Raw genomic sequence first — 72,089 nt, forward strand, 5'->3', positions numbered from 1 at the left:
ATGGATTATAGTTGTAATTATAAGTTTAAAAGAACGAGTCCTAAGATTAAATAAGTTAAATGGATTTTGTAACGACTCGACTTCAAATCCATTAATTTACTAAATACTCCATATTTAAGTAAATTAATGTTTACATAAATCTTTTTTTTTTTAAAAAACAAAACTTTTATTGAAAAAAACATGAATTAACACTTTTTTACAACACATGCAACTCGAGAAATATTTCAAATAAATCTGTTTTACATGCACGTCGTAAGTAAAAAAAATTATTGTTTAATAAACAACATAAAACCAAAGGTTAAAGGATTTTACAACAACAATGCATAAGTAGCACCCTTTTAAACCCCCAGGTCAACCAATCACAACAAGCACACATCAGACCAAGCCTGCTCCAACTCATCGCCTAATCTACTACGCTTGTGCCCTTACCTGCAACACAGAGTACCCGTGAGCTAACGCCCAGCAAGAAGAGCTATGTAGGTCACAACCCCAAAGCCCAAATAGAAAAAACATAAACATAAAATATAGCCTAGTTCACACTATGACAACCTAAATCATATACTATTCATAATCTATACCTTAACATAAATAGAGTTCAATAATAATTCATATCGTATCACATCATCTCATCATACAATCGTAAAACATATTAGCGATGTCATACCGGTCGTAAACCAGTGCTAACCTGGTCAAATGTGCAACTAAACATGAGAAACGTAAGCATACATTTTATCATAAAGTACACATGCATTTTAATCACGTAAGCTTGTCACACAAGTATTCAACAAACAAACAATGTAAGCAAGTATTGACAATTTATAGTAGCGAGTGGCGTCCCACCCTAAATCTCCACGGCCTCAGACACTTACCTGTTCCGATAACTACCCTGTCCAACATCGTAACAAACACCAAACAATGTCATAATATAAACATAGGTTACAGCAACTCTGCTCAAGTGTATTCATACCATTGTCAATGTAAGCATGCAACAACGTAAGTAAACATGCAATATTCATAAACTCATAACATACATAACAAAATTATAACCATAACAAACATAAACTTAATTAGATCACATATACATAAATTTGTGCCTTCAAATGCACTCCCTATGTAACAGTGACCACTCTTCTTATTTGAATTCCAGCAATTAAGTTGATAAAACAACCCAAGTGTGATTCTATTCAAGCGTCTCTAGCCAAACCTAAACAAAACCGATCAAAATCGATTAATACCAAGCTTAGTTCATGATTCTAACTCCAAAGTAATAACATCTAAACTTTTCTTAGGCTCTAGAACTGTAGATCTTTTCACAAGATTTCCAACCATAAAAAGAACGTCCAAATCTGACATCGGGGTCAAAAGTTATGGTCAAAATAAGAAACCCGAAAATTATAACAGAAAAATGTATTTGAGTCGCGACGCCTTCACATAGAGCTGCGGCGCTACTGAAGTCACGAAGCAATTTTCAGCCTAGAAGAGACGCATTTGAGCGACAACGCTCATCACTTGAGCTGCAGCGCCACTGCAAAAAAAAAACCCCAGAAATTTCTGCGATTTCTCAACCATTTCAACTCAAAACATCCGAAAACACTAGGGAACTCAAATCTTGCCCCGCAACAACTATCCTAACATGTTTCTAACCCTTGGAACCCAGATATTAACATCTCTAAACCTATATTAGACATTCATCAACCCATAAACAATAACAACAATCTCATAATTTTCAAAACTTAAATTGACAAAAACTTTAAACTGAAGTTTAACACTTACAGATCAAGATCCAACGACCAAAACTCAGACCCTTGTCGCCTATGAGATTCCTAGCCCTTCAAAAGCCCAAATTGGCAATCTCCTTCAAACCTCAAGCTTTCAAAAAAGCTCAGATCAAGAGCGAAAGATTGTTTTTGGTTTGTTTCCCCTTCAATCTATCGCCCAAAACCAGAGTCTGAAAATCGTACAAAATCTAAACCTAATTTTCTTATTAATAGATTATTTAATCTAACTTAATTCATATAAAACTAAATGACCCTTCTGTCCCCAACCTCAAATTTATCCTTAATAATCACTTAAGACCCTTATTGTAATTTCCAACCAAAACTAATAGTTTTAACTTTTCATAATTACACTCTCTATCATAAAACCCTTAATTCCACTTTGACCCCCAATACATAACTTTTATTACACTTTGGCCCCTAATACTTGAAGAAACACGTGTGAGTGGATTGCTTGATAAAACACATAAATGAACATACATCATAAATCATGCATATCATAATTCATATAATTGAACACATAATGTCATACAATTTACCATAATATCCTTACTAGTAAAAGCGGATATTACAATCGGCACTTAAACCCTCAATACTTGAAGGAACCGTGTCTTGCCACTACCATACATACACATATCATAATCATGTAATAAATCACACATTATCATGAAATAATAAAAAAAATACACATATGCATCAACATATATTACCAAATTGCCCTCACAGACCAAAATTACCATAATACCCATGAAATGCAAAGACCGATATTACAGATTTTCACTGATTTGGTAATCTACAATATGATCTACTTACACATTCGGGGTGTGATGTCTTGTCCAAGGGATTGACCAAGTAGGTAAGTTCAGATTTATTTAGTTACATTGGACTAGGAACGATGTTGATTATTGACAGATAAATAAGAATTGTTGTTATCAAATCTAACCAATGTCACAACGTTGACCATAGGTCAAGTCAATCTTAATTCTGAGTGATACTATTATGCTAATTATATTATTTAAAATCTTTTGACTTGTTTGTTACTAGCTTACCCTACGGTCTAGCTCATACTTACATCTTGGAGATTTAGTAGTGTAATTGAGTGGGAGTATTATTCATAGATGTGAAATCTATAACTTCTATATGAGAAGTGAAAAGATGATTTCCGTAATTGCTTTGTTCTAAAAGGTTAAATGATTGAGCACTCATTTCTGTGATTAAGTTCACGGAAATATCATTTATAATGAACTTAGTGGGAGTTAAGGATAAAAAACTGATGAGGGGTAAAATGGTAATTTGCACCTGGCTCGTTTATAAGTCATCAATATAGGATAGAGTGATTGTAATGACAATGGATAACATATTTGTGGTTTGAAAAATACATTATGTGTACTCAAGAATTCAATTCTGAGTCTATAGTGGAGTCGCAAGGAATTAATAAGTTGTGAGATGATTTATTACCATTAATAAACTCACGAGAGCTTATTGTAGCTTTCATGATCCTCATGTCGTCTCTAGTAAAATTAGATCTAATAGTTTCAAATAATTTATTTAAATATCAATTAGTAATATCAAGTTGACTGGGTCAACATAAATATATAATGGTGAATTATTTATTGATATTAGGTTAGAATTAGAAATAAGAGAATTTTTGAGGATATTAATAACATAGTATTAATAGTAGTAAAATAAATAAAATTAAGATTCAAAATATGAATAGTTATTTTTAACAAGTATTTAATTAATTATTATTTAAAATAAATAATGATTTGATTTTGGGTAATTTTGGAAATAAAATTGAAAAATCAAATTGGGATATTTTCCCCTATGTGGCCGACCATATATGTGGATTGGTGAGCAAGTAATTTCTCCAAGTATATACTTATTTATTTAATTAAATAATTAAATCAAAATGGAATAAACCATATTTTGGTTGCCCTAATATTTTCCTATAAATAGAACCTTAAGTGAGTGATTTTCTAAGAGTTATTGAGGTAAGAAAACTCTGTCAAAATTCTCACTCGAGGCCACCCTTCTCTATCTCTCTTTCTCTGTGTATTTTATGTCTTCTCATGGGTTAAGACTTAGCCCACCCTTTGTTAGATCTAAATTAGAGAAAGGTTTGGAAGATTTTGTTGTTGTGTTCTAGCAGTTTGAATTTTTTACAATACCTAGCATTTTAATAAGGACAAAAGGTTAGGGAATTCAAAGGAATGAGACAATTAGTCTACTGCGTATTTGTAAGTTTCTATACCTTTGTGTTTGTGTTAGTTTACGAATCTTATGTTTAAATGCATGTCATGCAATTCTATGTTTTCTATTATGTTTTTGGAAAAATGATAGGGAGCATTTATCTAGATTTAAATTCTTAAATTTCCCTTCATTATTCCTTTGGTACCCTTAAATTGTCGTTCATTATTCCTTGGGCCTTGGTGGTTTTCGTTCTTCAGTTGGGGCTTCTTGTGAGCTTTCCCTTTAGATTGAGAGGGTTTCTCTATGGCATTATCCTTGGATGTCCCTCCATTGGAGTCTTCCATACACTTGTCTCTGGAGCGAGACTCTTCTTCAATCCTTAGATGCTTTAAGATTTCCTCCAAAGATATTTCCTCATCCTTATGGAGTTTCTTCTTCCTACAGCCCCTCCATAATGGATGCAACTTGGCTATTATAACACCCACTAAAAATGACTTTGGCAAGGTTATCTTTAGTGGAGACAATTTCTGTTCACAATTATTTACAACTCATGCACTTGAGGAAGTATGAGTTTGTCATCAAAAAAGTTAAATTCCATGTATTGAGTTATAAGGAATTTCTTACTACCATCTTCTTCAAATTTTTATTTCTTCTCAAGTGCCACCCAAATTTCCTTTATTGATGTAGTTTTGGTGTGGAGATCATAGAGGCGATCCGAGAGAGCATTGCAGATGTGGCCACGACATATGAGTTCATCTTCTTCGCGCTTCTTCCTCTCCTTGATGACTTCTGGATAATCATTGTCCTTGGGTGGACCTATTGCCTTCAAATCCTTGTCCAAGATGTAGTGAACCTTCAAAGTTGTGTGGAGAAACTTGATCTTGTCTTGCCAACGAACAAAATTAGATCCATTAAAGCGATCTAGCCTCATAAGATCTTGAGACGTGAACTTAAGGGTTGAGATTGAGGAACTTTCTTCCATGGTGTTTGGGGTTAGAGTGTTGAAAATCTAGAACCTTTGGTATATAAAATTTATGAATAGAGAGCTCTAGGGTTTGAGAATAATGATTTTTGATTATTGGGATTATGTCTTATAACACAAGATGAATATTGTAATTTATGAGAATTAATCACAATATAACAATAGACTTAACGGAAGAATAACACAAATTAGACAAAGGGGAAGAAAATACATTTGTAGAGAAAAACCCTAGTTACATAAAATCATAAGGTTATGATTTTATGAGAGAAACAACGGAGATGGAAAAAAGCTTGACACAATTAGAATTTTTGTCAAAACATTTCTAATCCTAGCCTCTCATAAGAGATTGGGTGAAGCTACTGCAATGGAAGAAAACTCAATTCATTGAAATTATATTTCAACACTTTAGTTTCTAACTAAACAAAGGAAAAGAATGAAAATAAATTCATTTCCATTCTTTTCCTTTCCTTCCAACCAAATGGAGCCTAAGGTCTTATAAGCTGAAAATTGAGAAGGAATTATCAAGTCCTTTGCTTCATGTATTTATAGTGGTCCCTCTTTCTCTCTTTTTACTTCCCCTCGTGAAGTATTAGTTGCTAATGAATGCTTGTCTTGGGTGTGTGTGGGATCAATATATTCATACAAATATACAGTTGGGTGCAATTTATTATTTGTTGAAAATCATATTATTGAGCATATAAACATGCCTTCTTTGTTTGTATGCAATATATAAATATAAGGACTATGTATAATATGCAAAAGAAAGTGCTAAGAAATATATATTAATTTATAAAATTTGTGTATAAATTAGGAGTGTATGTAGTATTACTCTTTTATAGTATTCTTGCTGAAAGGAAGGAAGGGCCTTATGATGAGTATTGAGAACTTTAAACCGCAAGTTGGTTGCTGATTTCCTAGTTATGAATACTGGTGGATAAAGCAATCAATTAGGAAGGCCATTTTTCAACATTCCAGGACTATTCGTCTACGGGTAATGAAGATTTTCTTCATTTAGCTATGTCCTTTTGATCGGATCATGATTTCCTTTCAAAATTGGACTTTTTCATTTCAGCTTATTGATCTTATTCCTCTACAAATTTTCTTTTTCCTAATGGAACAAAGGAAAAAATATAAAGTTTTTAAAACCAATAAATTATCAATATTGAGAATGAATTTTTTTCATGGTTAATTGAGTTTCAATATTCATTAATGTTTGTAAAATTTATTACTGTGGTGGAGAAATAATGATTGTGAGTTCTCTTATTTGGTGAAGAACAAATAAGATAGTAACTAGTTACTCATAATATAGGTAACCAGTTATGCTAAAGAGGTAACATGTTACTATAATTGATAACAAGTTATCCTGAGGTAACTTGTTACCTATAATATGGTAACTGGTTACATGTAAGATATTAACGATTACTAGATGGGAATATCCAGATCTGAAAAAACTCAGATACGAAAACGTAAAGGTAACCTATCAGGTCACAAGTTAATTAGCTTAGACATATATATATAAAAAAAGCCATGATCTTTAAATAAAAAATAAAAGAAAAGGAAAAACTGATTTTTTAGAAATAGTAAAAACAATTGTGAAAAAAATTAAGCACAGTAGTAAAAAAACAATAAATGATCTTAAATAACAAAATTATTATGAAATATTAAAATATATGCAAAAATATATACATTTATCTTTAATTATTTTAAATTAAAACATTGTATTCTTTTTTAAATAACTAATTGATGTTACAAATTACTCTCAAAATTAAAGAAACCATAATTATCAATAGAAATATAATATAATTAATCTTTTTTTTTTTTTTTTGTAAATTTATGGGGAAAAAATCCATAAACATTAACTTTCAAATAAAAAATAGCCATATATTTTGGAAAAAAGTTAAACATCCATATTTTTGCAAAAAAAAAAAAAAACTAAAAAAAAAATCCATATATTATGTAATTTTTTCTAATTTATAATTATTGTATTATGGGTGTAGTTTATCCAAAAAAAAATTGTTTTGGGCTACGTAATTATAAAAATATGTATACATCCATAACAAAAAAAAAAAAAAAAAACTTGATTGGAAAAATAATGCAAAACATGCATTTCAGGACCTATATCTAAAAATACATGGGCACCAAAGCATAAAATAATATTTTTCGATATAATTCACATTATATAGTGTTTGAAAAGTTTTATCACAAAATAATATTTTTTAAAAATTACACGAGAAACAAAATTGGGTATCAGCCGGTACCACTTATTGGGAGTATTAATATAGATTTTTACATAAAATACTTAATTTTACTAAAAAAAAATACCTTTTATTGGTCAATTTTTCTTTCTTTTCAATTTTAGGGTTTTAAGAATTTTTTTTTACATTTTTACAGTTTTTTTATTCTTTTTTGTGTTGTTTTTAAGTTTTTTTTTATGTTGTTTTTGGGGTTTCTGTTTTTGTGACATTTAGTTATTTTGATATATATATATTATATTTTTTTAAGTTTAATTTAGGTTGATGTGATGAGTTGTTTTCAAATTGCTTTTAAAGTTGTTTTTTCTAAGATCGTATTTTGGTAATTATAAAACTTTAAAAATCGTATTTTTTTTTTTTAATTTGAGAACATATTTTTGAAAAAAAAAAGATAAGAACAGTAAAATAGTAAAAAAATTAAAAAATATGTATTTAAGAAAAGATCCCCTATTAATAACTCATACTAACAACTTTGGTAAGTGTTAACAATAAAAAATGATTAAAGAGGTACTTCCTAAAATTTAATTTTAATTTAAAACTTAATATTTAATGACCGAATGAGATTTTGTTTTATGTAATTTTTTTTTGTCGTTTTTGTAACATGTGATATCAACTAGTTTCTAGTTTCTTTAATTACATGCGGTGCTGATGTTGCAATTTTTTTTTATTTCTTTTCTTTAGATGCAAATATTTAATTAACATCCATAATTCTTGCGTTTCTTTTTAATCGGGTATCACCAAATTATTTGTTCATATTTGTAATACAATTATCACGGATGAGTTATCATGCAACCAATTAGAACTGATCATTTAGTTAAAAAAAGATTATTAATTTGACAATTATAACCATTACAAACTACATGCATAACCAAAGCTACTAGAAACCATCGCAAGGATAACATGTAACAAAAATATAATAAACCACTTGTAACCAAAACTAGTAATAACATTCATGTAACTAAAATCACTAAAACGAGATACAGATTATTGAAACCATAACAGAAATTATTACAGAAGCAATTAGAGAAGTTCCTTCAGGAGTTAGGACAGCGCATTCTATTACAATCACTTAGTGTCTATACACTCTATTAATTATATATATTTTGTTATGACAGCTGTATAACAGTTTTGATAGCTGTAGACAGTATAACCAATAGCTTCTCTTGTAATATTCTTCACTATATATATTACATGAGCTTCATCGTATTTTGGATAAGCTCTCAGTTTTGTCTTTTCCTCATTGAAAGTTGTTCTTCCATTTTCAGTTCACTCTACTCACTTCAAGTTGGTATCATATGCCATGTTGTCGGATGGATCCTCCTCCACAGACAACAATGCTTCTCATGCTACTACTCTGGCGACTAATGCTACAGCCGCTGTGCCTTCGCCGAACGCTGCTCCTCCAAACAATATTCTTCCGTTCAATCCGAGTCATTTGCTTCCTCTGCAAATCCGTCTCGATCGCACTAATTACTCTTACTGGCGATCCTCGGTGCTTCTGCTGTTCGAGCTCATGACCTTGATGGTATTCTTCTTGGCACCATTCCTCCTCCACCTCCAATGGTGAATGGTAATGCAAATCCTGATCATGCTTCTTGGCTTAGATGTGACCAATTTCTTATCAATTGGATGATGAATTTTCTTACCGAACCGATGATTGGCTACATTATTGCTGTGATTCTCCTAATGAGATTTGGTTTGTGTTTACAAATTTTTTTGCTACTAAGTCAAAAACAAGACAATTACAACTTTGCGGACTTCTTCAACTCACCAAGAAAGGCTCCACTCCTATGGATGATTTCATTCTCAAAATGAAAAGTTATGCTGATGCTCTTGCTGCTGCTGGTCACAAGATTTCTAATGATAAGTTGATTATGTACATTCTTGCTGGTCTTGGATCTGAGTATGAATCTATCATTGTCAATATTACATCTCGTTCTGATAGTTTGACTCTTCAAGATGTTCAATACCTGCTTCACAATCACGAACATCGCCTGGAACAACTTGCTGCTCATACGCTTGATAATGTGAAAGCCAACATTGCTGTCTCGTCACTTGGAGGATGCAGCAATGGTCGTGGTAATGGTCGAGGATACCGAGGCACAACTCATGGTGGCAGAGGCAGTTTTGGTCGCAGTGGTGGTCGAACCAACAAGATTATTTGTCAAGTTTGTGGTAAACCAGGTCACTCGACTCTCAAATTCTTTCATCGTTTTGATATTAATGTTCAAGGCAATGATTTTACCTCCTCTGGTGCGCAAGCTTCTCGACCTCATGCTTTCGCTACTCCCACAACACATCATCTTGATGGTGCTAGTCATTGGTACTTGACACTGGTGCTATACATCACATTACTATTGAGGCTACCAATCTTGACTCTAAGACTGACTACAAAGGCAAATATAAAGTAGTTGTTGGTAATGACTCTTCTGCTCCTATTCTTCATATTGGTTCCTTTACTATCTTTTATTCCACTTGTTCTTCACCTCTTTTGCTAAAAGATATTCTTGATGCTCCTAATATCTCCAAAAATCTTCTTAGTATTTCTAAGTTTACTAATGATCACAATGTTCTCCTTGAGTTTGATTCATCGTCTTGTTTTGTTAAGGACAAGGAGACCAGGCAAGTACATCTGCATGGTACTCTTGAAGATGGCCTCTATCATCTTGATTTTTCCAAGTCTCCCTGTTCTAGGTCTTCATTTGTGTCTACTACAGATCATTCTACTTGTGTCTCATCTGATTGTACACAATCTGTTTTGTCTTGTACTGTTAATAACAGTAGTGATGTAAATAAAGTCAAAGAAGTTTCACTTTGGCACCAAAGACTTTGCCATCCATCCAAGTCCATTATATCTCAAGTTTTACAAATTGTACATCCTACTTTGAAGTGTAATAAAGATCATTTTTGTGATGCTTGTCAAGTTGGCAAACTACATAGTTTCACTTTTAAAAGTTCTACTCCTAAAATAACTTCTGCATTTGAGCTAATTCATACGGATGTCCGGGGTCCCTCTTTTTACACCTCTTCTGAAGGTTATAAGTATTATGTAAGTTTCATTGATGATTTTACCAAGTATCTATGGAATTTTCCTATGTGTGCTAAGTCTGAAGTTCCTCTTATCTTCAAACAGTTGAACAACTTTGTTGAGCGTATGTTTCAGACTAAAATTCGCCAAGTGCAAGATGACTAGGGTGGGGAATATAGAACTTTAGCCCCTGTTTTTAAAGACTTAGGCATTGTGCTTAGACATCCTCATCCCCATACTCACCAACAACAAGGTCGGGCTGAACGAAAACATCGACATGTAGTTGATATGGGACTCACTTTACTTGCTCAAGCTCAATTGCCTCTCTCTTTTTGGTGGGACTCTTTTGTTTCTGCTAGCTATCTCATCAATAGATTGCGAACTCCTATTCTAAATGGCGTGTCACCATATCAGGTTCTTTACAATGAACTTCTTGATTATACTTTTCTCAAAGTTTTTGGTTGCTCGTGTTTTCCATTACTTCGTCCTTACCAAAAACACAAAGTTTCTTTTAGGTCATCTAAGTGTGTTTTTCTTGGCTATAGTCCCTTACACAAAGGTTATCGTTGCCTTCATTCTAGTGGTCGCATTTACATAGCTTGGTCTGTCACTTTTAATGAATATGAATTTCCTTATAATTCTTTGTTTAAATCTGCTAATGCTAATGTGTCACTGCCTTCATCTCAGTCTATTGTTGATATTTCTTGTTTTCAAGTTCCATTATACACTCCTTCTAATGTCACTGGAACAGGTTCTTTGGTGTCTCATTCTTCGTCAAAAGAGTCTGCTCTCAATTCTCAACTTCTTTCTACTATTGCTATTGCTGCTAACTCTTCTTCTGCAAATGTCTCTTTTATGCCTATTGCTGACATTCCTGTAGAGTTGTTGATACCACCTGCTCCTATCAACACTCACAATATGACCACATGGTCTAAGGCTGGTATTTTCAAGCCTCGCATCTTCAATACTGTTACAAACTCTCCTCACCTATCTCTTGAACAGAAGAATGTTGCTAAAGCCTTAAGTATTCCTCATTGGAATCAAGCTATGTGTGAAGAATATCAAGCTCTTGGCAGCTGGTTCCTTTCTCCAAAGATATGAATGTTGTCAGTAATAAATGGGTTTTTCATGAGAAGTAAACTCTAATGACTCCATTGATTGCTATAAAGCACGCTTGGTTGCTAAAGGCTTTCAACAAACCCCTGCTTTGGATTTTCTTGAGACTTATAGTCCTGTAGTTAAGCCCTGCACTATCAGAGTTATGTTCACTTTGGTAGCTACTTTTGGATGGGATATTCAACAAGTTGATATCAATAATGCATTCTTAAATGGGGAGCTTCAAGAAACTGTGTATATGCAACAACCTAATGATTTTCAAACCTCCACTTTTCCTTCTCGTGTATGCAAGCTTACCAAAGCTCTTTATGGACTTAAAGAGGCACCGAGAGCTTGGTTTGATAAGCTGAAATCTTTTCTGCTACAATGGGATTTTTAGAATTCCAAATTTGATTCCTCCTTTTTCTACACTCGCAAGCATGGTAAGCATGTTTTATTACTTGTCTACATTGATAATATTAATTACTTACTGGTGAGGATAAGGCTCAAATTCACAAAGTCATTTCTGAACTCAACTTGCAATTTGCTCTCAAAGATCTTGGCCTGGTTCATTATTTTCTTGGCTTTGAAGCTTTGAAGAATAATGATGGAATTTTTCTCAATCAATCAAAGTACACAAGGGATTTGTTGGAGAAAACTCATATGCTTGGTGCTAAACAAGCCCTAACACCTTTATGTCCAAATATGCAACTCTCTCTTGATCATGGAGTTCCTCTTGCTAATGTTACTACTTATCATAGTATTCTTGGTGCTTCACAATACCTTACATTAACAAACTTAGCCAGTTTGTCAAAGCTCCTACTACTGAACATTGGGTTGCTTGCAAACGTATTTTGAGGTACTTGGCTGGTACTTCTAATCTTGTTCTTTGTTTTAAACCAGTAGTTCAGCTTACCATTCCTGGTTTTACTGATGTGGATTGGGCGAGTTCAATAGATGATCGACGTTCTACTTCAGGGTATTGTATTTTTCTTGGTGGTATTCTTCTTAGCTAGTGTTCTAAGAAACAAAATGTGGTTGCTCGTCCTCCACTGAGTACGAATATCGTGCCTTAGCTCTTGCCACAACTGAAATTATTTGGTTGTGTTCTTTGCTCTCTGAAATTGGAATTATGCTTGTTGAATGTCCTATTTTGTGGTGTGATATTCTTAGTGCTAGTTCTCTTGCTTCCAATCCCATTTTTCATGCCCGTACTAAGCATATTGAAGTGGATCTTCACTTTGTGTGTGATCAAGTAGTGGCTAAGCAGCTTGACTATGTTTGCTCAGCTCATCAAACTGCTGATGTTCTCACCAAGCCTTTGGCTATCTCTCAGTTTCACTTTCTCAGAGACAAGTTGACCCTTAAGGTTTCCACATGTCACTTGAGGGGGGATATTACCGAAGCAATTAGAGAATCTCCTTCAACGGTTAGGACAATGCATTCTGTTACAATCGCTTAGTGTCTAAACACTCTATTAGTTATGTATTTTTGTTATGACAGTTGTATAACAGTTTTGACAGTTGTAACCAATAGCTTCTCTTGTAATATTCTTCACTATATATATTACATGAGGTTCAACGTATTTTGGTTGAGCTCTCAGTTTTGTCTTTTCATCATTGAAAGTTGTTCTTCCATTTTCACTTCACTCTGCTCACTTCAAGTACGTGTAACAAAACTGTCAGAAAACAACCCAAAATAAAAAATAATTAACAAAGCTATTGATTATTAATTACCTAACATGTAGTTAATTGGATAGTGTTATTATTATTATTTTAAGTTTCCTTGATTCAATAGTATTATTAATCTTCTTTCTTTTAGGCCTTGTTTGGACCTTGGATTTTAGTAAAGAAAATTTTCATGAGGGAAAATAAGAAGGATAAAAATGGAGGAAAATGTTTTCCACAAATTTGATAAGAGGCTATTTTTAATATTTTATTTTTTTTGTAGATATTTACATTTGTTTTAAATTTAAAAAAAAATATACTACATATAATTTTTAATTTTTGTAGAAAAATAATTATTGATTTATTGATTCAATCCAAACTTGAGAAAATGAAATTCTTTGATTTCATTTTTTTTCCCTGAAATCAAATGTCCAAACAAGGTCTTACTATCTTAATTTTTTTTCTCATACATTTGATGTAATCACATCCTTCATTTCTTCATGGAGACTATATATATATATACTGAAATTTTTTGTATGGAGAGATAAGAAGGAGTTTTGCCCATGCCTAGTTTTCTTTTATCACACAGTAATGCCAAATCGTTTAATATTTGGTTATAAGAATTTTTTTTTTGAGTAAACAAAGGTTTTTCCCTCTACTTTTGTTTCATAGGTTGGTCTTCGCCTATGCTTGTTCAGGTACTTCATGATATGCATATGTCCACTATAAAAAAAAATCATTTCTTGGCGGTACAAATAGATTTTCATTAGTTTAATTGGACTTAAAAGAAAGGATTAAATTGAAAAAAAATTAAAATGAGGAGGGTTTTTGAGTAAATAGAAAGTTATAGAATCCTATTTTTTATCTCTCTTCTCACATGACAAACCGTCCTACATCTTTTTATTCTTCTTCTACCTTCGTAACAACGACCATCATTGCCAGATATTACACCAATAAAATCTCACACACAGTCATTGTGCTCATCATCAAAGAACAAGCTGGGCTAATAAGTGTCAATTTGTTTATTTAATAAGCAGTATTCCACTATGTTTATGCGATTGATTCATTGTATATTAATATTAATTAGTTTGTTTTGTGTTTCTTAAGTGAGATGTTATGAGAGAAAATGAGCTACAAGAGGTCAAAGAGAACCACAAAAGAAGAATGCTTGTCTCGGTGCTACAATTAGGCAATTTTGGGACGTATTCTAGTCTCTAGGCACTATATAAGGCTATACTCAAAGTGTGCTATGATGCTATATTATTGGAAGATGATATGCTTTTTAGGTGTCTCACACTATTGGTGTAGCCCCGTTCTAAGTAATATTAGCTCTAGATGTAACAACTTTGTGTAGGATTAAAAGTCTACTTTGGGCTCATATGTATTTGTAACGCCCTGCGTTTAGGGCACCGGGTAAAACCCTAGTTCGAGTATTTTAAATTCATGTATTATGTCAGGTTAACATTTTATGTTACAAGAAGTTGTGATGTGTGAAAGCTTGCCATGTTGTGGTAAGTGCGGTAATTTTTAAGAAACCGAGACCATTGGTCTTGGACTGCGTCAAAAACCCTAATCGAGTACAAATCTCGGATTAATTAAATAAGAAATACTATGGCATAAAAATATTAATTTTTTCTAACATTGGGACTTTATAATCGAGCCAATAAATTTAAGAAAAATTGATTGAGGATGGGTTAAAGATTGGAAATTCCTGCTCGAGCTCCTAAGGGCATTTTGGTCAACTTGAGTAAATTACCAAAATTATGTGTTATGTGACAAATTTATTTTTGGTCACATTTATTTAATTAATTTTACCTTGGGATATTTAAAAACTATAGGGTAAAATTTTGGTTAAAAATGAGAAGTGAAATTACCAAAGGGTCCTTGAATGCCTTAAAGAGTGGTAAAATTTGGCAAGGGCATAAAAGTCTTTTCACAAGGGAGGAGAGAGAAAGGTGGGCGACTAGGCTACGCCTATGCACTCAAGTTTTTTATGACACATACCCTAGGGGAGAGCAAGGGTTACACTTACCCTACAAGTTAATGGCTATTCTCATTTCTCACATTTTCCTCAAATTTTATTCTCTCAAAAATAAAAACACTAAAACCCTCTCTCCCACTCTCACTCCCCAAACACGAAACCCCTTACTCACACTCTCCCATTTCTGAATTTTTTCCCTCTCTTCAAGCTTGCCCACTCACCTCCATTGAAGGAAGGAGATCTTCAATAGTTCTAGCATTGTAAGTTTCAGATCATAGCTCTTCCTTCTGTTCTCTTTTTTTTTTCTTTCAAATCCGAAACCCTAAGGGGATTTTTTGTGCATGCATGTGGTTGTAATGTCCATGCATGGCATGGATCTTGTGTTCTAGGGAAAATGGAAAGTGGTTCTAAGGAGATTTCAAGGTTTGGAAGCTCTTTGGCGCTTTAGTGAGAATCAAGGTAAGATTTTAGGGTTTGCTTAAATTTATTTTACCACTCATCTCCATTTTCTAGCCTAACACACTCTAAAAATCTGAATGTGAATCCTATGGGCTCGGTTTGAGGGTATAGAATCCAAGATGGAAGTTTGGACAAGCTAAGGACTATCATCTCCAAGCTAGAATCATGAAAGGTAGATCTTTGGTTGGTCTTGAGTAGTTTTTTTGGTTATTGATGATAGATCTGGTTGTATAGGTTGTTTTGTTGGTTTTTAAAGTTTATTTTATGCTTGAGGGTTAGATTGGTTGATTTGTTGATTTGCATGCATGCATGTGTCTAGGGTTTTGCTAGTTGTATTTAGTTTTTCTAGAATGTGTAAAACTGCATGCTGCCAAGTTTTCGTGGTCTGAATTCCAACGGGTCAGATCGTACCCTACTACCTCTGTTCGTGGAAATATTTTATATGGTTGAATATTTCAATATGATTACTTGAGTTTAGGCTTTTAAAAATCGAAAAAGGTATTTTCAAACCGAAGTTAAGAACTTTTTGGCATCTTGATGCAATCTGGAAAATTTCTGGGCAGCATGCACTGCCCAGATTGTTTTGAATATTGAATAGGTTTTACTGAGCCAAAAGTGATGAAATTTGGTAAACTGTTAGTTTAAATATGTATAAGGATCATAGATAAATTTTAGAGGAAAATACAATTTTTTTAAAGAGTAATGTTTTTTAAAAAATTTCCATAATAATCTGAAAAAGAAATTTCTGGGTAGCAAATACTGCCTAGACTGTCTTATATTTTTGAATGGGTTCACCTATTCTAAAATTTATGAAATTTTTAGAGAAACTAAATTAGTTATGATTAAAGATTCTAGAAAAAAATTACAAAATACTGGGCTACAATGTAAGAGAAATAATTTTTCTAAGAACCTTAAAGATCTGAGAAAAACTCCTGGGCAGCAGACACCACCCAGATTTCTTTAAATGGTATAATGGGTTTTGCCTTCCCAAAATTTTTGAAACTTGGTGAGAAATTTTTGAAAATTGGTATTAAGGCTCTGCTAAAATGTTAGATTAAAATATGTTATGGTTTAAGAGTAGTAATTCTTCTAAGTTACCTAAAAATGAGGAAAAAATAGTAATTTCAAACCTTAACAAAATACGAATTTTGGGAGGTTAGTTCTCCTAACCTAAATTGAATATTTGATGTGAGCTTTGCCTAGTTCCCGTCATTAGGACGCATAATACGTGAATGAGATTTTTAAAGGGTTGTGGTTAGAGAACCTAACATGATTATGAGCTTAAAAGCGAAATTTTTATCACGTTCAAATGAATATGAAAAAGTTAGGTATGGAATCGGAAATGAAGTTGTTTTAAAAAATAGCTAAAGTTTTGGATATCTAACAAATCCCAAATTAGTTTAAGGTTATTGAGAATTCATTTTTACCATTTGCTAAACTCGGGGTCCAATTGCCCTTTCTTTTCGAAAATGACGTAATAGAGATCATAGGTTATGGATTTAAAGATGGTAAAAAAAATGGGAGTTAGATTTTATAAAACCGTAAATTTATTTAAAGCGGAATCTGGTCTTATACACTGTAAAGTGTATAAGAAAAATGTCTGTATAGAGTCTCTAAGAGAACTTTATTGAATGTAGCTATGTGGAATATTTACTATAAGAATATGCCATAGTTTAATCCGAGTCATTATCTAGTTTCACTACAGTGTTATTGAAATGTGAAGGCTCGCTTTTGGATAGAAGGTTTCCACAAGCAAGCGTTAAGGAATCCGGGTAAGACAACTTATGATATGTTTGGCTACAACACAATAATAATTAATTTAGATAACTAAGTTATAAGCTAATAATTTGAACTAAACCTAGAAGGTTTACTCAAGACCGTGGTCCTAGAGGGTTTGCATACTCATCACTAAGGTAAGAAGTTCGACTAGCTACCGTGACAACTATGAACTCCGGCTAGCCATCGAGGAGCTCTGTGTGAAACCTGTTCGCCACCAATGTCTATGTGATGAAGGTCGGCTGGCCACCACAATATGTAAGAAGTCTGCTAGCTACCGTGACAACTATGAACTCCATTTAGCCACTGGGGAGCTATGTGAGAAACTGATTCACCACCAATGTCTGTGTCACTAAGGTCGGTTGGCCATCGCAATATGTAAGAAGTTTGGCTTAACACCCATGACATAAGAGTCCGGTTAAACTCTGGGACACATAAGTAAGTTAATTTCGAGTTCGGCTAGCTACCGTGACAACTATGAACTTCAGCTAGCCACTAGGGAAATATGTGAGAAACCGTTTCACCACTGATGTTTGTGTGACTAAGGTCGGTTGGCCACCACAATATGTAAGAAGTCTGACTTAGCACCCTTGACATAAGAGTTCGGTTAAACTCCTTGACAAGTAAGTAAGTTAATTCCGGAATAAAATTTCTATGGCTAAGAAAGTATGCCGAATTCCTCTACAAGTTTAGGTAACGGTGTAACTAGTTTACACCCGTCAAAGATACAGTAAGACACTACAAGAAAAAATGCTTTTAATAACACTAAAAATGTGTTATCAAAACATACCATAACACTTTTTGATGTGTTAAGACCGACAATGTTATTGTAGGTCAGGGTACTTTACATAACACTTTATCATTGTTATACTGATGTGTTATTATACTGTCAACGATAACACACTTTCTGTGTTATTTTAATAAATAGATAAGTGTTTAATTATATTATTTATAGTCGATTATATAACACATTTCAATACTTATAAATTTGTGTTATACTACACTTTAGTATAACACATTTTTTGTGTTATATAATAAAGTTTGCATAACAAAATTCTTTACTTATAAAGTGTTATTGTAATAGATATTATAACACATTTTTCGTATTATTTTAATATTTAGATAAGTTTAAATTCTCATTATATATTCATTTATATAACACTAATTTATTCTATTCTATTTTTATTTTTTATTTATATAATTAAAATTAGCTTTCTAATATATACTAGCATCATCAAATAAACTTGATTTTCAAATAACAAAAAATAAAAACATTCAACATTGTATTAACAATTCACAAATTAGTTTAAAACATTCAACACTGTCATCAACAACAAAATGTTCTTTAAGTATTCAAGAAGTCTTAAATATTCAACATATTGAAAAGTTACCACTTTCAGCACAAAATGTTCTACAGCTGCCCAACAGAAAGCCTTTAAAATTAAGTATCATTTTTTTATTTCGCTTGTCACATCTGCAAAATAAACAAAGAAATATTTTATTGTTATTATCTAGCATCACAAATTATTTCAAGAAAAATGATAAAAATCTGACAAAAAACTTACCAAATCTTCTGCATAGACACCCACAACAGCATACAGTACTCTTGTTGGGTTTAACATATGGCCCAATATATTAAATACAGTTTTTACTTTCAGCTTTTTCCTGACTGGGCGGACAAGCTTCATTGCTGGATGATATGTTGGAGCCATCATAAATCCAATGCCTGCTTCTTTCACACAGCTTGAAACTCCCTGTTATCAGGAGATAAATTGACCATATGATAATTAGTTCAGTTACACTCTTACAAGATGAGAAGCTGCTGCTGATAAAGACATTGAAAAATTTGAAATTGGCTTAGCATCTTATTAATCTACCAGCTTATTCATCTAAAACAGAAATTTTACAGCACCAAAATGGCTAATTGTACAATTACAAATAAGAATGAAGAATGAAAACAAAAGAATACTGATTTTAACTCAGACTTTTCCTCAAACAGATGGTATGCAACAAAACTTTGAGTATACTTTAATGACTTAATTGATGCTATAAACTTAAACACTAGCTGTGCCAAGTCAATAATTCAACAAGCAAGCAAAGATCTAAAGAACATAGACAAATACATTTTACTAAGCTATACATAGATTGAATTTAGTTCAACAATTCAACTCGTTCACTTGTTCAGAACAATTCACATGAAATAAGATTTTACAATTCTCCTTATTCAAGTAATGAATTTTTCATGTCAATCGATGATAAAACATAAAGGGTGTTAATGTAGTACACTGAGGAAAATATTAACATACAACAGTACATGTAACATATAATAGTTATTAAAAGCCCTCAGATCTCATAGCTAATTCAGATCATTAACAAAATAACCACCGAATTTTCATCAACGCCAATCTACATCTTCAATAACCTCGTAAGAGAGAGAGAGAGGATAAAAAAGAAGAAGAGGAAGATGATGATGATGAAGATGAAGATGAAGATGATGAGGCAAAAAAGACGTAGCGGCTCATGATGAAAAGCCAAGGCATTATTTTCAACACAAGAAAATAGTAATGTATACCAATTAAGCACGTAGAATAGAACTACATAGATTAGCTTCTCCTAGCAGGCCAAAAGAAAGAGAGTGGGGTAATAGAGAAATACATTATCATATGCACCCTATATTGGTTTACAATGCATGATGATCTACATAAAAAAGTAACCATATATTGGTTTAATCTTTCAGTTATATGACCATCTCAATACTAAAATGCATATGAAACACTTCTGAATCATAATATGCCAGTAATGTCTTCTGAGACCACAACTTCAACAGAGAATAGATTATGGATTGCATGTTACTAATCTGCTGGAACAGAAACATATTAAATAGGAATAACACAACACATTTCACCCAAGAAAGATGAATTCTAAGCACCACAAAAAGCAACTCAAAAAAATAATCTTGGGGTGGAGACTTACCATTCCAACAAAATTCTGCATTGTGCGTCTGTGCTGCTTTGCAAAAAAGGCCATGGGCATATTTGCAGAGTTCCAGATCAAGGTGATTAAGTAACCTTATATTTTGAAGGACCACAGCAGAGATGTGTTGGCGTGCCTGTTGAATATTTTGAAGTTTGGAATATAAATCAAAGGGGATAAACATTAGTTATGCAAATTCAATGAACCAAAACTAATAAAGTAAATGTTGTAGTTAGGAGTATAGTATACAAGGCAAAAGTATTCAATGGAAACACCAACTGTTTACTCTAATTATTACTAAGGTGCTCCAATCTTGACCATTGGATCTTTCTTCATCTAATGGTGCAATTTTGGTTATATATTTCACAACAAACCACCTACAATGTTTTTTCACAAAACTAAACATAAATTAACATCATATTGAACATCGGACCATAATGTCTAACATGTAAAAGCAATAAGTACTCAATCATAAGGAATAATATGGGCTAAACTGAACATGCAACCACGTAAACCACATGGAAATTGAAAATCTATTACACAAAATTCAGCATTGCTGCCAGAAATAAGTTCACTTCTCGAACAATGCCATTCTTATACTAAATCAACTTTAAGATTTAATTGTATCAAACCAAGGAAGAATAATCCCAATAATTGAATGGGACTAGTACCCCATTCATATAAAAATACAAAGATAAATGTGCAAACATATATATTAGATTGTGGAAAATGTCATCAAACATTTTGGCTGGCATTTAAAACACCTCCTTGGTGAAGTTTGCTGGTGCGATTCTCTTCAAAGAAGAAGTGTGTCGTTGTGTCTGGGACTTGCGTAAACTAGATATGCATACTTCATAAGAATCCATGAGTTCTCCCACAGTCATCTAATATGAAGTTAGATAGGGTCAAAACTCTATTTTTCAAAGGTAAAGGAGCAGATCACATTAGATTATGTCTATGTGAAAAGCTTAGAATCATATGAAGTGGCTTACATTCTCATTTACGGCTTCATCAATTTCAGGTGAAGCAATTTCACTTCTATTTTGATTTGAAGTGCTGTTCTTTCGTGCAGGCAAAAAGCAGTGAGGAAGTTGTAGAGATATTACAAAATTTTCATTTACAATGAGAAAGTTCATTGATTACCTGATTAATATTATTATTATTGGACTTGGACTCCGAAGTCAAAGAGCTCCATTCTGTAGAAGTATAAACTCCATAAACTTAAGTAGTGTTTTATTCAATAGACTTAACATCATTTTAAGCATCTACCCTACTTAATACTGGAAATAAAGCATTGACATGTCACTTCAAATATTTAAATTAAAATTTATCAACCAGAAAATGAGAAAAGACATATACTGACAAATTTTTCATTACTTTACAATTAAGTCAGCTGTCTAACACTTTGCCTACTTTTTAATAACAGGTATTTGATGGTAGACAATCCACTACAAAAGTCCTGTGCAGAATACATTAATTTATCACCTTTGCTACTTGAAACACATGATGACCAAGAACCTTGTACTTTTGCACACAATGGCGCACAAAATGTGATTCTGGAGTATAGGAGTTGTTTGTCAAACCTGCAACCTTTAAGGTAAGTGGTCAGGTATTGAGCCTCAATGAACACCAGACAGATAAAAGATTATATAGAAATGTAAAAAAAAACAGTGATTCTAGTCCACTTGAGAGCTTTTATGATGTACTTCCATGTTACATGCCCAAACATAATATCTTTTAAAAAAAGGTGAAAAGGTAAAACAGCAAGGCTAAATACCAAACTCGCCCATGTTTTTATTTATTTTATCCTAATAGAATTAATTCTTAAAATGAGATATTGATACAATATTAAGCCAATGCAAATAGTTACCCTTCATTACAAACAAAGTATTACGCAACTTCTTGTTCAATATATTACATGCATGGACATATAATATAAAGGCATTGTGTTAACCCCTTGTCCCCCATAAAAAAATCATGATACCATATAAAAGCATGGGCTATCTACCTGAAATGTCGCTCCATTGTTAAATGAACTATGTCATGAACAAGAACAATAGGATCGTGAATGTACTCATGCAATGGTATAATGAGATATTGATACAATATTAAGCAAGTGGAAATAGTTACCTTCAGCACAAACAAAGAAATATGCAACTTTGCTGTAAATATACTACATGCATGGACATATAACATAATGGCATCGTGTTAACCCCTCGTCCCACCCAAAATAAAATAAAATCATGATGCTGTATAAAAACATGGGCTATCTACCTGAAATGTTGCTCCATTGTGAACTATGTCATGAGCAATAGGATCATGAATGTACACATGCAATGGCATAGCAATCTCCGGTGTGTCATATGGGTCACTGCTCATGATGTCATTTAAGCCCCTATGCTTTCTAGTATCTCTCTGTTCATATATATACACACACATTAGTAGATCAAACTTGCGGGTAAGAAGGCAGCATCTCAAGATTTATATATATATATATATATATATATTTAAAAAAAAGAACTAAGAAAGATATGACTACCATTGGCAGTTGCCCAACAAGAATTCTTTTTCATATTGCTACCATTTATCAGACATAGATAAACTAAACCCAGAAACCAAGTATGATTTTAAAAAAATTATGGCTCCTTCTGTCAAAGCAATACTAAACATAATAGAAATCCATGTGCACACATATGTATGAATAAAAATCAAAAGAAGATACACCAAACAGCAGAAAAAGAAAGCAAACATACACGAGCAAAAAGGTCTTCCCTCATCCATGGAACCAAATATTTCCAGGGCCATATATCCAGTGTGCTTACACCAGTTGTTTTAGCACGCAATCGTTTAGCCATTTGTGTTGCAGAAGTTAAATTAGGATGCACCAAAAACCTAGCTGCTACTTTTATTGAAAATTCATAAGTACTAAAGACACGGTCAACTGGATCCCTGAGTATTGTCACTACTGACATGCTCTGCTTTGGAAGTTTGGATACCATGCTGTAGTCATCATGAGTAACCAGCAGCCTGCATTTGCGCTTTCTGCAAATGAAGAAAATTACTACCAAGTACAATTCCAAACCAAAAGCTTAGCAAGATAGTGGAGTAGAATTATATAAACTGATCCAATTACCTCAAAAAGTAGCAGGTGTGTGCTAATAAAAGGAAAATTTGTCATTTTGAAATCAACAAGATGTAACAATGCTTACAATATTATAGTCAATCAATGTCTAGCATTAATGCATAGAGAGAAAGGGAGAGAGAGAGAGAGAGAGAGAGAGAGAAGAAAAAGCCCATTCCTGGACAACTCTTTCGCAATGCCCAAAATCATACTTAAGAGAAGAGGCGCTCGCTAATACACAGACTGAGGAAGAGGAAGTGTTAAGAAAACAAAAACACAAGATGATTCCCATAATTGTACAAAAAAGTTGAAAGAAAATAATAACAATAATAAAAATAAATGAATTGTGGCAATTTTGGAAAAGTACTGTCAGCTTGATGTTCATCTTGAATAGTTTTTTTGAAATAGTAGAAAGTGCAAGCATAAAACAAAAGAGCTACAAAAGGGTGTAAAAATGCATCTTTATTACAAAATTTCAATAAAACAAAATGCTTCAAATAAAACAAGAGGTTCTCTTCACACATATCACAAGGAACATAAAAAAAGCAAGAACTATGGGGAATTCAATAAAAGACAATACCATACCCAATCCAAGAAATAACAACAGCAAGGAGAACTTCTGAGCAGGATCCATATAGACGTTATTCCTCACTCAAATATTAGAACATGGATGTTAAGATTACAAACCAAAATGTATATACACATATCTGCATACAGAGACATAGAAATATTCCATGATTTTAATATGTATATATATACATATATATAAACATATATATATAGAGAGAGAGGGAGGGAGGGAGAGACTTATAGAGATATTTATTTTTAAAAAATAAATAAAAGCCAACAAGAAATTTAGAAAAAATAACTTCAAATGATAAGAAGAATCTCCACCATTCTCCGAAGCTCAAATCTCATAGCTATATCAGATCATTAACCTTGTTAACCACAGATTTTTCTTCGAAGCCCATTTACAACTTCACCCACCTCGTAAAATAGAGAGAGAGAGAGGAGTAAATAAAGAAAGAAAGAAAGAAAAAGAGAGATAAAGATGGTTATGGTGGTGGTGATAATGAGGTGGCAAAGATGTAAAGGGCAATGATGAAAAACCAAGCAGAACTTGTTTCCAACAATGAGTTTTTCCATTATAGGGCAAGAGCACCATCATACACGCTATGATCATCTTAAGAAGTCAACTGAAAGATCAGCGAACGATACAATACAGAAAATGACACGAAAAATGAACTAAAGTTCGTTCCTTTAAGAAATTAACTTTTATAGATGCATATGAATCCATTTTATAAAATTAAATTCAAATTTCACACCAAGCCAATCTCTTTCGTTCAGCTAATTAAATGCAGTACTACACACCACCCACCGCCAAAAAAATAAATGGTGACAAGACCAATCATTTTCAGATCGAAAGCTCCACAAGTAAGGCATTAAGAAATATCTCAAGCAAATAAAGAGATCTTCAACCGAAAACTGCAAATCAAACTCCGAAAATTCAAAATTTCTATTTCTATATCTATCTTCTCAGCTAAAGTCCGCTACATTCAATTATAAACTAAGAACCACACCTCGAACAAGCCAAAATAGAAAACCACGCACCTACCCAAGCGTTACTGGTCCAGAATCCACCATTGTCGATCCTTCCAAAACTAATTCAAAGCTGCCATAGAAAACAACGATTCGAGATCAATACAATTAAACTCACTCCAACTCCACCATTCTCATTATCCATATCTCAAAAGCAAAGATTTGAATATGTACGGATCGAGATCGAAAAGAAAAACAGAAGAAGATAGTAAATACCTTGAGAAGGATTAGTACAGGTCGAATCAATAGAACATTGAGCATAAATACAAGAGAGAAAATGAAACCCTAGCAGGAGAATGAAGACAGAGGAAGATCCAGAACCAGTAGAAGAAGAAGAAGGTGAAGATGGAGGTGGTTCAAGCTTTTGCTTAAAGAATAAAGAAAATGTCGGAAGGTACGTCCATTCCACGAAAAAACATTACTTTTATTATAGGCGGGCTCCCAAATAAATTACTGCCATTTTTTCCTTTTACCACATAAATATATATAAGTATATCATAATACTTTTTCATTAGTATTATATTTTTATGTTATAAAAAGGGGTATTTGGTATAGTGAGATATGTTAAGTTGTGCTAAGCTATGTTGAAGGTTCCTCCGGAACCCTAAGTAAGTATGTATGTTATGATACGAATAGCTAAGTAAGTATGTATGTTACCAGTCAAGACTCTATGTATGCTCTGGGGTTTTCTAGGTGCATGTGTACTTTCAAGTTATAAATTCTAGTTATGAGGCATGACCATAAGTTTACCAGGACATTTGCACGTTCTTAAATTATATGTTAGAGTTTCATCAGAATCCTATTCTTAGTTGATTATATGCTTAGTTATAGTTAGTTAAGTTCTTGCTCTATTTATGTGGTTATGTTTGTTAAGTTGTTCTTACTAAGCATTTCACTTACCTAGTGGTTTAGTGTTGTAGATAAGCTCAAAGGCAAAGTGGATCAGTGAGCGTTGGAGTTTATCTGCGAGGATGTACATGTGGACTGACCTTTTGAGAATTTATGTTTTGGGGATTAGAACTCATATGATAAATAATAATTTATTTTGGGCTCGTTGAATGTTTTAAAATTATGACATTGTAATTCACTTTTAAGTATGCACATACTTCCAAACTATTGCATGTTTTGAAAAGTTTTTTTTATGGATTTTTAGTTACTTTATTTTAAGAAAACTGTTATGTTTTTCTGCAAATTATGTTAATAGATTTTACGGGACGTTAAAGTTAGTATCAGAGCACCAGGCTAAACCGGTTCTGTAGACAAACCCACATGTACATTCACAAAGATAGACATGCACTCACTGTAAGTAATGTCTTAAGTTATGTTCATGTGAATTATATGTGTTTACTTGCTTGAATTCTATAAATTGTAGGTACATGGCTGAGAAACCTGATGTAGATAACCCCATCCTAGAGGACCCACCTATATTATATATCTTAGGGTAGAAACTTTGATTCTATCAAGGATTCCATAGCGCCTGTCCTTGCGTATTCACTGGGGAAGCTGACAACTCGTATGATGGCTAGTCTTGGACTCATTCACTAGCAATCATCTTCGAGGATATGGAGATTCCTCCGAGCTTCATGCTGAGGTTGGCCAACTTCTACCTGCGAGACGAGGCTTTTCGATGGTTTCAGATAAGGCATCTGAGACCGACCACTACCTATTGGCTAGAGTTTCGGGCATCCATTGGGCTTGCGTTCGACCCCTTTGATGACGTATCAATATGGTATACGGAGTACCGTGAGCGTCTAATAGCGCAACCCATTCCAACGCAGTAGAGGGTGATCAATGGGCACAGCTGGTGGTACGGGATTTTCTAGTGCCTGTAGGAGCCCAGCCTGAGGATAGGGTTGCGATAGATTAGAACCCTGGAGAGGTCATGGAGGCTGAAGTTGAACTAGAAGAAGATCCTGAAGAAGATCGTGAGGAGGATTCGACTGAGGGCCAGGAACACGAGGCAGTTGGGAATGGCATGGTTTCGGAAGTACCAGAGAGTTCAAATGATGATTCGGATGGGGACATGTGTGTCGATTAGGATAGTGATCGTTCGTTTTATTATCTTTTGTAAAAAAGCACTATGGTTTTCAAATTTCACTGTTTGTATCACTTCTAATTAAGGGTCCTAAGCTACAAACCTTGAGCCCTGACTAGGGTTAGACTCATTTCCTACTTTCTTTATAAACCCTTTCAGACATTGCATTGACTATTTATGTTGTGGTTTGATATGATTAAATGCAACCTTTGTCTAATGGCTGAGTTCTATGATTGGTTATTGATCACTTGTGTAAAGAGTAGCATGCATATGCTGCTGCTACTAGCTTGTTACTTTTAGTAATCGCTTGTAGTTGTCTATATACATAGGAACTCTTCATGGCTCTTAATACCAGAGCCAGGGTAGGTCGTCAAGCAGATAATGCACGACATCCAGTAGAGCAACTGGCTACGAACCCGCAAGTTTCAGCAGGCCAAGGCCAAAGTCGAGGTAGAGGTAGAGGCCGAGGCAGAGGTCGAGGCCAAGTGAGGGACCAAGGTCGAGGTCAGGGGGAAAATCAAGGACCTAACCTTGCTGCTCAGATGGAGGAGCTCCGTAGAAATATGGAAGCTTAGAATTCTCGCATCGAGCAGGGCCATAAGAGGCAGGTGGACTCTGATGCCCGCCAAATAAAGATGTTTAAGACATTACTCGAATGCCTTCTAGCAGCACTGGATAACAACCGAAATGAACCAGAAGTAGCTGCGACTGAAATAGTGCACCAAGATCCCCCAACAGGAGGGGCAGGGGATGAACCATAGGTTGAGGCACCGAGGGTGGCCCAACAGAAACCCTTCTCTGAACGGTTTGGTCACCAAAACCATCCTACCTTTGAGGGTACGACTGACCCAGTGGTGGCAAAAGAGTGGATTAGCATACTAGAAAGGATCTTCGATTTCATCAAAATAATTGAGCATGAAAAGGTGGTTTGTGCAATTTATATGTTGAGAAAAGATGCCCCCATCTGGTGGGATGCTGCAAAGAAGGGTCATAATGTGGCCGAAATGGAATGGCCAGAATTCCTAGTCTTGTTCAACTCTAAATATTACAGTCGTATTGTGATTGACCACAAGGTGGTAGAGTTTACGACTTTGAAGCAAGGAAATTTGAGCGTCTAGGATTATACCAGGAAGTTTGATCACTTATCCAGATTTTCATTGGAACTGGTTAATACTGAATCAACCAAAGTATGGAGGTTTATGAGAGGACTTCAAGGAGAGATCGGAAAACTCGTGGACACTGAGAAGACAAGCCCGGAAACATATGCAGAAGCAGTGGAGCGAGCGCTTTGCCAAGAGTCATGGTCTGATTTGGAAAGGAAGGAATCCCAAAAGTTTGAAGAAAGAAAGTTTACCTTTGGAAATCCGGTTTAGACCCAAGCTAACCAGAATGGCTCCAAGGGAAGGTTTTTCCCCATGACCAATCACAATAAAGGGAATTTTTGAATTCGAGGAGGCTCAAGGCCAAGTAGCAATGCGATTAATAAGAGAAAGGGGGATTGCTGACAGTCGGACCGGGGGTTCCAACAAACAACCCAGGCGCAAATTCGAGTACTGGCCTGTTTGTGATAAGTGTGGCCATCGACATCTGGGTGAATGCAAGGCGAGGGCATGCTATGCCTGTGAAAAACAAGGGCACCTCGCTAAGAATTTCCCAAGTTTGAACTGGAAGGGTGGCAACAACAAACAAAAGCAAATAGGTGCCCCGCCATGGGTCTACGTTCTTACCCAAGGCAACAAAGAAGGCGGACCAGTTGAGATGGTGTCAGGTCAGATCTCTATTGCCCAAACCTCAGCATATGCATTGATGGACACTGGTGCATCACATTCTTTTGTAGCTATCTCTTTTGTTGAAAAATTGAATAGAATGCCTCAACCTATGCCTAGTGTCCGTGGGGTGTCGTTGCCTTCACGGGAAGATATGTTGGTTCGGTCATGGATAAGAGCCGTATCAGTTTGGGTAGAGGGACAAGAATTGATAGTATACCTTTTGATTTTAGACCTACTCGAATATGATGTAATATCAGGGATGGATTGGTTATCTAAGTATGGTGCCATAGTAAACTTTAAGAAGAGGAGAGTGGTTTTCAAACTAGTAGAAGAAGAGTCATTTATGTTCTAAGGCACAGCTTGGGAAAAGAAATTCACGATGATCTCCCCTATGAAGGTGAGGAAGATGTTAGGGGATGGTTGCATGAGATATCTGGCACACGTCGTGGATAAGGATAAAGAGGGAACGTTACAACTAGCCGAAGTACCCATCATATGCAAATATCCTGAAGTATTTCCCGATGACCTTCCCGGCCTACTGTCGGAATGAGAAGTGGTGTTCGATATAGAGATTATTCCAGGGATGGCACCCATTTCGAAAGCTCCGTACTGGATGGCACCAGCAGAATTGAAGGAGCAATAGGCTCAACTGTAGAAGCTCTTGGATAAAAAGTTCATAAGACCAAGTCATTCTCCATGGGGAGCCCCGGTATTGTTTGTAAAGAAGAAAGATGGCTCCATGATAATGTGTATAGACTATCGGGAGCTGAACAAGGTAACGATTAAGAACCAATACCCGCTTCCTAAGATTGATGATCTTTTTGATCAACTCTGGGGAGAATCACTATTCTCCAAGATAGATCTCCGATCAGGTTACCATCAACTCAGAGTTAAGGAGTCAGACATACCTAAGACAACATTTTGGATGCGATATGGTCACTACGAGTTCGTAGTTATGTCCTTCAGACTCACCAATGCACCCACCATATTCATGGACCTCATGAACCGAGTGTTTAGAGAGTTTCTGGATAAATTCGTCATTGTGTTTATTGATGATATTTTGATATACTCGAGGAACCCGGAGGAGCATGCGGTGCATTTGGAGATGGTTCTTCAATGTTTGAAGGAACAGAAACTTTATGCCAAATTCTCCAAGTGTGAATTTTAGCTGGAAAAGGTGAGTTTCTTGGGCCATGTGGTGTCAAGAGAAGGGATATCTGTGGATCCTACCAAGATAGAGGAAGTAAGTCAGTGGAAACCTCTAAAAAATGCTCAGGAAGTGAAAAGTTTTCTCAGATTAGCAGGGTATTATAGGCGGTTTGTAGAAGGGTTCTCGAGAATAGCAATGCCAATGACCGCTCTTACCTGTAAAAATGCTAAGTTTGTATGAATCGAACAGTGTGAGAAGAGTTTCCAAGAACTAAAGACGAGGTTGAACACTGCCCCATTGCTGACTATCCCCAGTGGGACAGAGGGATATGTGATCTACAACGATGCCTCAGGACAAGGACTGGGGGCGGTACTGATGCAAAATGGCAAGGTAATAGCTTATGCGTTCCGACAGCTAAAGAGTTATGGAAAGAACTACTCGACGCATGCCTTAGAGTTGGCTACAGTTGTGTTCGCATTAAAAATTTGGAGGCATTATCTCTGTGGGACACATTGCGACATTTACACCGACCACAAGAGCCTCAAGTATTTCTTCACCCAGAAGGAATTGAACATGAGGCAGCGCCAGTGATTAGAATTGTTTAACCATTATGATTGTGAAATTCTATACCATCTCGGAAAGGCCAATAAGGTGGCAGATGCTCTAAGTCGGCAGCCGATGGCGTACGTGATGACAGTGCAAGAAATGCCCTTGGCATTGCAAGGTGACATCTCAACGTTGGATCTCGAGGTAGTTGTTGGCAAATTAGCAAATCTTTCAGTGCAACCCACCATTATGGAAGCCATACAAGGAGGACAACTTTTGGAACCTTAGTATGAGCAGATCAAACACGAGGTGAGGAAGGATATGCGACCGGGATTCCACACATATCAAAAGATGGGGTGTTAGGATGTAAAGTAGAATTTTTGTTCCCGACGATCTAGAGATTAAGAAGTAAATCTTCTATGAGGCAAACAATGCCCTTTACGCAATGCACCCCGGCGCCACAAAAATGTACCAGGATTTAAGGAAATATTTTTGGTGGCCGAAGATGGAAAAGGAAGTAGTAGAATACATGGCTCATTGCCTCACCTGCCAACACACCAAGGTGGAGCACCAGTGACCAGCCGGGTTGCTGCAACCGCTAGAGATTCCAGAATGGAAATAGGAGATGATCACAATGGACTTTGTCATTGGGTTGCCAAATACTACTAAGGGTCAAGATATGATATGGGTTATTGTTGAGAGATTGGCCAAATTAGTGTATTTCCTACCCATTAAGATAACTTATTCTGTAGATAAGTTAGCAGACTTATACATATTAGAGATTGTAAGACTACATGGGGTACCTAAGTCCATTCTTTCAGACCGAGACAAACGTTTCACCTTGGAATTTTGGAAAAGGATGCAAGAAGGTTTGGGGACTCAACTTTAGTTTGGCACTTCTTTCCATCCCCAAACAGACGGCTAGAGTGAGCAAACGATCCAAACCCTGGAAGACATGTTGAGAGCGTGTGTACTCGACTTCCAGGGGTCGTGGAGCAAAAAACATCCGCTGATGGGATTTTCTTACAACAATAGCTACCAAAACTCTATTAAGATGGCGCCATATGAAGCCCTGTATGGGCGAAAGTGTCGATCCCTGATTCATTGGCACGAAGCTGGTGAAAGAAAAATCTTGGATACAGAGGAAGTGGACAAATTTATCGAGGATATCAAGAAGATTCGAGAGAGGATGCAGACCTCCATAGATCGACAACGCAAATATGTGGACCAACGTCGAAGACCCTTGGCATTTGAAGTCAGAGATAAGGTGCTCCTGAAGGTGGCTTCATTGAAGGGAGCTCTGCGTTTTGGTAAGAAAGGAAAATTGAGTCCAAGATATATTTTACCTTTTGAGATAGTGGAGAAAATCAACATGTTAGCCTATCGATTAGATCTCCCACCTGCGTTGGTTCGAGTACATGAGGTATTCCATGTATCTATGATGATAAAATATGTTGGAGACCCAAGCCATGTACTTAGTTACGAACAGTTGGAAGTGGATCCGAAACTGTGTTATGAGGAGAAACCGGTGAGTATTCTGGATCGTAAGAATAAGGTGCTGCATAATAAGACTATACCCTTGGTTAAGGTGCAGTGGTGTAACCATGGGGTAGAAGAAGCAACATGGGAACCCGAAGACTGGATGAGAGAGTTATACCCACAGTTGTTCTAAGTTTCGAGGACGAAAATTGTATAAATTGTAAGTAATGTAATGCCCCTCGTTTAGGGCACCGGGTAAAAACCTAGTTTAGGTATTTTAATTCCCTGTATTATGTATTATGTCAGGTGAACATTTTATGTTACAAGAAGTTGTGATGTGTGAATGCTTGCAATGCTGCGGTAAGTGCAGTTTTTTTTAGAAACCAAGACCTTTGGTCATGGACCGGGTCAAAAACCCTAATCGGGTAAAAATCTCAAATTAATTAAATAGGAAATACTCTGGCATAAAAATATTAATTTTTTCTGACACTGGGACTTTATAGTCGAGCCAATAAATTTAAGAAAAATTGATTGAGGATGGATTAAAGAATGGAAATTCTTGCCCGAGCCCCAAGGGCATTTTGGTCAATTTGAGTAAATTACCAAAATTATGTGTTATGTGACAAAATTTACTTTTGGACACATTTATTTAATTAATTTTAGCTTGGGATATTTAAAAACTATAGGGTAAAATTTTGGTTAAAAATTAGAAGTGAAATTACCAAAGGGTCCTTGAATGCCTTAAAGTGTGGTAAAATTTGGCAAGGGCATAAAAGTCTTTTCAAAAGGGAGGAGAGAGAAAGGTGGGTGGCTAGGCTATGCCTATGCATTCAAGTGACTTATGACACATACCCTAGAGGAGAGCAAGAGTTTCACTTACCCTACATGTTAAGGGCTATTCCCATTTCTCACATTTTCCTCAAATTTTATTCTCTCAAAAATAGAAACACAAAAACCCTCTCTTCCACTCTCACTCCCCATACCCGAAACCTCTTACTCACTCTCTCCCATTTCTGAATTTTTTTCCTCTCTTCAAGCTTGCCCACTCACCTCCATTGAAGGAAGGAGATCTTCAAGAGTTCATGCATTGTATGTTTCGGATTATCGCTCTTCCTTATCTCCTCCCTTTTTTCTTTCAAATCCAAAACCCTAAGGGGAATTTTTGTGCAAGCATGTGGTTCTAATGGTCATGTATGGCATGGATCTTGTGTTCTAGGGCAAAAGGAAAGTGTTTCTAAGGAGATTTCAAGGTTTGGAAGCTATTTGGTGCTTTAGTGAGAATCAAGGTAAGATTTTAGGGTTTGGTTAAGTTTTTTTCTACCCTAACACTCTCTATAAATCTGCATGTGAAACCTATGGGCTTGGTTTGAGGGTATAGAATCCAAGAAGGAAGTTTGGACAAGCTATGGGCTAGCATCTCCAAGCTAGAATCATGAAAGGTAGATTTTTGGTTGGTTTTGAGTTGTTTTTTTTTGTTATTGATGATAGATCTGGTTGTATAGGTTGTTTTGTTGGTATTTGAACTTTATTTTATGCCTGAGGGTTAAATTGATTGATTTGTTGATTTACATGCATGCATGTGACTAGGGTTTTGCTAGTTGTAGTTAGTTTTGTTAGAATGTGTAAAAATGCATGCTGCCAAGTTTTCGTGGTCTGAATTCCAACGGGTCAGATCGTACCCTACTACCTCTGTTTGAGGAAATAATTTATCTGGTTTCATAGTTCTAGATGAGTGCTTGAGTTTAGGCTTTTGAAAATAAAACAAAGGTGTTTTCAAACCGAAGTTATGAACTTTTTGGTATCTTGATGCAATTTGGAAAATTTATGGGCAGCATGCACTGTTCATATTTTTTTGAATATTGAACACGTTTTACTGAGCCAAAAGTGATGAAATTTGGTAAACAATTAATTTAAATATGTATAAGAATCACAGATAAATTTTAGAGGAAAATGAAAAATGGTTAAAGTTTAATGTTTTTTCAAACTTCGCCCTAATAATCTGAAAATGAAATTTCTGGGCAACAAACACTGCCTAGATTGTCTTATATTTTTTAATGGGTTCCCCTATCCTAAAAGTTTTTTAAAATTTTGAGAAAAAATTAATTAGATATTATTAAAGATTCTAGTAAAAATTTAGAAAAATCTGGGCTACGATGTAAGAGAAATAATTTTTCTAAGAACCCTCAAGATCTGAGAAAAACTCCTGGGCAGCAAGAATTGCCCAGATTTCTTTGAATGGTTTAATGGTTTTTGCCTTCCCAAATTTTTTGAAACTTGGTGAGAAAAATTTTAAGATAGGTATTAAGGCTCTGGTAAACTTTTAGATTATAATATGTCACGATTTAAGAGTAGTAATTCTTCTAAGTTACCAAAAAACGGAGAAAAAATAGTAATTTCAAACCTTAACAAAATACGAATTTTGGGAGGTTAGTTATCCTAACCTAAATTGAATTTTTGACGTGAGCTTTCGCCTAGTTCCCATCATTAGGACGCATAGTACATGAACGAGATTTTTCAAGGGTTGTGGTTAGAGAACCTAACATGATTATGAGCTTGAAAGCGGGATTTTTATCATGTTAAAATGAATAGTGAAAAAGTTAGGTTCGGAATTGGAAATGAAATTGTTTTCAAAAATAGATAAAGTTTTGGATATGTAACAAATCCCAAATTAGTTTAAGGTTATTGAGAATTCAGTTTTACCATGTTCAAAACTCGGGGTCCAATTGCCCTTTCTTTTCGAAAATGACGTAATAGAGATCCTAGGTTGATGGTAAAAAAAATGGGAGTTAGGTTTTGTAAAACTGTAAATTTATTTAAAGAGGAATCTATTTTATACACTGTAAAGTCTATAAGAGAAATGTCTGTATAGATTTTCTAAGAGAACTTTATTGAATGTAGCTATGTGGAATATTAACTATATGAAGATGCCATAGTTTAATCCGAATCACTGTGTGGTTTCACTACACTGTTATCGCAGCATGAAGGCTTGCTTCTGGATAGAAGGTTTCCACAAGCAAGCGCTAAGGAATCCTGGTAAGACAACCTATGATATATTTGGCTACAAGATGATAATGACTAGTTTAGATAACTAAGATATAAGCTAATAATTTGAACTAGTCCTAGAAGGTTTACTCAAGACCGTGGTCCTAGAGGGTTCGCATACTCATGACTAAGGTAAGAAGTCCGGCTTGCTACCATGACGACTATGAATTCTGGCTAGCCACCGGGGAACTATGTGCCAAACCAGTTCACCACCAATGTCTGTGTGATGAAGGTCGGTTGGCCACCACAATATGTAAGAAGTCCGGTTAGCTACCATGACAACTATGAACTCCGCCTAGCCACCGGGGAACTATGTGAGAAACCAGTTCACCACCGATGTCTGTGTGACTAAGGTCGGTTGGCCATTACAATATGTAAGAAGTCTAACTTAACACCCGTGAGATAAGACTCCAGTTAAACTCCATGACATGTAAGTAAGTTAATTTCATAAACAAATTTCTATGGCTAACAAAGTATGCCGAATTTCTCTAGGAGTCTGGGTAACCGATGTAACTAGTTTACACCCGTCGAAGATATGGTAAGATGTGCTAAGATATATTAAGTTATTCTAAGATATGTTGAGATATGTTAAGCTATGCTAAGATATGTTGAGATATGTTAAGCTATGTTGAAGGTTCCTCTGGAACCCTAAGTAAGTATGTATGTTATGATACAAATGACTAAGTAAGTATGTATGTTACCAGTCAAGACTGTATGTATGCTCTGGGGTTTTCTACGTGCAGGTGTACTTTCAGGTTATAAATTCTGGTTATGAGGCATGACCATAAGTTTGCTAGGATGTTCGCACGTTCTTAAATTGTATGTTAGAGTTTCATCAGAATCCTATTCTTTGTTGATTATCTGCCTAGTTACAGTTAGTTAAGTTCTTGGTCTGTTTATGTGGTTATGTATGTTAAGTTGTTCTTACTAAGCATTTCACTTACCTAGTTGTTTCGTGTTGTAGGTAAGGTCAAAGGTCAAAGGTTAAGTTCTTGGTCTGTTTATGTGGTTATGTATGTTAAGTTGTTCTTACTAAGCATTTCACTTACCTAGTTGTTTCGTGTTGTAGGTAAGGTCAAAGGTAAAGTGGATTAGTGAGCGCTGAAGTTTATCTGCGAGGATGTACATGTGGATCGACCTTTTGGGAATTTATGTTTTTGGGATTAGAACCAATATGATAACTAATAGTTTAATTTGGGCTTGTTGAATGTTTTAAAATTATGACAATGTAATTCACTTTTAAGTATGCACATACTTCCGAACTATTGCATGTTTTGAAAAGTTTTTTTTAATGGATTTTTTGTTACCTTATTTTTAGAAAATAGTTATGTTTTTCAGCAAATTATGTTAAGAGATTTTACGGGACGCTACATCATTAGTGTGTATTGCTATCTTAAGGTTGATCCACATAAAGTGGCCATTTTAGTAATTAGGTATTAAAATATTACAGGTTAATTGCGTAGACAACTTAAGTAGTATTTCTAATTTATTGAAGGGCTAAATTAGAAATACTGAAAACTAATAAACTATTAGTTTTATATGTTGGTAGTGTTGCCTAATAAATAAAGGCATCACTCTATTTTCCTCTTCTTCGATCAAGAGAGAAAATCAGATAACTAACACTTATCTTGTATTCTTGGGAGATCATCATGATGGTTTTTATCATTCAATCAGTGCAGCGGAAGCATGTGATAATATTTCAATGCAATAATAACAATTATTAAAGCATAAGAATGAATCACTCTATTAACCATAACTAGAATGAGATCTTTCTCATGCACATGAATCTGAATAAAATAGAAACTTACAAATACATTTTTTTAGATGTACAACACGTGTAGATCAAATAGCGTCTTAGCCTCCTAACCCACCATCTTCCATACTATGGCTCGCACAAAGAGAAGGAGACAGGCGGATGTCTATGTTATTTGGTAGGATACACAAGAACACACTTTTGAATCTCAACACATGAGAGAGTGTTCTTCTCACAATACAGAGAGAACAAAGTTCTCTATTTTTCTCTCTTGGCAAAATAACGTTAATTGCATCTGATTTTTTTTTCTTCATATTATATTCTATTAATATAACAATAGAAATAAGACTTAGACCTAATCACATTGGACCTATGCGTGGGCCACATCCCATTTGGACTGTGGTTGACGCCAACTACAAGGCTTTGGGCCCTGTGGTATTTTATCTCTATAAAATGCTATTTGTTGGGCCCTTGTCATATTATTTTATGTAGTATACAATTATACCACAAAATTAAATATGATTAAATTAGTTTTCAATAAAAATTAATTTTATAAAATTATCAATATAATTTTCTCTGCCATTAAATATTATTTCATAAATAATATCTTGAATATTATTCAACAAATAATATTATTTTGTGAGATAAAAAAAATAATACTTTATTATTTTTAATTATTTCCTTTTAATACCAAAATCCTTCCTCTGTGTTATCGAGCTAGTATGGTATGGACCTGTACTTCTAAGCTCAAATAATTTAATTAATTTCACTAACTCTTAGTTCCATTAAATAATTTATTAACTATGAGCTATTCCACTAGAAATACATAGTTAAACTCTCAAAACTACAGTCCTATATTATTAGAAGCTATAACAATAAAGTCGTCCATTGATTTAGCATTGCATGAGTAATGACCCTCTGCTAGTTGTTCATAAAAAAGATAGGTCTTAATGTCTGTTAACCTCTTTAATTATGTCTTTATCAATTAGTTCCATTGATCATCTAATGAACATTATTCTATAAATTTAATTATAGAATGAAATTTTTGTTCTCTAACAGAAATTGAGCGCTCTATGTTCAAGTCCCGAACCAACACTAGAAGGAACAACTAATCTGCTTTCATTTAAGTAATGAGCAGATTCCATATCTGTGAAGTATGTTCCCATCCACTTGTAGTTCTATGACTCCAAGATATCAGGAGTTCGGTCGTAGGAATATTGAACCTTACCCGATAAGTCAAAAGTTAAAAAAACACAAATAGAAGTTCATTACTCACTTCAGGATTGAGGTCAAGTCTTAAATGGCCATCGATTGATGAATGTTGAACATTTATATTTTTGCGGAGATTATCCAAAGTTTTTTCTTTCATCGTGTCCCACTCCAATACAATCTATATTGTATACGGTACCTCTGTCTCTTTATGTCACTACATTTAACAGCCTGGATAAACGGTTCTGTCTTAAACAGAAGAAATACCATACTCATAATCTTTATTAAATAAAGCTCCCACTTTATTTAGAGATTATAGATAATCTTTATATTATTATCTTAAATTAAATCATCTTGTATATATATCATTATACATACACTTAATTCAAGACCACATCAATAGTATTGGATCTTCATGATAAATGACATGTATAATTAAATACAAATATGAGTGCAAAATATTAACTTTATTTAATTAACAGTAATTGTTCATACAGAAATACGCTTTAAGGGCACAAATGCCAACAATCTCCTGCTTTCCCTAAAGTAGACGAGATATGTAGCGTAATCCTAAATCTAAGAAATGACTATCAAAACTCGTAGCAAGCAGCGTCTTCGTAAAGGGATGATTACATCCCCTCTGTGTACTATCTTTCTTATGAGGTGATACTTATACTCTATATGCTTGGCTCTCTTAAGAGTTCTTTGTTCTTTTGAGTTGGCAACCTCCCCGCTATTGTCACAGTAGAGTATGACTGGTTTATCCACATTTGGAACAATTTCAAGATCACCCAAAAACTTCCTAAGCCACACAACCTCCTTAGCTGCTTCGTTTGCAGCAACATATTCTGCTTCCATGGTCGAGTCAACAATGAAAGCTTGCTTTATACTCCTCCATACAATTGCTCCACCCCCAAGTGTGAAAACAGATCCAGACGTAGATTTCCTAGAATATTTGTCGGATTGGAAGTCCGAAGCTGTATATCCGATTGGAACCAAATTATCTCCGAAATATACTAGCATATAGTCTCTCATTCTCTGAAGATACTTGAGAATGTGTTTGAATGCTGTCCAGTGATCGAATCCTGGATTTGATTGGTATCTACTGACTATACCCACAACATAGCAAACGTCAGGTCTGGTACATAACATTGCATACATTAAGCTTCCTACTACGGAGGCATAGGGTATACGTCTCATTTCCTCTTCCTCTTGGGGTGTCTTAGGACATTGGTTCTTGGAGAGGTGAACACCATGACGAGATGGGAGGTTTCCCTTCTTGGAGTTCTGCATCGCATACTTCGCAAGTATTTTATCTATATAAGATGCTTGAGACAGTGCCAACAACTTCTTCTCGTGTGAACAAATTAATCATATCTCAAGAATGTAGTTTGCCTCTCCCAAATCTTTCATTTGGAATTGATTGGCTAGCTAGACTTTTACGTCAGATAATTTATACACATCATTCCTAATGAGCAATTAATCATCTATGTATAAAACTAGAAAGACCACTTTGTACTTATCAATTTGCTTGTATACACAAGGCTCATCGACATTTTGATCAAAACCATAAGCTTTGCAGCTTGGTCAAATGTTATGCTTCATGATCTAGATGCTTGCTTAAGTCCATAAATGGACCTTTGTAGTTTGAAAACCTTTTGTTCTTTACCTTGTTATATGAAACCCTCTGGTTGTGCCATAAAGATAGTTTCATCTAGGTGGCCATTCAGAAAAGTTGTTTTGTCGTCCATTTGCCAAATCTCATAGTCAAAATGATTGCCAATGGATAAGATGATCCGGATGGATTTTAGCATTGCCACAGGAGAAAATGTTTCTCCATAGTCCACACCTTGTTTTTGCGTGTAGCATTTAGCTACTAGCCTCGCTTTGAAAGTCTCTACTATCCCATAAACTCCTTTCTTTCTCTTGTATATCCACTTGCACCAAATGGGTTTTATATCTTGAGACGGACCTACTTGTTCCCAGACTGAGTTGGAGTACATCGATTCCATCTCAAGTTTCATAGCTTCAAGCCATTTTCCTTTATCAGGATCATTCATCGCTTGAACAAAAGTCAACGGGTCATCAACATGTCATAAGATATTGCAACTTGTGTTTCTCTGAATTCAAAGCAACAAACAAGTTGTCTTTCAACTCTCCCACTATGACAGACGACTGTAGTATCCTAATTTGGAATTGTGGTAAAGTCGGTTATGGTGTGATTTTATCACCAAGTAACTCATCGAGTATAACCTGTTGGAAATGTTCCCTGAAAGCATATGTAGTAGACATTGTTTTTTATGAAATAAATAAATGAATTGAATTTGTTATGCATATATTTTATGGACTATATTATTCTGTGATAATATTAAGTAAATATCAGGAAAATTCCTAAGTTCATATATGTGATCTCAAACACGTATTGGTACGGGAGGATTGTGTTTGAGATAAATGAACTTGAATAGTTCGCAGTAAAATAAAGTTATGGAATCTTTAGATTAATTACTGCAAGTACGGTCCACTAGTATTATGAATACATGTGATCTAGATCCGGATCATTAGTGTGGTAGGACACTTTAGTGGAGGTGTTTTATATATTAGAGAATAAATAGAACTGAACCAGATATGTTTATTAATACTTAGTTAAATACTGTTTCGAAGTATTAATTACATATATCAACTGATGATCATATACAAATAGATCTTAATCCTGAAGTTACTATGAACTCCTGTTTATGTTATATGAGTTCTTTGATTCACTTGTTAGGGTCTGTCAGAATGATCAGGCTAGAAACTTTTGTTTTGGGAACTCATTAAGGTAGATGGCTGGGGACATAGTATATAGATATGGAATCTATGCCTTCTCGCAAGAGATTGAATGATGGTTCTCTTAAGGGTTGACTTTTGGGACTGAAAGGTTATTAAGCTCAAATTCATAATTTAGTTATGAATTAACCTTCACTAGTAGAGTCAATGATACTTAAAGAAACAAGAGATAATTAAAAGGGTAAAACGGTAATTTTATTCTCGATTAATTATGAACCATTATTAGAGGGTCAAGTTGTATGCAATGATTATATCAATGGACGCTTTATGATTATAAAGTACTCAGTAAATGAAATGTCTATAATTACAAGAGTGCAGTCTTATATTTATAGTGGAATAATTATGAGATTAATAAATTAAGATTATTTAATTTAAGACTTTAACTAATAATCTCAAATTTATTGGAGCTTGGAATTATAGGTCCATAGGTCCCCATAGCGGCTCTATCAACACTGTTCAAGGTAAGAGTTGATATGAAGGGGAAATAGTTTAAAGACATATTTAAGAAGAAATTTGTTCTTCAGGCCAAATATGCAATTATATGATAATAGTGATTAATTAATTAATTAATTACAAATTAGTCGTAGTTAACAAAATTAATTAATATTTAATTATTGTATAATTTTTTAAATTATATTAAATAATTAAAGTAATTTCAAAATTTAATTAAATAATTATTTAATTATAATTTTCGAAATTATAATAATTTAAATATTTATTTTTCGAAAATTTTGGATTTAATTAATTGGTAGAATTAATTAAATATCTTTATTTGAGTGGGAGATAATAATCTGATAAGTTCAAATTGGATTTGAATTTAAAAGATTAATATTTATTCAAATAATTAATTATATTTGATAATTAATTAAAAAGATAATTAATTTAAATTTGAATTAGTTATGAGGTTGTTAGATCTTATTTGACAAAACAGTTTGAATAAATAATTAAATAAAAATTGAAAAGACAACATCCCTAAAATTAGGGAGGCTACACGTGCACACACAGTCCATGGACTGTGTGTGGCGTGTAGGGCAATTTTCAGGGATGAGATTTTCATTTTTATTTATTTAATTAATTAATTAATGGATAATTCAAAAATTAGTTTTTGGATTTTTTCATTAATAGAATTATTAATTAATTAAAAAATAAACTGTAAAATGGTTACAAATTTATTTTTTAAAATTTGAATATTTTTTTTAAGTATGACTAATCAGAAAATATATTTAGATAGAGGTGTGTGAGACAACTCTGAACATTCGCTCTGTGAAAAATAGAACGATAGTTTTCTCTTTGTGAAAATAAATAACCAATTCTCAGGCATGTTCTCTTGATCTCATGTGTTGAGTACATCAAGTAGAATCACAAATAAACTATCCTTCATTCTCTAAGTGCCCACACATTTCTTGAGGTGTAGAGAACGCTTTGGAAGATCTTGGTGTGAGTACGTGGAGCGGCTTGGATAGGAAGATCGTTCTAAATACGAGAAGATAGCAAGGACACTTGATAGGCTTCAAGAGGTATGATTTCTATCACTATCTTGCCTATGATTAATGTATGTATATTAATGGATCCGCATATTTAAAGGTAGTTTAAATATGTTACAAAATTTTTGTTGTACACTGGGCCAACAACACCACCTTTCCGCTGCGTATTAGGAAACTCGTTCCTAACAATTAGTACCAGAGAGGTCATTTATCTCTGCATACGTTAATTACTGTGTGGGCATAATATGCATTCTTATGTTATTGTAATATATGTGAATGGATGGATGTATGTATGCTAATAGTTTATTCTTAAGGGTCGTTAATTATATGGTGTTTTGGGTTTAGGAAATGTTCTTAAAATTCTAGATGAAAAATGTAAGCCATTGTGGGGCATAGGAATTTTTGTAATTTTAAATTTTCTGCGTTAAAATTATTTGAAAAATTCTGTAAGGCCCGAGCCCTGAGTTCCGAGCACCGAAGCCCGAGCCTCACCCAGCCCCTGCGTGCTGCCTGCCCAGGCGCCCCGCGCACCTCGCCCAGCCGAGTGCCCACGCCCCTGCCCAGCGCGCGCCCCTGTGCCTGCGTTTGCTGCACGCCCAGCGCACACCTGCGCCCCTGCCCAGCGCGAGCCCCTGCGCCTCGCCCAGTTGCACGTCTGCGCGCCCCAACGCCAGCTACTGTTGCTCCCAGCTGTGCGTCTCTGTGTGCCACACCCAACAGCAGCCCGTGCACCCCAGCCGCAGCCCCATGTCGAGCCACCATATGCAGCCGCCCCTAGGGTTTCTAAACCCTAGGGCTTGCATCCAAAAATTGTCCATTTAAATTATGGGCTTAATTAAGTTAACCCATAATTAAAAATTATTTTATTTTGAATTAATTGTATGAGCCCAAATTCAAATCTGGGCCTAATAACTTATCAGGCATCAAACCCAAGTTAATTATTCTTAAAATTTGTTTAAGATAATTAAAAGTTATTTTAATTCAAAACTAAATGGATAAGTGGCTTAATGGATCAAGACTACTTGTGAAGGCCCAAAGCTATAGATAGAGATCTATTTAGGTCTTATTTAGTTTCTTACATTTTTGTGTATATTTTTGCAAGTGTTGTAATTTTTCTAGAAATACCTAAGACACCCGGCCCGCAGTTATTTATTTAGCTAGTATTTATTTATTTAAATGTTTGAATGTGATTAAATTGTTTAATACTTTATCATGCATTTTTTGACATGCCATACATATAACCCACACAGTATTTAAAATTGTGCATGTATCTCATATGAGTAGAAACATGCCTTAGGATTGTCCTATGTGATTATATGTTGGTCCATATAATAATAAATCTAGTTTTTAACTAGTTAAAGAGCGAAAATAGATTTTGAAAGTTGTTTAATTTCTAGTATTTAATAAAATTGTTTTATTAAATTATAAATGATATTCTTAGTAATTATGGCAAAATAAAATTGAACTAATTATGGCATAGTTCTATAATTTTAATTTTGCTTAATTTGATTAGTAATTATTAGAATATCATTTGGTAAAAATAGATCACTTTATTTTTACAACCAATTAAAAAGCATAGGATGTTTTGAGAAAACACATGTTTTAAAATAGTGAGTGGGAGAGGGAGTTATGACAATAAGTCTCATGGTCTCCATTATTAGTTAACACCGAGGTAACATGGAAAGGGCCTCGCGGCACCCTTGCTTGTGTACCTCTAAGGAAGGCTTCCGACTGTGTTATTCTCAAGGCAAACTTCTTTTTCAAGAATAGGATTTAATGATGTATTTCAAGTTTGAGGCACACTCTTGAGTTAAGTCATTGATCTAAAATAATGGGTTACACTCACAAGGTACATTAGGTTTTTGAGCGGACTAGTGTATTCTTGACCAAACAAGCGGTTGTTTATAAGTCAAAAGAGAAATATTGATTTAAGTTTTAACTTATAAATTTGAGAGCATGTCTCAAAATTAATTTGGAATTAGTCTGACCTACCCTAAGGCTGGTCCATTAATGTTCAAATTAATTAATCGTGGAATTAGTAATTATTTTTTATGTGTTTCTTGTTGCATTCATGCATCACGTTTACTATTCCGAAAATAACTGATATTTATTATATGCATAAATTCAATTTATTTATTTATTTTCAGCAATAATGTCTAGCTCAAATCCTGTATCTTCTTTACTTAATGATAAGTTGACTGGTGAAAACTACATAAAATGGAAATCAAACTTGAACATTGCATTAATATGTGAGAAGCCTGAAAAGTCATCCAAAAGCAAATAGAACAAGAACACTAAAACCTCCAAAAGGAAGACCCCAAAAGGGACTTGCTTTTATTGTGGAGAAAATGGTCACTGGATGAGAAACTGTTCAAAGTATCTCGCTGACCTCAAAGAGAAAACTACAGGTAAATTTGATTTACTTGTGTTAGAAGCTTGTTTAGTGGAAGATAACTCCTCATCCTGGATAGTAGATTCAAGAGCCACTAACCATGTCTGCTTTTCTCTTCCGATTCTTAGTTCAACGAGGAAGCTTGCTGATGGAGATATGACTATGAGGGTAGGCAGTGGTCAGATTGTCTCTGCAGCAGCAGTTGGAACAACCCGTTTGGAATTTGAGAATAATAAATTTCTTGTTTTAGAAAATGTTTATTATATTCCTGGATTTTCTAGAAACTTAATTTCTGTTTCTATGGTGCATGAACAAAATTTTAAAATATCTTTTAATAATAATTCGATTGTTATTTCAAGATATGGTTTTAAGATATGTTCTGCAAAATATATCGATGGGATTTATAAACTACAAGCTAAAGAGAAATCTGTTAATAATTCTGAATTATTTAAAACAGCCAATCCAAGATCTATTAAAGGACAAAAGACTGATTCCGATAGTGATACATATCTGTGGAACTTGAGATTGGGCCATATTGGTCTAGAAAGAATAAATAGGCTTGTAAAGGATGGTCCTTTAAGAGAACTATCTATTGGATCTCTTCCTGTTTGTGAATCCTGTCTAGAAGGCAAAATGACCAAGAGACCTTTCTCTGCCAAAGATTCAAGAGCCACAGAACCACTTCAGCTAGTACATACGGATGTTTGCGGTCCACTTAATGTACAAGCAAGAGGAGGTTATGAATACTTCGTCACTTTTATTGACGATTATTCAAGATATGGTTACCTATATTTAATGCAAAGAAAATCTAAAACTTTTGGAAAATTTAAAGAATTTCAAGCAGAAGCTGAAAAGCAATTAGGTAAGTCACTAAAAGCTCTTCGATCTGATCGAGGAGGAGAGTACTTGGATTTTGAATTCAAGGACCATCTGTGTGAGCATGGAATTCAATCCCAACTCACAGCACCTGGAACGCCACATCAAAATGGTGTTTCAGAAAGACGGAACAGAACGTTATTAGATATGGTTAGATCAATGATGAGTTTCTCATCATTACCACTGTCATTCTGGGGCTATGCGATTCAATGTGCTCTATACATATTAAATGTTGTTCCATCTAAGTCTATCCAAAAGACACCCATAGAATTATGGAATGGTTGTAAACCTAGTTTACACCATTTTCGAATTTGGGGGTGTCCTGCACACGTGCTTAAAGGAAAGAACGGGAAGTTGGAATCACGCTCTGAAGTGTGCATGTTTGTGGGTTATTCCAAAGAGACCAGAGGTGGAATTTTCTATAGTCCAAAATAAAATAAAACATTTGTATCGACAAATGCAACTTTTCTTGAACATGACTATGTGAATAACCACAAACCTCGCAATAGGGTTGTTCTGGAGGAGATGGTCTTAAATGAAGTTGCAAAGTCACCAGCAACAACCAATGAAAAACGGCAAGAGGAAACTGCTAGTTCTAGTCGGAATAGTAGTGAACCTCGTTGTAGTGGGAGGGTTAGCAAGCAACCCACATGCTATGAACACGAAGTTCAAATGCTTGTGTCTGACATAAACAGAGACGATCCATTGAAATTTAGAGATGCGATGAATGATTCTGACAAGGACAAATGGCAAGATGCCATGAACCAAGAAATGGAATCGATGTATTCCAAGGGTTCTTGAAGATCCACCTGAGAATATCAAACCCATTGGTTGCAAGTGGATATTCAAGAAGAAAAGAGAGTGGATGGGAAAGTAGAGACTTTCAAAGCAAGGCTTGTAGCCAAAGGTTACACACAGAAAGAATGGGTTGACTATGAAGAAACTTTCTCTCCTGTAGCCATGCTAAAATCCATTCGTATACTCTTGTCCATAGCTGCGTGCATGAATTATGAGATTTGGCAAATGGATGTCAAAACAACTTTTCTGAATGGCTACCTTGATGAAACCATTTACATGTCTCAACCAGAAGGGTTCGAGTTAAAAGGTCAAGAGCAAAAAGTTTGCAAGCTTCTTAGAACCATTTATGGACTCAAACAAGCTTCTAGATCTTGGAATCTTAGATTTGATGACACAATTAGAACGTTTGGTTTTGAACAAAACATTGACGAACCTTGTGTCTATAAACAAATCAAAGATGGTGTAGTAGTATTCTTCGTTCTTTATGTTGATGATATATTACTGATTGGAAATGACGTAACATCATTATCAAAAGTAAAGAACTGATTAGCTGAACAATTCCAAATGAAAGATTTGGGAGAAGCCAAGTATGTTCTGGGCATTAAGATTCTTAGAGATAGACAGAACAAAAATTTGGCATTGTCTCAAGCAACTGATATTGATAAGGTGCTAGAACGCTTTAATATGCAAAACTCCAAAAAGGGTGATATGCCAACCCGTTCGGGAGTATTCCTTTCCAAAGAGCAGTGTCCCAAAACACCTCAGGAAGAGGAAGACATGAGACAATATCCCTATGCCTCAGCAGTAGGCAGTCTAATGTACGCCATGTTGTGTACAAGACCTGACATTTGTTATGCAGTAGGGATAGTCAGTCATTATCAATCCAATCCTGGGTTGAGTCATTGGACTGCAGTAAAGAATATTCTCAAGTATCTTAGAAATACTAGAGATTATATGCTTGTATATTCAGGTGGAGACCTGAACCCCACTGGTTACACTGATTCTGATTTTAAATCAGACAGAGATAGTCGGAAATCGACTTTTGGATCAGTGTTTACTCTTGGAGGAGGAGCGGTAGTTTGGAGAAGTATTAAACAAACTAGCATTGCAGACTCCACCATGGAAGCCGAGTATATAGCGGCTTGTGAAGCAGCTAAGGAGGCTGTGTGGCTCAAAAAGTTCTATTCCGATCTGGAAGTTGTACCAGATGTGGATAAGCCACTAGTCCTATACTGTGACAACAGTGGGATAGTAGCTAACTCAAAGGAACCATGGAGTCAGAAGAGGGGAAAGCACATCGAGAGGAAGTATCACTTGCTAAGAGAGATAGTTCATCAAGGAGATGTTGCAGTTATGAAGATAGCTTCAGGGCATAATCTTGCAGATCCTTTCACAAAGACTTTACCCATAATCTTTTAAGGAGCATGTAAGAAACATGGGAATGAGAGAGATGCATCATTTGCTTTAGGGTAAGTGGGAGATTGTTGGAAATGTGCCTTGAGAGCATATGTAGTAGACATTGTTTTTTATGAAATAAATAAATGAATTGAATTTGTTATGCATATATTTTATGGACTATATTATTCTGTGATAATATTAAGTAAATATCAGGAAAATTCCTAAGTTCATATATGTGATCTCAAACACGTATTGGTACGGGAGGATTGTGTTTGAGATAAATGAACTTGAATAGTTCGCAGTAAAATAAAGTTATGGAATCTTTAGATTAATTACTGCAAGTACGGTCCACTAGTATTATGAATACATGTGATCTAGATCCGGATCATTAGTATGGTAGGACACTTTAGTGGAGGTGCTTTATATATTAGAGAATATATAGAACTGAACCAGATATGTTTATTAATACTTAGTTAAATACCGTTTCGAAGTATTAATTAAATATATCAACTGATGATCATATATAAATAGATCTTAATCCTGAAGTTACTATGAACTCCTATTTATGTTATATGAGTTTTTTGATTCACTTGTTAGGGTCTGTCAGAATGATCAGACTAGAAACTTTTGTTTTGAGAACTCATTAATGTAGATGGCTGGGGACATAGTATACAGATATGGAATCTATGCCTTCTCGCAAGAGATTGAATGATGGTTCTCTTAAGGGTTGACTTTTGGGACTGAAAGGTTATTGAGCTCAAATTCATAATTTAGTTATGAATTAACCTTCACTAGTAGAGTCAATGGTACTTAAAGAAACAAGAGATAATTAAAAGACTAAAACGGTAATTTTATTCTCGATTAATTATGAACCATTATTAGAGGGTCAAGTTGTATGCAATGATTATATCAATGGACGCTTTATGATTATAAAGTACTCAGTAAATGAAATGTCTATAATTACAAGAGTGCGGTCTCATATTTATAGTGGAATAATCATGAGATTAATAAATTAAGATTATTTAATTTAAGACTTTAATTAATAATCTCAAATTTATTGGAGCTTTGAATTATAGGTCCATAGGTCCCCATAGCGGCTCTATCAACACTGTTCAAGGTAAGAGTTGATATGAAGGGAAAATAGTTTAAAGACATATTTAAGAAGAAATTTGTTCTTCGGGCCAAATATGCAATTATATGATCATAGTGATTAATTAATTAATTAATTAATTACAAATTAGTTGTAGTTAACAAAATTAATTAATATTTAATTATTGTATAATTTTCGAAATTATATCAAATAATTGAAGTAATTTCAAAATTTAATTAAATAATTAATTAATTATAATTTTCGAAATTATAATAATTTAAATATTTATTTTTCGAAAATTTTGGATTTAATTAATTGGTAGAATTAATTAAATATATTTATTTGAGTGGGAGATAATAATCTGATAAGTTCAAATTGGATTTGAATTTAAAAGATTAATATTAATTCAAATAATTCATTATATTTGATAATTAATTTAAATTTGAATTCAAATTTGAATTAGTTATGAGGTTGTTAGATCTTATCTGACAAAACAGTTAGAATAAATAATTAAATAAAAATTGAAAAAACAACATCCCTAAAATTAGGGAGGCTACACGTGCACACACAGTCCATAGACTGTGTGTGGCGTGTAGGGCAATTTTCAAGGATGGAATTTTCATTTTTATTTATTTAATTAATTAATTAATGGATAATTCAAAAATTGGTTTTTGGATTTTTTTCATTAATAGAATTATTAATTAATTAAAAAATAAATTGTAAAATGGTTACTGATTTATTTTTTAAAATTTGAATATTTATTTTTAAGTATGACTAATCAGAAAATATATTCAGATAGAGGTGTGTGAGACAACTCTGAACATTCGCTCTGTGAAAAATAGAACGATAGTTTTCTCTCCCTGAAAATAAATAACCAATTCTCAGGCCTATTTTCTTGATCTCATGTGTTGAGTACATCAAGTAGAATCACAAATAAACTATCCTTCATTCTCTAAGTGCCCACACATTTCTTGCGGTGTAGAGAACGCTTTGGAAGTTCTTGGTGTGAGTACGTGGGAGCGGCTTGGATAGGAAGATCGTTCTAAATACGAAAAGATAGCAATGATACTTGATAGGCTTCAAGAGGTATGAATTCTATCCTTATCTTGTTTATGATTAATGTATGTATATTAATGGATCCGCATATTTAAAGGTAGTTTAAATATGTTACAAAATTTTTGTTGTACACTGGGCCAACCACACAACCATTCCGCTGCGTATTAGGAAACTCGTTCCTAACATAACCTTACTTCGAGGTTTGAAGTCCCTCATATAGTCTTCTTCCAGAAAAGTAGCATTTGTTGATACAAATTTTTTTCTTTTCTGTCGGACTATAGAAGTGGCCTCCTCTAATGCCTTTGAGGTATCCAACAAATAAACATACTTCAGATCTAGCTTCCAGCTTCCCGGTCTTAGCTTTTAGCACGTGTGTTGTACTTCCCCATATACGCACATGCCTCAGACTAGGTTTGGGACCTTTCCATAATTCTGAGGGTGTCTTAGCTACAGACTTAGATGGAACTAAGTTTAATATGTATGAAACTATTTGTAAAGCATATCCCCGAATGGAAGGGGCAACGATGAGTAACTGAACATTGATCTCATCATGTCTAGCAAAGTCTTATTCCTCCTTTCTACAACACCGTTTTGTTGCGGAGTACCTGGTGCAGTGAGTTGTGAAACAATTCCATGCTCTATCAAGAAATCTTCGAATTCCTTGTCAAGGTATTCCCCACCTCGAATTGATCGTAGCATTTTAAGGGTTTTGCCTAACTGATTTTTAGCTTCGACTCAGAATTCTTTGAACTTTTCAAAAGTTTCTGATTTCCTTTGCATCAGGTATACTTAACCGTATCTTGAGTAGTCATAATTGAAGATGACATAATATTCATAACCACCTCGAGCTTGTACACTCATTGGACCAAAAATGTCTATGTGAATTAACACGGGAGGTTCTTTGGCCGTAACACCTTTAGAGGAGAAAGGTCTTTTGGTCATTTTTCCTTCTAAACAAGATTCACAAACCGGTAGAGTTCCAACCTTTAATTCACTTAGGCCCGTCCTTAGCTAGTCTTTGAATCCTATCTAGGTTAATATGACCTAGTCTTAGGTGCCAAAGATACGTATTGTCTTGAGGTATTCTTTGTCGTGTAGGCTTTGGTTATTCAGATTTGAACATTTTAGTATTGAGCAGTGAAGATATTTTAGATCTTATCACATATAGACCGTCCTCTAGATTTCCTTTACAAACATGCGAACCATTTCTTGAAATAATAACAAAATTATTATTAAAAGAAATAGAATAGAATTGTTCTAAACACTTTGAAACAGAAATTAAATTCCTTTTGAAATCAGAAATAAAATAGATCTCTTTTAAAGATAAAAATATATTTTCAGTAAAATAAATTTTCACTTTTTCCACAGCTCTTGCTGAAATAAAAGCCCATGTCCCCACTCTCAGTGTGAACTCCCCTTCTTGGAGATCTCTCCAAGAGCTAAGCATTTGCAAATCAGAACAAACATGATTAGTGGCTCCTGAATCAACTATCCAGTTATAACAATTATTTTCCACTAAACAAGCCTCAATGTCTAGCAAATAAGATTTACTTTCCTTTTTGTTCTTTAACTCCTCGAGGTTCCTTTTACAGTTCCTCTTACAATACTCATCTGTATGATAGTGGGAACAATTCTCATTGTAGTTTGAGTGGGCAACTTGTAACGCCCTGGATAGCCAAAACCGTTACACTGTGTGTTTATGAAGTGCCAGACTTGCTAATCAAGTCGTTTAATTGAAAGCGTGTCATCGAAATTGTAAAGGAACTAGGGTTTAAGATGTTTTGGTCTCAAAAGTCACATTTTCATTAAGAAACATTATTCTTTACACGGGATCCCAAAAAGATACAAGTTAAAGATCATTTACAAAAGTTATAAGGTTCAGATACGATAACAAGCCGTACTAAGGCAAAACAATTAGTTAGGCAATCCCCGTCCTGATCCACTCCTCGACCATGGCGATCGAACAGCTGGCTATGTACATTTCCACCTCGGAGCTCTGCATCTCAGGCTTGGTCCAATCTGTCTTTGCCTTTACCTGCACCACGTACCACCCGTGAGCCAAGGCCCAACAAGAAAACAAAACAACAGAGCATAAGCAATCAATAGACAAATCCATATCTCACATCGCATTACAAGTTCTCAAACATATAATCATTCAGCATGACCAAGTATTCAACATACTAGGCATATCAATTCATATCACATATCACTGCACAAATGATAACTAGGGCTAGCGCTCTCAGGCTGCTCCCTCCGTTATCCCACTGACTCCGGCCCGCTTAAGCCGAGCTCAGTGAATATTAAGCTATCCTCGGCTACCAGTGGCCAAGCCGCGCCCTGTGCGCAAATATAATGTACGGCACCCTTAGGCCGCCTTTACATGTCCCATGGCGTAATACCATCATTGACATGATACAAGTATCGAGAGCACTTAGTCCCATCACAAACATATAATCGGGTGCAGTTTTCTTACCTTTCAATTGACTAGCTTTGATCCCTCGACTCCTTGAGCACGATCCCCCTTGAGTCCTAGCGCTCACCTAAACACAACCATGGCCAAAGTCATCATCAATCCTCAAGTCCAAAACCTAGCCTCGGGGCCAATCCCGAGCCCCCGGGAAGTCCTAGTTCCACCAAACAAGGTGGTGGAAACAAACCCCAAACCTTTGGTCAAAAACCCTTGCAAATAACCCTAAAATCCCTTTATGAAAACAGGGTAGCGCTACAACGCTCATGGGAGGGCGCTACAGCTCTACAAACAGAAGCAAAATCCCATCAGCAACCTTGGCCTAGCGCTACAGCGCCCAAAGGCTAGCGCTGTAGCGCTAGTCACAGACTGGCCAACACCAGTTTTTCCCTCCTGCGATTTCCTCGAACCAACCTCAACCAAAACAACCTTATGACCATACTCCACTCATCCCAAGCACCCCAAATACCTAGAACTCAAGCACATGCATCCCCAAACTCAAAATTCACCATGGCCACTTCTAGACAGTAGAACTCAGCAGAAACTAGTTGAATTATCAAAGTTAGAGTTTAGAGTTTATACCTTTGGTGGAATTTCGACCTCAAGGTGCCCCTAGACTTCCTTGGCTTGCTCTCCTTCAGCCCTAGGCCTGAATTCCCTAAAGTTTCAATCCAATTCAACTTAAACACCATTGCTCAAAAACCAGAAACAGAAACTGAGGAATTCTAAAGTCTTACCTCAAGTGTTGATGAACTCTTGCTAAACCTCTGCCAATTCCCCAAACTTATCTTAGAATCCTTAATGCTTAGTTTATCCCAGCTCTCCTCTGAGCTTTACTCCAGAAATCCTCAAGAAACAGGTGAAGGAAATATAAACCGACCTAGAGAACTCTCTCTGTTTTTCTCTCTTTCTTTTCCCTTCCTTTTTCCTTCTTTTTCAGACCTCTATAACTTTATACAATTCCCACTAACATAAAGCCTTGGTAATACTTAACTCCTGTAAGCCAAATGACTATTATGCCCTCCCTATTAAATCTAAACCCTTTAATCCACTTAAGGGCATTTTAGTCATTTTACCCAATTCTTGCTAACTCCTCGAGTGTCTCTAATATTTCTCGCTTAATTCCCGATACCTAATTAATCACCAATAATATTCCTCAATGTCAAGATAGACTCCAGTACACTCACTAAATTCCCATTTATACCCCTAAGCTCACCCCGAGCCGGGTATAAATCCCCGCCATGACTTTTTTGCTACTTTGCTCACTAGGATCGTCTCGAGTCACAGATCACTGATATATCCACATAATAATGTGGTCTCGACAATTATCACATATATCAAAGCAGTTATGCCCATAATGGCCAAAATTACGATTATGCCCTTCTAACCTAATCAGAGCCTACATGCATACTAATACACATAGTCATGCATCTTAAATATTCAAGTAGTCATATAACATGCTTTAAATCATAATCATGCATCTTAATCATTAAAGTCACACATAATTCCCATTATGCCCTCCAGGCACACTAATCAAGGCCCTTAAGCCTTATTAGTGAATTTTGGTCGTTACACAACTTCTTTGCCCTTGCCTTTGTTAATGGTAGGCTTATGAGTTGTGTGCTCAATCATTAGCAATAGGTTCTTGTTACTTTTCCACCTTTTAATATTACTAGTTAATTTGTCATTAGCAAGAATGGACATCTGTGAGTTTCCTCCGGTCATTGTATTATTGTAATTAAATAATAAAAAATAATAAATACAACCATACACTCATACACCATAAATCACAGTATTCGTACAATGAAATAAAAATAAACCTGATGCATGCTTACAAAAACCTATTCATATAAGTACAACGATGAGATAACCAACACAAGTAAGTGTCATCGATAGGATAGGTCAAATACTTGCTAGTTAAAACGAGTTCCTCTCAATTGTTATTATATCAAATTATGTGATATCTTTATAATAAACAATTACCGTTATTTTGGTAAAAAATGTACATCGTGCTAGGGTAGATATATTTTTCATGAGTGTAACTTACTATTTCAGGTTTCTTGACTTAACCCTTGAGTGTCATCGATAGGATAGCTCAAACATGAAATACATCTTAAACCCTATCGCAAGGATGTCTACCTGTTAAAATCCTAGACAAAGATAGGGAGGACGAAAGCAAAGCCATCTCGAGGCCCTGACTAGAACCAGCATTTTTCAACCAATAGTAGAGACCGTAGGTTATAGTGCCTTATAACCTTCCCCCACTCACTATTTTAGAAATAAAAGATTGTCTATTAAAATATATCATATTTTAATTACTAAGTGATTATTACCAAAATTTAACTATTAAATATAAATTACTTATGTGAATCTAAATTTTAACCCTTAAAATTCTAAGATTACCAAATTTAGAATAATTACTAATTAATTCTAAACTATGTTTTTTCTAGGTATTAAACTCATTAATAATCCTAAAACATATTAAGGTAATCTAGACATGCAATTAATGTGACATTACCCAATTTAACTTCTTAAATCTAATTCACATTATTTGTGTCCATTTATGGCAGAAAAAGAATTATACTACTTTTCTATCATAGGATACATGTTAATAATAAAATTAACATTCATACATAACATGTCATTTTAATTATGCAATGAGTGGGCAGGTCCTATTCTAGTTTTGGCCTGTTGATGGAATAATTGTAATTTTATATGCTATGTGTTGAGATCACATTATTTTGTGGATATGTTTGAGATACTCGGAATTAGTCGATCCTATTGAGCCATTTAGTGGAAAAGTCACAACGAGAATAAATACTCGGCTCTGGGTGAGCTTAGGGGTATTTTGGTAATTTAGCAAATTATCGTGAGTTTATGGTAATGGGAATTAATTTGGTGAGTATTTTAGTTTAGCAGATTTAATTGGGAAGTTCATGGTATAATTTGAGGATTAGTGAGAATCTCGGAGAAAAAGACTAAAATGCCCTTAGGCTTAACCTTGTGGGTTAAGAGTGGGTGAAGGAAAATTGGTCTTTTGACCAAATGGTAGGAAACTTTGATTAAAGCTTTGGCAGCCATGTTTTTGGGTCCTTACCTATACACTAAGGCTTCTTTTTTTCTCCTTTGGAACTATCTTAAAGACTGTTGGGTAGAGTGTTGCAAACCAAGCTTGAAGATTGAAGTAATTGAGGAATTGAGTTGCAAGTGGGAGAGTTAGCAGTTGCTAGTCCACCTAAACTCTTAGGGAATTAGGACCACCGTGAGGTTTACTGCAAGGCTCGAGGAAGGATCGTGTGACACATGTTTTTCTTAGGGCATGTGTGTTAACCATTTATATTTCTTTCTTTATTTAATAATATATGTATTCAAAATTGATAAGATATCTAAAAACAAATAACCAAGCTATCAAATAAATATTTTCATTATCTAAATAAAATTTTGAACCAATTAGAATCCAATAAGAATTATTAAGTATATTTTTCACAATTTTTAAATAAATAAAAACTAATCAATTATTTTTACTATTATTTAATTTAAGAAATTATAATTAATATTTTTAAAAATTATAATTCATTTAATTAATTTCGATAATAATTAATTAATGAATTAATTAATCTCAATTACATACATGCATAGAAGAAAAATTTTGTTCCAATCGTTTTCTTTTAAAAGTATTCATTAAACATACCAATCAGATGATCATATACAAATTGATCTCAATCATGAAGTTTCTATGAACTCATGTTTATGCCATTTGAGTTCTTTTATTCACTCGTTATGGTTTGTCAAAATAATCAAGCTTAAAACTTTTGTTTTGGGATTCATTGGTGTAAGTGGCCGGGGACATACTATACAGATATGGAATCTTTACCGTTTGGAGAGGAATGGAATAATGGTTGCCTTAAGGGTTAACTTTTGGAAATGAAAGGTTATTGGCTCAAATTCATAAATCAGTTTATGAATTAACCTTCACTAGTAAAGTTAATGGTTTTTAAGGAAACAAGAAATAATTAAAATGGTAAAACAGTGATCTTATCCCTACTTTAATTATGAACCATTAATTGAGTGTTGAATTGAATGTAATTATTAAATCTATGGATATTTTTTTTTATCTTTAAAATGTACTCTGTAATTAAATAAATGTCTATAATTACAAGAATGCAGTATCATATTTTTAGTGGAATAATATTGAGAATAATATATTAAGGGTATTATATTAAAGAGATTTAATTAATAATCTAAATTTATTGGAGCTTGAAATTATAGGTCCATAGTTCCCCGAGGTGGCTCTATCAACATTGTTCAAGGTAAGAGTTGAAACCGGGATAAATCAATGAAAGTGCATATTCAATTAAGTATTAATAACATATCAAATCCAATTATGTATAATCACATTATACAAAGTACCTCTACTAAGATGTCCTACTACATTAGTAGTCAAGATCTAGATTACATGTATCCATAATACTAGTGAATCGTACTAACAATATTAATTAATCCATAGATTCCATATAACTTTATTAACCTGTGAACTATTTAAATTCGTTCCCTACAATCTTATTCCTCTCGTACCAATACACGATCGTAATCACAATAACTAATTTAATAATTTTATGATATTCATATAATAACAATAAACTATAAATATATGCAAAAATTCATCTAAATTATTAATTTCATAAAGCATTGTTTAATACATATGCTTTCTAAGGCACCATTCCAAATAATATGTTGTACGTTTTAAATTGATATTCAAATGTGAAATGATATTTATATTGTACAAATTCATAGTTTTTAAAAATATCTCTGATATGATTTATCTTTTAAATTAATTTAATTTTTTAAATTTAATTTGAAGATAAAATTTTAAAGTAATAGAAAATATATTTTTGAGGAACAATTAAATTGATGTATTTTTTCGATTTTAGTAAGGATGTATAATATTTTAAATAGATTAATTTAAACAAAATGTCACCAAAGTGATCTCTTCTATGTAGAATAATGTATTTAAAATATCGATATGATTGTGTGTCCTTAATTCACGCATATATTAACTAACCCAAATCTAAGTTAATATTTGGCTGAATTCATGCACATTAGTGGTGATAAATGTGTGGCTATTATAAGGTATTCCATGTGAATAATATATCGATCTAAAAATTGACTTATTATTTGATAAAATTTATTGTTAATGTTTGATTGTTGCACCAAGAGTACCACTTATAATGTAAAAACACCCTACTCTAATATTTTGTAAAACTTTGACATGCTCATAAACTTATAGGAGGGAAGCCACTTATTATATGAAAAGTCTCAGTAGGGCCTTGCTAAAACATGCAAGTTGGGCCCAATAATTTAAAATAAAAATAATAGTTTTCATGCAACGTTTTAAAAATATATAAAGTCCAAGTTTCACTGATAAGTTCTAAAAAGTTAAAAAAAACATAATATTGTTCTTTAGAAATTGGCGTTAAGCTGATCGTTTGTTCGCCCATAGGATACCCCCATGTCATACACACCCTGACGTCGGAACTCCCCACATCACCACGCGTGTCAAAGAGAAATCCTATTTGTTACCTAGAAGGGAAAGTAAGGGGGTGAGCTAAAAGCCCAGTAAGGAAGTACAAACAACACACAAGTAAACACAACAAAACATATTCACATTCATACATCGTTATACATCATACTTAACTTCATTATCATACATCATCATCATAAACATCATTATCATAAACATTATCATCATAAGCATCATCATCATCATATCTTTGTGAACATGACCCCCTATCTTGTCCATGTCACATCTTGAGGTAAACATGAACTCTGGTCCTTGAATAACCTCGACGCATCCGCCCTATGAGTTACGTCTTCATATCCTTAGTAACTCTGGTTACGTCTTCATATCCTTAGTAACCCCTTTTGTTATGTCGCATTCAACATGCTAACAACCATTACATATCATACAACATACAGAAATACATGCAATCCAGTCATATCAAAGCCAAGGAAAACTACATGAATTTCTTACAATCATCATATCATATCAACATAGTATTTCATACATGGCACATCATCATATATATCATTTATATTCATACAAGCCAATCTTACCGTTCATAGCATAACAAATAGAATTCTATCTAACTTCCTTACCTCAGGTCCGAGTAAAGCAAAAATGGAACAAACTTCACAAGGAGCCTATAATTATAATCAAATAGTATTCTTTAGCATCACATGGGATTTCTTGTGCTCAACACATATACCGCATGTGTGCATGTGGTGCAATTTACACATAATTTCCAAACATGCATATTTTTCACATAGAATCACAAAAGAATAATTCAAATTCTACCTATTATCCATGCATGGTTTTCAAGTAATTATTATATGGTTGAATAATAGGCATATTTTTTAACGTAAAAGTGCATTTGCATGCGACATGTATACGTGAGAGCGTTGTTAAAAAATGACGTTAAAAACGATAATTCCTACACGCTTATTTCTGACTTTTTCAAATAAAGATTTAGCAACATAATTTCCTCACCATTATTTATTTCTTTTAAACTCCTAAGTTGATTAAACCTCTTAAGGCATTATTTTTATTTCATAAAAATAATTTATTTAGCCACTTTCTAAAAAATAATAATAATAATTCTATTTTAAATTGTATAGAGAAATAACAAGACTTGAAATTACCTAAAGGTACTTGTAAATATCATGTTTCTTTTAGAAAATAACATTTTATTTTAAGTTAACAAAAATACAAGATTTGGTGTGAGAGAATATAATTTTAAGTGTGGGAAAAATATATTTTTGCTTGTATTAATTAAGACTTAATTTATGTAGTGTAAACATATGGAGGTTAAACAAAATAATTATTTTTAATTTATTAATCTAAACTTTCAGCAACTATTTATTTGTTTAAAAGTCACAAGTGAAATCAACCCAACATTTTCTTAATTAAAAATAAAGAAAATCATACTTATTAAAAATGTGTAAATTCATGGTTACAATTAAAAAAATATAATTTTTAATGTATACATAGTTTAGGGTATTAATTCATTTCATCTAAAAGATTTTTTCTCATTTTTTACCAAAAACTTCCAGCAACATATTAAACACTCAAAAATCATTAACTTGGAATTAAAAGTTATATTTTCTTCATAAAATATAAAAAAACTGTAGGTATTAATTTGAGTAAACATATCATTTTAATGTGAATTAAAATACCCTTTTAATTTCATAAAATCATCATAGCACTTGGAACATCACTTATGCATGCAAATCATTATTTCACCAAATTTCTCACCAACTATACACAAAATCAACAAGCAATATTCATCATAAAATTCATTCCAAACTCATGCTTTCAAAACTCAAATATGAATACTCATGTACCACCAATACATCAATTTATAAAGATTTAAGACAAATCCTTTCATTTATCCAATTAACCTAGCATGTTCTTAATATGCATGGGCGACACAAAAATAAAACAATCTCATTAGGCATCACACCTATGGCCGAAACCTCTTCATCCATATTTCATGTTTTTCTTTTACATGTTTACAAAATATTGGGGAGAATTACATTAGCATGAAATAGATCAAGACAACACTTATGCCCTAGCATGCATCTATTAACATTTTTAAAGGAACCCATTTAAAATCTTACAAACCTATCATGTTTCTAAGAGTACATTGGCATTAAAAATAAATGGTGAAACTAAACATGTTTGGGCATCACCCCTAGACCGGAATAACCAAATCCCTTCATGCTTTTCCATAGAATTTTTAAACCAACAAAACATAACATCAAGTCTTATCTCATTCGAATAAAACAAAACCCTTCAATAGTTCAATCATAACAAGGTTTCTCTCCATGACCAAAAATAGAATATTGTCATAAACCAAAACACAATGAATACCCAAGCCACACGCCTAGGTCAAATCCTTCATGCATCAAAATAAAAAAATAATCCATCAATCCATATAACCCAAGAAAAAAATAATAACATTAGGGCTAAAGATTCGTTACCTCTCTTGATTATAGAATCAAGAACACAAAAGTGACCAACACCCAAAACTATAACCACCCCTTGTTCAAGCCTAGGGTTTCAAAACCTACATGAAGAAAAGAGAAGAAAAAAAATACTCTTAGAATCAATGGAAGAAGAAGACTAATGAAATCAACACTAAAAAACCAATACTTACCCTTAGGGATTTCGATATCCTTAACTACCTCTTCCCCATGGTTTCTTTCTTTCTCTCCTTTGTTCCTTCCATCTTCCACAAGCTTTCTCTCCCCCTCTCTCTTTCTCTCTATAGGTGGATGGCTATGGTATAGAGAAGAGATGAGCAAAAATGCTCTCTACGGTTCTAAGATTCCATTTATAGTGTCTAGGTTTTTTTTTTCTAAAATAATAAAAGTTAATTTCTTATTAATTTATTTAATTCCAAAAACTAATTAATTAAATAAATACATTTTTATTTACCTAAAAAGGCAGCTGCAATTGTCCACTCCCCCTTTCCTTCCTTGGATTTCTACACTAATAAGGAAAATGTGATTTTCGTACCTCGAACGTCCTTCGACTTGGGGCTGGGTTTTGACCCATTTTAGTTGCGTTTTATGCTATTTCATAAAAAATGTAGATAATTTCATTAGCTTTCTATCGATAACAATTGTGTCTAAATCGGATATCCACAACCCAAGTTATGCCGTTTTTATTGAGACTGGGTCTAGGATTACGGGAAATCAGAAAAAGGCAACTCCTTTTTTACACTTGTTTCTCAATTCTTTTTTGTGTGAACACAAAAGCTTACCCTATTTACTTTTCTCATTAGTCCTATTTTTAATTTAATAAAAAAAATAATAAAATAAAACTAATTAATTAATAAGGAATAATCTAGAATAATGCATGGGAAAATCCTTGTATGCTCACCGTGAAATCATGCACATGCACACACACAAGTGCTAAGGTACATTTCTACTAACCATGCACCTTGGTGCACACAAGCAAAGCTCATTTACTTACAAATTAAAATAAACAATTACCAAAGATAAACTCACATAATTTCTACTAAACAATTCAAACAATTAAAAATAATTTCCTAACACTTAACAATTAATAAAAAAATTTTAAGCAAAAAATTAATTTAAAAAAAAAATTGGTGCACTACATATAAGTTAATATTGTAGTCCGAAGACTAAATATTAATGTTGGGCTAAGTATCTTGTGATTGGATTTACCATTATAAATTTATTAGTTATTTTATTTTATGTGAACATTCTTTATTTTGTTCTCTATTAAGCTAGTGCTTCTGTGTATCTGTCAACATAAATTTCATTCTCATGCAAAATGAGACAAATTTTGAGAAAAGGAAACATACAAGCATGCCCATTCTAGCTATCTTGTTTCAATAAATGATAAAGAAAGGAAATACAAGGGAGTAAATTATGTAGATATCTAATCTACTTACTTAGCATCAACTTCCAAAAGGAATATATATATATATAGAAATGTAATAATCAGGAAGTCGCAGAAGGAACATCGCTAAGGAAAGTGCAAAAGACATGGGTTAGGAATTATCTATGACTTTCTCTAGAGAAAATTAAAAATAAGGGTAGAGTGCTCCAAGTATGACATTAGGCATATAAATAAAATAGGTTTTCACTATGATTTGTTACGTATTTGATTTAATTTTTTGTACTAAATATACTTAGCGGGAAGTTTATAGTGACACTACTCATGTGATTATAACTATGGATGGTTGTTTGTTAACAATATGATCAATATGTTGGGATTTCTCACCAATCAGATTGTTACGTAATCAGTAAATTTTTTGTATTTCTACGTTAAGTAAAAAGTTGTTGGCTTAATCACTTGGTAATATTTTTAAATCGAAATTTCAAATATTTCTTCATCCCTAAAGCGAGGATCTAAATCTTCCTTGTTTTGGGCCTCATTTTATAAGACATCGTTGTTTCGATCACTAGCATTAGGTTGCTAGACTTTTTTTTTTTTACTATTATCACAACCTCCTCATGACACCCATCCTGCCACTTTCTTTTCTTCTACCTTCATAACAACCACCATAACTCTTAGATATTCCACCAAGACAATCTCACACACACAATGATTATGCTCATCATCGATGAACAAGGTCGGCTAATAAGTGTCGATTTGTTTATTTAATTAGCATTACTCCTCTATGTTTATGCGATTGGTTCTAGGTATATTAATATTGATAGATTGTTTAACAACTCCTACTAATTACCTACTTGAACTAATTGCTAATATGCAGAATCAACCAAAAATTTAGTGCATAAAGTAAAAATGATACAATCATTTTAACATGGTTTAGCCATGATTTCTCACACCCAACTCCATGGGACCTAGTCCAGAGGTGAAGCAACTCCACTAAAAATATCCATACTTATTACAATAATCAATACAGAAAAATAATTCAAAACTCCCTTTCAAATTTCTTTAGAAATCAACTCCCTATTTTTAGTGAAAAGCTTCTTTCAACCAGCCTCCCACTGGTATTGTAGTTTGCTAAACTCCCTTATGCTTCAACTCGAGCTCCCCTCGAGATTCGGCTTGAAATCCCTTCAAGCTTTGAACCAGAAAACTAGAGATTGAATTGTGAATTCTCACCAAAATATCATGGGCAATAAAAAATGAAGTAATGAATACTTCAAACTTTTGCAGAGAATGTTTCTTGAATAATTAACTTTTTAGTTGCTAAAAAAAGTAGTTTAAACGCGAACATAACTATTATATATACCAGGGCACAAAAGGAGAAAAAGAACTCAACAAAACATGTGCTGAATTAAAATCATGTGTTTCTAGGCTTTCAATGTTATAACATAGAAGATGCATATATTAACACCAAGTTCAATGCATGACAAAAAAAAATTACAAACTCCCTTTTTGACATGCATATGAATAATGAATAATGAATCAGTTGATTTTAAAATAAGCACACATAGACAAAATAGATCAAGAAACATTAGACTAGAAAAAACAACCAATCAACATATTAATAATACCAATACAAAACGAGAACCAAGTTAGCCACTTGCTCAAACTATAACATAGTAGCAACAAACAATAGGTAGATAGGTTAGATTAGTTGCTAGATAGGTTAGATTAGTTAATGAATTTAAAGATAAAATGTAAGTGTCTACATTAACCAGAACTACTCCCCCACAGTGTTCAGAGGGCATGCCAAGGAACACAAACCAACTACTTGTTGGATGAATTTTTCTTGGTGTAGTGCTTTATGGTTGATATAATCCACTTGAATGGTTGGCACCACATTGGCCTTAGCAAGAACACTAGGAGCAACAAAAGTGTCCCCTCGAAAACAGAACCATTAGCAATAGTAAAAAATAGAAAGCTAAGAGAACAACAATTTCAAAATCTTGGGAACAAGACAGAGGTAGTCAAAACTCAGAGAGTAAGGCATGAAATAGTGGTTCATTGGGTGGTGGGATAGGCTAGAGAGGGAAATTGAGTTAAATAGCGTCATTAAAAAAAATCTGTTTGCTTTTTTTATGAACACAAGAGAAAAACATAAAAAATAGTAAATAGATTAAAGAAATAATAGGTAAATAAAAAACAAAATAATATTAAGTGAGATAAACATCAAACGAAGAGACACATAACAAAATGGTAGACTTTTTTTGCACATTTTTCAAATACACATATGACATGTTGTAACATAAACCTAACAGATGCAAAAGTGAAGACTAACTAGACACAAGTTTATAACTCATCGAATCAAATGCAAGGAAAGTCAATCTCCACTGGTTTGTGTAGTGTCCTCATGAGCTACTTTCTATTGAGAAACCAGGTAAACTATCCCCCCAAAAAAATTATTAAGAATTTTTTTTGTTTTTTTAAAATAAAACCCTTCAATAATTACCAATTAGAGCTTACAGACTAATCTCATAGGTAGCCTTCTCCAAAGGCACACAATCTAAAGTGAATGAGAAAACTGTTGACGGTGAAATCTCGTCAACAAAATTAGATCGGAAAACTCAAAGGTAAGTCAGGTGATGTTTATATAAGAACTGAGGATAAACTTTAAGGAAAAGTAAACACAGATAAATGATGGAGAAAGTCTTGGTATATTTCTCAATAGCCTCTGCTTACAATGAATTTTCCAACCCCTCATTCTGAAGGGTCAAGCTCCTTTTATAGTTGGGCTCTAATGGCCCCTTATACATGGTGGTCCCTTGGGACAAAATAGTACATAAGTACATTATCAGGGTAATAGCACAGGTGGTAGTGGTATGGGAAGAGTGGTGGAGCAGAAGATCATAGTGTCAGCCTGGTACATAGTCAGAGGCATGCATATAGTGCCTCCACTCTCTGTACAAATCCGTACCTCCACTACCTGTGTGATACAGGTCTCAGGGTCATGCTTCTATCCTCCTCATGGTTGTACGTCATGCACCCATACACGTACGGGTACTATGTACCCGATGGTTATTCTCGCCTCTCCAAGGCATGTATCTGCTCAAGGCTATTCCACGTCCTACTAAGTGTAGGGAAGCTAGTGTGTTGACATGAACGATATACTCAGTCATCTATTCCACTATTGGCTCTATACCTAATAGTTATTGGGTCTCTCCTATTGCTCTTCATCTCATGTGACTCATAGGGAGAGTGGTGCCCTGTTGGTGGCACTTACCTCAGGAAGAGAGGTAAGGCCTCTTCAACGGGGCCTGCTGCGTGTGTGATGAAGCATGACGCCTACAAATGGGATGAGGGTCTCATCTTGTGAAACCATCACTTTGCAACCCCCACACTACGAGGCCCCTGGTATATGGCCGAAGGGTGTTTAGTGGAGGCTATGTCTCTTGAGGCCTTTGACGTGGCCGGTGCGCAAGGCGAGGCAAACGAGGCCACTAGGTATGCGTGGCCCTTGGGGGCGAGGCTCCTTCGACGCGTGCCCCCATTCGCATGGCCACCTGATGCTGCGGGCGTGGCTGCGCGAGGCCGAGGGCCTGCTGGGGCGTGAGGCCACCTGGTGTGCAGACGTGGCTGCACGAGGCCGAGGGCCTGCTGGGGCGCGAGGCCACCTGGTGTGCGGGCGTGGCTGCATGAGGCCAAGGGCCTGCTGGGACGCGAGGCCGCCTGGTGTGTGGGCATGGCTGCGTGAGGCCAAGGGCCTGCTGGGGCGCGAGGCCGCCTGGTGTGCGGGCGTGGCTGCGCGAGGCCGAGGGCCTGCTGGGGCGCGAGGCCGCCTGGTGTGCGAGCGTGGCTGCACGAGGCCGTGGTGCGGGGCCTTGGTGGCGCGCGAGGCCATGGTGCGGGGGCATGCAAGGCTGTGTCGTGCATGGGCGCGAGATGGGTCCCTAAAACAGTTGGTGCGATATGCCCGTAGCATATCGGGCGTACCCACGAGGCGTTTATGGGAGCCCATCACGCGCTTTTGGCCTTTTTATAACTATTGAATTTCGAGCATCCACATTTCTCATGAGACAATCTCCTATATTCAAAAAGGGCCTACAGGCTCGAGTCCAATTGCATGATTAAGTGGCCTTTATCCCTCTGTTCTAATCAGGGACTAGAGATTTCTTATTTGGTGGATTTTTGGCATCCACAAAAACTATACAAAACAAAGCGCTCCAATGGTAGCTTTCAATGATGTTTGTGTGGTTCCCGGACGAAGATGCACACAATTTCTTATATAGTAGGTTGTGTTGAAAACTTCGGCCCAAAGTCTCTTTCCATGAAGATAAGCCAAGTTTGGTGTTCTGCCTTTCTATAGCTTCAACCCAATCATTTCGAGCCATCTCTTGAAGAGTCTGATTTTTCCTTTCCACAACTCCATTTCGTTGAGGAGTTTTGGGAGCTGAGAACTCATGGGCTATCCCTTCGTGATTGAAAAAATTAGCAAAGACATTGTTATCAAATTCTTTACCGTGATCACGGCAAAGACAAAACACATTCTTTACTTTTTCAACTTGTAAGAAAAGATAAAGATTCTTAAAATCTTCAAATGAATCAAATTTTTCTCTAAGAAATATAACCCAAGACAATCAACAGTAATCATCCATGCACACCACAACATATTATTTCCCACTGAGACTTTTAGTTTGCATAGGCCCCATCAAATCAATATGTAGTAACTTAAGCACCTGAGAAGTCACCGAAAAATTCAAAGGAGGATGGCTACTTTTGACTTGTTTTTTATGATGACAAAGACCACAAACCTTGTCCTTCAAGGGAGACAAATTAAGAACTCCTTAAACAACCTTTAATTTCACAAGTTTACTCATATCTCTTGTAGCGTCCCAAAACTACTAATATGTTTAAGGGTATTAATTAGTGTGTCGGGAAGACATGTGGGATGTGCAAGTATTAAATGATCAAATCAAAGGTACGCAGCGGAATATATGGACCCGTTTTAATAAATATTAATACCAGCCAGGATCATATACATATATAAATATTAAATCACATACAAATAGATCAGAGATTACCTCTTAAAGCCAATCATATGTTCTTGAGTCTTTTTGTATAAATCAACGATCTTCCTATCTAGTGTTCTGAGATCTCACACCCTGATCTTCCCGACCAATCCTCAAACACATAAGGGCATGTGTGGATACATAGGATTCGAAATGTTTCTTTATGTGACTTCCTAGATGTACTCAACACATGAGATCTAGAGAGTTTTGACAGAGAGAAGGTTTAGAATAGTTTTCAAGTTTAGAAAAACTATCGCTTTAGAGAGAGAGTCTAATTATCCATTATTTTCGGAATATCACGTATATCAGATTTATAAAGTTATTTAATCTAATTAAATAATTTTTATTTAATTAAAATATAATTATTTAATTAAAATATAATTCAAATTAAAACTGATTAGATATTTTCATTTAATTATTTATTTAAATAATATTTAAAAAGTATAATTAAATAACTGATTAAACAAATTAATTTGAAATTCAAAATTCAAATCCCAGGGCTAAAATCCCTGATGCTAGGCGTCACACACTGTATTGTATAGTGTGTGTCACCTAACCCTATTAGGGTTGCCCTAATTTTCTCATTTGTTTATTTAATCAACTTTTAAGAAAATATATTTATTCCAAAATAAATATCAGTTAATGCAAAATTAACTTTATCTTAAAATATTAATTTAAAATTAAATAAATATATATCGTATTATAAATAAGATATTTATTATTCTCTCTTTATATTAATCCAAACAAGATTAATACCAATTTTAACCTATACTTTTTTAAAATAAAAACTATATAATTAAATAATTAATTAATTCACAATTATTCAATTACCCATAATTATCAAATTATTATTTCCTTGCCCTGAAAAATTAGTTCATTTGAAATTTAGTCTTTTCTCTTAACAAATCTTTCTTTTGACATCCTTATCCTTGACAGTGTAGGAGAGATGTGATCTAGGGACCATGGACCTATAATACGATGCTTCAATAAACCAGATTATTAATTAAACTCTTTAATATAATACTCTTATTTATTAATTCCATGATTACTCCACTATAAATATGGAATTGCACTCTAAGTATTTATAGAATTATATTTACAGAGTTTTCTCTAGTACTCCATTAATATAATCAATATATGTAGTTTTGTCCTCCATTATTGGTTCGTTAATTAGAGCTGGTCAAAATTACCGTTTTATCCTTCTAATTACGTCTTGATCCTTAAGTACCATTAATTCACTAGCAAATAATTAATCTATAATATAATTATAGATTTGAGCTCAATAACTATTTAGATCCAGAATCAACCCTTAAGGGAGCCAATATTCGACCCGTTTGGAAACCATGGATTCCAATATTGTAATTCATGTTCCCAGCCGTCCATGATATTGAATCTCCAAAAAAAAAGTCATTACCCTCATTATTCTAAGAGATCTTAACGAGTGAATCAAAAAATTCAATAAACATAAACAAGAGTTCATGAATACTCATGATTTAGACGGATCTACAAATGATCATCTATTATGAGAAGAATTAAATCTTTACGTCAAATGACAAGTTTATAAAAATAATTAATTCTCATTGGTCCCGTCATATATAATCTATATTATATACAATATCTTTACTAAGATGTCTATCCATATCAGTAATCCAAATCTAGATTACTTGTATCTCTTATGCTTAACAAACCATACTAGTAACTATTCATTAAAGATTTCTTACTTTAATATGTTACTGACTATTTTATTCATTATATATGATCTTAATTCTCTTGTACTAATACAAGATCATATTCTCATGAATGAATAGGGAATTTTTTGGATATTATTATATAATTAATTCAAACAATAATTATAATATTCAAATATAATAAAATTGTACTTTTATTTAAAACCAATAAACTGTCTTTACATGCTTTTAGGGCATTAATCCTAACATGGTGATTCTATGAGTTATATTATTATATGATAGTTTTTGTGTGGTTATATGTATTAAATGTGTTTAAAGACCCGCTTTTGTTAAAAAGGGACCTTTTTGTAATTTTGACCCCTTGAGGGTATATTTGTAACTACTATGTGTCATGTGTTTATGACCACATTATTATGTCGATATTTATGGTATTTGGCACGAGTGCATCCTTTCGAGCGATTTTAGCAGAAAAGTCTCAACAGGTATAAGTGCTCGACTCACGTCGAGCCAAGGGGTGTTATGAGAAGTTTAATATTTTTGAGATTCTTAGTGAGATAAAATTGATTGATAAGAAATCTTTTCTTAATGGATATTAGTTGGACAATTGGAGTTTAGTGTCTCGTAAGAAGTAGGGAGGAGATTATTATTTTACCCTTGGGTTTAATAAAGCAAGAGAATTTGTGGGAGGGGCATTTTTGTATTTTGGTGAGAGGATTAGTGTTAACTGACCATTTGTTGTCTATGGCCTTCCATTTTCTTCATTTCTTCTCCTTCCACCACCTTCTACATTTCTTCAAATAAGCAAAGGATATGACATTTTTCTTCAAATGTTACCTAAGAACTAAAGGAATTCAAGCTCTACAAAGGGATTATAAGTTGCTTCGTTCACAGCCACACTTACTATTTTCGAAATTTAGAGAAGAGGTAAGGGTTCTTCTTATAGTTTCAGCTTGTTCTTCACTTGCTTTTGAGGATTTGGTTTAATTTTTGTATCTTGATGGCGCTAGCTTGTTTGGGTTGGCTTATGGAGAGTAGAAACATGTGCTGGGAGGGATACGAGATTTAAAATTAAATTGAAAACCAAAGATATGTTTGAGCTCTAGAGTTTTAAGAAAAAAGAGGATTTTGGCCTAAATCATTAAATATTTGAGTTAGGACTTGAATATTGAGGATTAATTGCTGTTATTATATGTGTGTTGGCTTGTACAACTGTTTTGGTGCTTAAATTATGGGATCTGAAGTAGGTTTGGTAAAATTTGGGGAGCTTCAAAATTCTGAAAAACATTGAGAATTGCTCTTTGACTTGCGTCGGTTGATCGATGTAGCTTCTCAGAATTTTACTTAGCTAGATAGTAGTAGTATTAGTAGTAGCTTGTAGTATTTTTGTTTTAGTGGTTATTGGTTCATGCCAGGATTTAATTGGAAACTCGTAGAAATAGTTATGGATTTTATAAGTTTAATCTATAGTTTAGAAATATTAATTTTAACATAAGGTTTGATTAATATAGCTAGGCCTAGAAATATTATTTATTATGACCTAAGGTTTAGATAGAATAATTAAGAATGTGACACTTGTCACATGTATGTTTATTTAAGGATTGAAAGATTTTAGATAAATAAATTAATAAAAGATAGATCTAGAAGCTCTAAAACCTTCAAGCAGCTATTAGGATCACATTTTACTTAGTCAAAGTTGTTTTACCAAACTTCAAGTATCCTAAAAATGTGCAAAAACGTGATTAAAATATCAGCGTATGCCAATATATCTCAGCTACAGGAGTTGATACATTGCCTACGGATGATACGAAAAACACGTCGACATTGCATGAACGAAACCATGGAGGCTCAGGAATATGGGGGAGGCGATATATCGACTCCACACACATACTTTGAAACTCTATAGAATCCGAATTAGAAATAGCCCTCAACAACTTAGATTTGCTTGTAAATGTTTTTGACCGAGTTCTGGGCATCTGTTGAACCGAAAATTCAAATTTATTCAATTTATATTCATTTATTTATTCTTTTTAAAAGGGGTTAGTTTCACTCCTTGAACTTTATAAATATGACCTTTCACTCAACCATTTCATTCAGTCTTCAAGCATTCTTCAGAGGATTCAAGCTGCTAAGTTTATTCTAGAGAGAAAACACTATGGTTTTGGGATCAAAAGCTTTTCAATCTAAGCTTTTCTAAACACTTGGGAAGTAATATAAAGTGATATTTCAGTATTGAGGTGTAGATCGAAGTTCTAGTCTATCCAAGGTATTCTTATCTTCAGATTTAGTTCATTATAGTTCTTTTATTTTCTTTCAGATCCTAACTCATTATTATGGCTTTTGGTTAGGTGTTTAAGTTTCTTGAAACTTAACATTTTTGGTAAGTTTCTATCTTGATGGTTTAGATCTCTTTTTCATCTCCATTTCTTTAGAAACTCATGATTCTTATTGTTTGTTTTAGGAGTTTTCCAATCCCGTTCTTGTCTCCAATATCTTAGTTTTTGTAAGGAAAATAGGTTAGATTGTATGTGTTATGATATGTTATATATGTATATGAATATGTTTTATGTTATAGTCACTTGGGTAAATAGTTGCTTAGATAGCAAATCAAATCCTAAGATTTTTGTCATTGTTCTGGATTAGAGTTATGATTAAACCTACCTCGATTAGTAGATAGAGGAGCTTGATGGTTTATCATATGCTATTTTGTGATCTAACCTACCTCGATTAATAGACAAAGAACCTAGATGGTTTTATCACATACTACGGTAATGAGTTAATGACCATTAATATTGTAGTCTTATGTTTTTATGATTTACGTTTTACGTCATATGTTTTATAGTATATGTTCTATGATATACCGGATGACACCAACGGAACTCAAGGAGTAAAAATGCAGTTACAAGAGCTCTTAGACTTGGGTTTCATCAAACCAAGCCATTCTCCATGGGGAGCACCAGTTCTATTTGTGAAGAAGGCTGGAAGTATACGAATGTGTATCAATTACCGCGAGCTGAACAAGGTGAAAATTAAGAACAAGTACCACCTACCCCAGATCGACGACAGATTGATAAACTCTGAGGAGAGATTGTATTTGCAAAGATTGATCTACGATCCAGTTATCACCAGCTAAAGATACTGGAAGAAGATATACCAAAGACAACTTTTAGAACTCGATATGGACATTACGAGTTCCTAGTTATGTCATTTTGTCTTACCAACGCTTCAACTGCATTTATGGAATTAATGAATCGGGTCTTCAAGGATTACTTGGAAAAATTCGTCGTAATGTTAATTGACGATCTTTTGGTGTACTCCAAGGACGAAGTCGAGCATGAGGAAAATTTAAGATTGACCATGCTGTGACTAAAGGAGAATCAACTTTATGCCAAGTTCAAGAAATGCGAATTTTGGCTATCGCAAGTAGCATTCCTCGACAATATTGTATCAAAAGATGGAGTCGTAGTAGACCCAGCTAAGGTAGAGGCTGTGAAGGATTAGCCAAGACCTAAGAATGCGTCAGAAGTTAGAATTTTTCTCGAGCTAGCAGGATATTATCAGAGATTCGTAGAAGGCTTTTCTAAATTAGCCACTTTGCTTACCAACCTCACCTGGAAACAACAATTGTTCAATTGGACAGATA

At 34.3% G+C, this 72,089-nt stretch overlaps 1 protein-coding gene and 1 long non-coding RNA gene across 5 annotated transcripts; one reads left to right on the forward strand and one right to left on the reverse strand.

Annotated features, from left to right (window-relative positions):
- Positions 1-18,471: 18,471 nt before the first annotated feature.
- Positions 18,472-25,340, reverse strand: LOC133830544 (protein-tyrosine sulfotransferase-like). Of its 4 annotated transcripts, none has more exons than XM_062260533.1 (11): positions 25,115-25,338; positions 24,915-24,971; positions 22,932-23,220; positions 22,453-22,593; positions 21,664-21,768; positions 21,322-21,374; positions 21,171-21,234; positions 20,943-21,062; positions 20,179-20,314; positions 18,771-18,959; positions 18,472-18,679 (listed from the first exon to the last, which is right to left on the reverse strand). In XM_062260533.1, the coding sequence occupies exons 2-6, from the start codon at positions 24,941-24,943 to the stop codon at positions 21,360-21,362; spliced, it is 579 nt and encodes a 192-aa protein (XP_062116517.1). In that variant the 5' UTR covers positions 24,944-24,971; positions 25,115-25,338; the 3' UTR covers positions 18,472-18,679; positions 18,771-18,959; positions 20,179-20,314; positions 20,943-21,062; positions 21,171-21,234; positions 21,322-21,359. The 4 variants fall into 4 exon arrangements, with proteins under 4 accessions (XP_062116517.1, XP_062116518.1, XP_062116520.1 ...); XM_062260534.1 differs by having other exon boundaries at positions 20,920-21,062; XM_062260536.1 differs by lacking the exons at positions 18,472-18,679; positions 18,771-18,959; positions 20,179-20,314; positions 20,943-21,062; positions 21,171-21,234 and having other exon boundaries at positions 21,358-21,374; positions 21,664-21,761; positions 25,115-25,340.
- On the forward strand, positions 25,157-36,245 carry LOC133830546 (uncharacterized). The gene is made up of 3 exons (XR_009892103.1): positions 25,157-25,292; positions 26,103-26,200; positions 35,989-36,245. It is a non-coding gene; the product is annotated as an uncharacterized LOC133830546 (long non-coding RNA).
- The last annotated feature ends 35,844 nt before the right edge of the window (positions 36,246-72,089 follow it).

This window comes from Humulus lupulus, chromosome 4, assembly GCF_963169125.1.
Source record: "Humulus lupulus chromosome 4, drHumLupu1.1, whole genome shotgun sequence".
NCBI lineage: Eukaryota > Viridiplantae > Streptophyta > Magnoliopsida > Rosales > Cannabaceae > Humulus > Humulus lupulus.

What these genes read in the sequence shown, in the direction of transcription:
- LOC133830544 (XM_062260533.1), bottom strand. Translation starts at nt 24,943, where the DNA reads ATGGTGGATTCTGGACCAGTAACGCTTGG. An exon ending in TCTGGACCAGTAACGCTTGG is followed by an intron (nt 23,221 to 24,914) that starts GTAGGTGCGTGG and finishes CTTCATTTGCAG; the next exon opens with AAAGCGCAAATGCAGGCTGC. An exon ending in GGGAAGACCTTTTTGCTCGT is followed by an intron (nt 22,594 to 22,931) that starts GTATGTTTGCTT and finishes ATATATGAACAG; the next exon opens with AGAGATACTAGAAAGCATAG.